This window comes from Muntiacus reevesi, chromosome 2 (genome assembly GCF_963930625.1).
Source record: "Muntiacus reevesi chromosome 2, mMunRee1.1, whole genome shotgun sequence".
NCBI classification, from domain to species: domain Eukaryota; kingdom Metazoa; phylum Chordata; class Mammalia; order Artiodactyla; family Cervidae; genus Muntiacus; species Muntiacus reevesi.
In genome coordinates, this window is record NC_089250.1 from 140,223,031 (window position 1) to 140,295,119 (window position 72,089).

The 72,089-nt window shown below is 39.3% G+C and overlaps 1 protein-coding gene across 9 annotated transcripts; it reads left to right on the top strand.

Annotated features, from left to right (window-relative positions):
- Nucleotides 1-10,595: 10,595 nt before the first annotated feature.
- Nucleotides 10,596-28,723, top strand: CCNJ (cyclin J). 9 transcript variants are annotated; one of them, XM_065922979.1, is made up of 6 exons: nucleotides 10,596-11,188; nucleotides 12,309-12,418; nucleotides 17,414-17,624; nucleotides 24,899-25,198; nucleotides 25,286-25,445; nucleotides 26,073-28,723. In XM_065922979.1, exons 2-6 carry the CDS (start codon nucleotides 12,350-12,352, stop codon nucleotides 26,482-26,484), a joined length of 1,152 nt encoding a protein of 383 aa, XP_065779051.1. In that variant the 5' UTR covers nucleotides 10,596-11,188; nucleotides 12,309-12,349; the 3' UTR covers nucleotides 26,485-28,723. The 9 variants fall into 9 exon arrangements, with proteins under 9 accessions (XP_065779051.1, XP_065779048.1, XP_065779055.1 ...); XM_065922976.1 differs by lacking the exon at nucleotides 10,596-11,188 and adding an exon at nucleotides 11,517-11,656; XM_065922983.1 differs by lacking the exon at nucleotides 10,596-11,188 and adding an exon at nucleotides 11,517-11,656 and having other exon boundaries at nucleotides 25,319-25,445.
- The last annotated feature ends 43,366 nt before the right edge of the window (nucleotides 28,724-72,089 follow it).

Here is a 72,089-nt window from a genome sequence, read left to right on the forward strand (position 1 = left end):
CGTACTTCATTGAGCAAAGTGTTCAAATAGTTTATTTAAATGTTACATAACAGCCTATTTTTTAATCAAAGGATAGATTTCCAAAAGTTTATGAGAGCAATTTTATATGAGGTTAAAGTAAGAAAAAGAAGATTCACTTCTCCCACTGTAGTAGCACTGGGGTTCCTTGAATCACTCCCAGAGAAGCAGAGAGCAAAACCCCCAAATTCATCCTCAGGGAACCCTCAGCCTAAATCCCCTCTCCGAATATACCTGCAGAGGCCAGAGAAGACCTCATTTATTTGCAGGATGTTAGTCTCAGACCAAACTCAAGATTACTAGAAAGAAAGGGTATGTAGGTAAAGAGAATGTTTTTTCTGCAAGGTTAAAACTTTTGTTATATATGTCTTCTGGCATGCATCAGATAAATGATCAGAATTGTTTTTATTTGAAAGTTTTTGTTTAAACATTCATTATTAACATTCATTAAACATATAAACATTCATTATTTGAATGTTGTGTTTAAATGCTGTAGGAGGCTTTGTTATTAACAAGTTTCCCACATCAGTTGGGGTAGCACAAAATGATATCTGTGGAAAGACAAGTTTGCCAAATAAAGGCTGCACTCATACAATTCATTTCTGTGCCATACTGAATTTTACATAGCTATTTCGTTCATTTTGTTTGTAGCTTTAGAATTGATAGACCACTTAAGAGTAAGGTGGAAAATGTTCATAGGCAAGTGTGCATTATATTCTGTATCATATTCATTTTTAAATATGTGTATGTATTTCTCATCTAAAAATTTTTCCTAAAAATTGTATGATTATAATGAACCATGTTTTTTCATTTGACTGTTTTAAAAGTACATGATATTAGATGTAATGTATAATTTAAAAATTTTTTTGTTCAGTCACTGTTGTGTCTGACTCTTTGCAACCTCATCCACAAATAATTACAAAGCATCCATTATGTACCAGACACTTCAGTATGTGCTAGAGGACAGTGTGAAGACATTCTTACAAGGAAAACAGATCATAAGCAAATAAACAGTAAGTAGGTGAAATAATTCCAGGGTATAATGAGCACTATAAAGGAAACAAAAATGTTGGCATAATGGAGGACTTTGATGGGGATGGAGGGTATAAGCAGAGTAGTGGGAGAAGGCCTCTCCACAGAGATAAAGTTTCGAGGTGAGATTTAAAAGATGATTTATCAATTAGAATTGCATTCAGTTGCAAGGAACAGAAACCTAATCACAGTAACATAATCCAGTTGGGATTACAGAACTGTCAAGTGCAGAGGAGGCAGTCCAATTCTAGTGCAGTAGCTCTGTGATGTCAGAAGTACATTAGCCTTCATCCATCTTTGTCACCATCTCTAAGGAACCTTCTGTCTTCTTCCTCAGTGGCTCTCAAACTTCAGCATGCATAAGAATCACCTGAAGAGTTTGTTGAAACACACTTCGCTGGGCCTGACCTTTAGAGTTACTGATTCCATGAGATCGGGGGTGGGGTCTGAGAATTTGCATTTGTAACAAGTTCCCAGGTGATACAGAGACCACAGAGGCTCTAACCTTACAGTCATTTTCATTAAGAAAATGCAGACAGGGAGGAAGGAGCTAGAAGAGGCAGGTGGTTTAGCTCTTTTAAAAAGTTTTCTAGGAGACTATGCCCATTAACTTCTACTTGCATCCCATTGGCCAGAATTGCATCACTGCTAGCCACAAAAGAGACTGGAGATCAAGTATTTTAAATAGACAATTTCTCTTCCAATAAAATCAGTGTTCTCTTGGTGAGGAAGAGGGGAGGATGGCTATTGGATTAGGCATCTGTGGCTTCCATAATTAAGAGGAAGCCAATCATGCAAAGACTTTTAGCAAAAGCATTTCAGGCAGAGGAGACCTATGATTACAAAGCCCTCCAGTCCAGAAAGAGACTCACATGGAGAAGAAGGAGTAGTAGCCCATAAAGTTGGAGAGGCAGACAAGAACCAGATCACACAGGTCATGGTAAAGAGTTCATATTTTATTCAAAGTGCAATAACAAATCAATCAAGTAACAGAATAAAGTAGTAGTTTTACTTCTTTATATTTGAGAATATAAGCCCCATTCAGATGCAGTGCCAGGTCCCAGCTCTGTTTTCCACAACTGCCCACTCGCCTTAGTACAGCAGCCTTTGCCCTCGTGGGGAGCTGCAGTAGGGGTAGAGGTGCCAGAGTGGGCGCTTGGCATGCTAGGGTGGTCATGAGAAACTGACCAGGGTCCTGGATAGTTTCAATCTGCCTCCTTCACCATTTCCAGTAGTAAACAGCATGCGTGCACTTTTCTCAAGCAGAGTCTAGGTTTCCCAAAGCCCCCCTGTTAGTCCACTGGTTTTCAAACCATCTAAGGGGACTCTTCCTGGTGTCAGACCCAAGGACTGGGATGTCCAATATGTGGTTCAATCTGTTTCCTCCATAGGGAAGCTCTGAGAGTGTCCCCTCCTAGAGGGACAGGTCCTGATTCTCTTCACTTCTTACTTAACTTAGTATGGACCCTTCTTTACAGCCTTGGTTGTATAAGAGACTTTCTGACATTCTTCAGGTGTTTTCAATGAGATTGCTTCACGTGTCAGTGTATTTTCAAAGTATACATAAGGGGAGGTGAGCTCGTCCTTCTATTCCACCATCTTAACCTCAGGCCACCTTGATATGCTTTCAATTTAAAACCTTTACACCTGGATAATGATCAGAGTACATCATGAGAAACACTGGGCTGGAAGAAGCACAAATTGGAATCAAGATTGCCGGGAGAAATATCAATAACTTCAGATATGCAGATGACACCACCCTTATGGCAGAAAGTGAAGAAGAACTAAAGAGCCTCTTGATGAAAGTGAAAGATGAGAGTGGAAAAGTTGACTTAAAGCTCAACATTCAGAAAACTAAGATCATGGCATCTGGTCCCATCACTTCGTGGCAAATAGATGAGGAAACAATGGAAACAATGGCTGACTTTATTTTGGGGGGCTCCAAAATCACTGCAGATGGTGATTGCAGCCATGAAATTAAAAGATGCTTACTCCTTGGAAGAAAAGTTATGACCAACCTAGACAGCATATTAAAAAGCAGAGTCATTAGTTTGTCAACAAAGGTTCATCTAGTCAAAGCTATGGTTTTTCCAGTAGTCATGTATGGATGTGAGAGTTGGACTATAAAGAAAGCTGAGTACCAAAGAATTGATGCTTTTGAACTGTGGTGCTGGGGACGACTCTTGAGAGTCCCCTGGACTGCAAGGAGATCCAACCAGTCCATCCTAAAGGAGATCAGTCCTGGGTGTTCATTGGAAGGACTGATGTTGAAGCTGAAACCGCAATACTTTGGCCACCTGATGCAAAGAGCTTACTCATTTGAAAAGACCCTGATGCTGGGAAAGATTGAGGGCAGGAGGAGAAGGGGACAACAGAGGATGAGATGATTGGATGGCATCACTGACTCAATGGACATGAGTTTGGGTAAGCTCTGGGAGTTGGTGATGGACAGGGAGGCCTGGTGTGCTGTGGTTCATCGGGTCACAAAAAGTCGGATACGACTGAGTGACTGAATTGAACTGAACTGAATGATCAGAGCTTTATGGGGAGCATTGGGCCTCTTTCATTGTAGAGAACTCTGCAGAATGTCAAGTAACAGTGGCCTGCCACAGGGGCAGGGGCACTGGGTGCAGCAGACCTGGGTATGGCATAAGCCCTCATGAGGGAGGTTGCCATTAACCCCATCACAGAGCCACCAGAACTTACACAAGACTAGGGAAACAGACTCTTGGAGGGCACAAACAAAACCTTGTGTACACCAGGACCCAGGAGAAAGGAGCAGTGACCCCACAAGGGACTGACCCAGACTTGCCCCTGAATGTCAAGGAGTCTCCTGCAGAGGCGTGGGTCAGCAGTGGCCTGCTGCATGGTGGGGGCACTGAGTGAGGCAGTGTGTGCATGGGACATTTTGAAGGAGGCTGCCATTATCTTCATTACCTCCACTATAGTTTGGCCTCAAGTCAAACAACAAGTAGAGAACACAGCCTTGCCCATCAACAGAAAATTGGATTAATGATTTACTGAGCATGGCCCCAGCCATCAGAACAAGACCCAGTTTCCCCCCAGTTTCAGTCTCTCCCATCAAGAAGCTTCCATAAGCCTCTTATCCCTATCCATCAGAGGGCAGACAGAATGAAACCACAATCAAAGAAAACTAATCAAACTGATCACATGGACCACACCCTTGTCTAACTCAATGAAACTATTAGCCATGCTTGTGTAGGGCCACCCAAGATGGACGGGTCATGGTGGAGAGCTATGACAAAATGTGGTCCACTGGAGAAGGGAATGGCAAACCAGTTCAGTATTCTTTCCTTGAGAACCCCATGAACAGTATGAAAAGGCAAAAAGACAGGACACTGAAAGATGAACTTCCCAGGTCAGTAGTTGCCCAATATGCTACTGGAGAACAGTGGAGAAATAACTCCAGAAAGAATGATGAGATGCAGCCAAAGCAAAAACAACACCCAGTTGTGGATGTGACTGGTGATGGTAGTAAAGTCTGATGCTGTAAAGAACAATATTGCATAGGAACCTAGAATGTTGGTCCATGAATCAAGGTAAATTGGAAGTTGTCAAACAGGAGTTGGCTAGAGTGAACATCAACATTTTAGGAATCAGTGAACTAAAATGGACTGGAATGAGTGAATTGAACTCAGATGACCATTATATCTATGACTGTGGGCAAGAATCCATTAGAAGAAATGGAGTAGCCCTCACAGTCAACAAAAGAGACTGAAGTGCAGTACTTCGATGCAGTTTCAAAAATTACAGAATGATCTCTGTTCATTTCCAAGGCAAACCATTCAATATCACAGTAATCCAAGTCTATGCCCCAATCAGTAATGCTGAAGAAGCTGAAGTTGAATGGTTCTGTGAAGACCTATAAGTCCTTCTAGAACTAACACCCAAAACAGATGTCCTTTTCATTATAGGGGACTGGAATGCAAAAGTAGGAACTCAAGAGATACCTGGAGTAACAGGGAAAATTTGGAGTACAAAATGAAGCAGGGAAAAGGCTAACAGTTTTGCCAGGAGAACACACTGGTCATAGCAAACACCATCTTGCAACAACACAAGAGAAGACTCTACACATGGACATCACCAAATGGTGAATACCAAAATCAGACTGATTCTATTCTTAGTAGCCAAAGATGGAGAAGCTCTATACAGTCAGCAAAAACAAGACCAGGAGCTGACTGTGTCTCAGACCATGAACTCTGTATTGCAAAATTCAGACTTAAATTGAAGAAACTAGGGAAAACCACTAGACCATTCAGGTATGACCCAAATCAAATCCCTAACCATTATACAGTGAAAGTGACAAACAGATTCAAGGGATTAGATCTGATAGAGTGCTTGATGAACTATGGACGGAGGTTCGTGACATTGTACAAGAGGCAGTGATCAAGACCATCTCCAAGAAAAAGAAATGCTAAAAGGCAAAATGGTTGCCTGAGAAGGCCTTACAAATAGCTGAGAAAAGAAGACAAGCTAAAGGCAAAGGAGAAAAGGAAAGAAATACCCATTTGAATGCAGAGTTCCAAAGAATAGCAAGGAGAGATAAGCAAGCCTTCCTCGGTGATCAGTGCAAAGAAATAGAGGAAAACAGAGATCTAGAGATCTCTTCAAGAAAATTAGAGATACCAAGGGAACATTTCATGCAAAGATGGGCACAATAAATGATAGAAACAGTATGGACCTAACAAAGCAGAAAATATTAAGAAGAGGTGGCAACAATACACAAAGACCTATACAAAAAAGATCTTAGTGACCCAGATAACTACAATGGTATGATCACTCACCTAGAGCCAGACATCCTGGAATGCAAAGTCAAGTGGGCCTTAGAAAGTAACACTACAAACAAAGCTAGTGGAGGTGATAGAATTCAAGTTGAGCTATTTCAAATCCTAAAAGATGATGCTGTGAAAGTGCTGCATTCAATATGTCAGCAAATTTGGAAAACTCAGCAATGGCCACAGGACTGGAAAAGGCCAGTTTTCATTCCAATGCCAAAGAAAGGCAATGCCAAAGAATGCTCAGACTACCACACAATTACACTCATCTCACATGCTAGCAAAGTAATGCTCAAAATTCTCCAAGCCAGGCTTCAACAGTACATGAACTGTGAAATTCCAGATGTTCAAGCTGGATTTAGAAAAGCCAGAGGAACCAGAGATCAAATTGCCAACATCCGTTGGATCATCAAAAAAGCAAGAGAGTTTAAAAGAAACATCTACTTCTGCTTTATTGACTACACCAAAGCCTTTGACTGCATGGATTACAACAAACTGGAAAATTCTTCAAGAGATGGGAATACCAGACCACCTGACCTGCCTCCTAAGAAATCTGTATCCAGGTCAAGAAGCAACAGTTAAAACTGGACATGGAACAACAGACTGATTCCAAGTAGGGAAAGGAGTACAACAGGGCTGTATATTGTCACCCTGATTATTTAACTTAAATGCAGAGTACATCACGCGAAATGCTTGGCTGGATGAAGCACAAGCTGGAATCAAGATTGCCGGGAAAAATATCAATAACCTCAGATATGCAGATAACACAATCCTTATGGGAGAAAGCAAAGAAATAAGGAGCCTCTTGATGAAAGTGAAAGAGAGTGAAAATATTGCCTTAAAACTCAACTAAGATAATGGCATCCAGTCCCATCACTTCATGGCAAACAAATGGGGAAACAATGGAAAGTGACAGACTTTATTTGGGGGGGCTCCAAAAACACTGCAGATGGTGATTGCAGCCATGAAATTAAAAGACGCTTGCTCCTTGGAAGAAAGGCTATGACCAACCTCGACAGCATTTTAAAAAGCAGAAATATTGCTTTGCCAACAAAGGTCCGTCCAGTCAAAGCTATGGTTTTTCCAGTAGTCATGTATGGATGTGAGAGTTGGACCATAAACAAAGCTGAGCACTGAAGAATTGAATCTTTTGAGCTGTGGTGTTGGAGAAGACTCTTGAGAGTCCCTTGGAGAGCAAGGAGATCAAACCAGTCAATCCTAAAGGAAATCAGTCCTGAATATTCATTGGAAGGACTGATACTGAAGCTGAAGCTCCAATACTTTGGCCACCTGATGGGAAGAACTGACTCATTGGAAAAGACCCTGATGCTGGCAAAGTTTGAAGGTCGGAGGAGAAGGGAATGACAGGATGAGGTGGTTGGATGGCATCACCAACTCAATGGACATGAGTTTGAGCAAGCTCCCGGAGTTGGTGATGGACAGGGAAGCCTGGTGTGCTGCAGTCCATGGGGTCGAAAAGAGTCGGACACAACTGAGCGACTGGACTGAACTGAACTGCAAAACGTGTATGGCAAGAGCAAAGAACCTAAAATGGTAAAGTCAGAAGCAATCTCTGTCATCACTCAGTTCACTTTATAGAGGAGGAAGGAACTGCCCTGCCTTAAGGCCACTCCAGTAAGAAGTGACAAGCCAACAGCCAAGAACCAAAGCCCAGGCCTTCGGACTTTGCATCCTGTGGAATACGATGTAGTCATTGAAAGGAATTCTGAATGTTCCGTTATGGAAGGTTCACCAGAATATGTTGAATGACAAAAACTAGGTACACAACAGCATGTAGAGTGTTCCAATTTGTGACAAAATGGAGCAAGGAGATTATGTGCACCAGTTCAATAAAGTCGTTCAGTCGTGTCTGACTCTTTGCAAACCCATGGACTGCAGCACACCAGGCCTCCCTGTCCATCACCAACTCCCAGAGCTTGCTCAAACTCATGTCCATTGAGTCGGTGGTACCATGCAACAATCTCATCTCCTGTTGGCCCCTTCTCCTCCCGACTTCAGTCTTTCCCAGCATCAGGGTCTTTTCAAATGAGTCAGTTCTTCACATCAGGTGGCCAAAGTATTGGAGTTTCAGCTTCAACATCAGTCCTTCCAATGAATATTCAGGACTGATTTCCTTTAGGATTGACTGGTTTGATCTCCTTGCTGTCCAAGGGATTCTCAAGAGTCTTCTCCAACACCAGAGTTTGAAAGCATCAATTCCTTGGCCCTCAGCTTTCTTTATGGTCCAACTCTCATATCCATACATGACTACTGGAAAAACCATAGCTTTGACTAGATGGACCTTTGTTGGCAAAGTAATGTCTCTGCTTTTTAATATGCTGTCTAGGTTGGTCACAGTTTTTCTTCCAAGGAGCAAGCATCTTTTAATTTCATGGCTACAGTCGCCATCTGCAGTGATTTCGGAGACCCCCCCCCCCCCAAAATAAAGTCTGTCACTTTCCATTGTTTTCCCCTCTATTTGCCATGAAGTGATGGAACTGGATGCCATGATCTTCATTTTCTGAATGTTGAGTTTTAGCCAGCTTTCTCACTCTCCTTTCACCAAGAGGCTCTTTAGTTCCTTTTCACTTTCTGCCATAAGGGTGGTGTCATCTGCATGTCTGAGGTTATTGATATTTCTCCCGACTATCTTGATTTCAGCTTGTGCTTCATTCAGTCCCACATTTTGCATGGTGTACCCTGCATATAAGTTAAATAAGCAAGGTGACAATATACAGCCTTGATGTACTCCTTTTCCAATTTGGAACCAATTTGGATTATGTAATCAGGATTACGTACATGGATGGTTATAAATACCTGGATATCCCTGGAAGGAAACAAAAGCAAATAGTAATAATGTTGCCTTGAGAGTTGGACTGTGAAGAAAGCTGAGGGCCAAGGAATTGATGCTTTCAAACTCTGGTGTTGGAGAAGACTCTTGAGAGTCCCTTGGACTGCAAGGAGATCCAACCAGTCCATCCTAAAGGAGATCAGTCCTGGGTGTTCATTGGAAGGACTGATGCTGAAGCTGAAACTCCAGTACTCTGGCCACCTCATGCGAAGCGTTGACTCATTGGAAAAGACCCTGATGCTGGGAGGGATTCGGGGCAGGAGGAGAAGGGGATGACAGAGGATGAGATGGTTGGATGGCATCACCGACTCGATGGACATGAGTTTGAGTAAACTCCAGGAGTTTGTGATGGATAGGGAGGCCTGGCGTGCTGCGATTCATGGGGTCGCAAAGAGTCGGACACGACTGAGCGACTGAACGGACTGAACTGACTGAGGAAGAACTGGGATCAAGGGAGAGAGGGAGATCTGATAGTCACTGAATACAGTCTTATGCTGTTTGAATATATTACCTTTTGCATGCACTCATTTGAATGATGAGTGAATTGTTTAAATAAATACATATAAATATAGGTGCTTTACAATGTTGTGTTTCTGCTAACAGTGGAGTGAATCAGCTATAGGTATCCATATATCCTCTGGTTTTTAGATTTTCATGTTTTTCCATTTTAACTTCCATCCTCTTACACCCTTACTGATCACTGGTTTTGAGATTTATGTCCTCTTCATTCCAGGTATCCCCTGCCCTCCAAAAACACCTTCTTTTTACAGCCTTGGCATCTACTGTTTCCCCTCCCCAGAACAGAGCCTCCAGAAATCTGCAAGCTCCCTAACTTCCCTCAGGACTTTGCATATCCTACTTGTCATAAAACAATGCCCACCCACTGTCACTTCCTAGTCTCTTTTTATGTTAATTTATCTTCACAGCACTTATCACTATGTGACTTTGTTGTTGCTGTTCATTTATTTGCTCCCCATTGGAATATAAACTCTAAATATTCTATACAGAGAGCAGACTTTTATTTAGGAATTAAGCAAATACCTAAATTGTGTCTGGCTTGCTCTAAGTGAATTAATGAAGAAATATAATAAACCTGGATTTAGGATTTTAGGAACACATTGGGCAAGTTATATATCCTCCCCCCACACACACACAAACACTAAATCAATATACATACCTGTCCTTTCATCATATCCAGAAATCCAACAGAATGTTTTCTGAACAAATATCTCCCAATGAATAACATCTTCAAAGGAGAAACCATGAGAGACAGCCTACTTATTAAACTGATTATTACAGTCTGTGACCCATTTTTCTGAAAGAGTTCTTAAATAGGCTCTGGACATTTAAGTCATTGGGAAGCCAAATTATTGTCATAAAGTTGCTTAGTGCACATGAATTGGAGCCTGAGGAGGTAGGTACTATTTAAGTGCCATCATAAACGGCATGGAGCTTTCAGCCTGATGTGGCCATCTACTCTCTAGGGAACTAAGATGGGCCAAGAACAGCCTCTCCTCGGATGATGCTGGGCTAGACTGGGCTCTCCCAACTTCTGCCTGAGTTTTCCTTGTCTTGCCATTGGTTCCTGTAGCCTGTGTCACATGGCTTACATATTGTACCTATTTGTAGTTGTTCTTTAAGTATCTGAAGATGTTATTGTAAAACTCATACATTCATCACTTAATTGTAGATCATCATGCATCTTCTGGGGCAAAGGATTCTAAGTAAAAGAATTAAGGTTCAATGATCTACTTTTTAATATTTAAAGAGGTTGTTGAACATATTCAGAAGTGAGGATCACTGTCCTGGGCTGGCCATCTACTTCTTGACTAGATTTTTTTCTAATCACATTTCAGGGCTTATATCGTTTTATCTGATGTCGGAGTGTTTTCAGTTTTGTTGTTTTCCTGGTTTACCACCACAGATGGTTAATTACATCCACTACAGACTAGACAAGCCAGGTTATTACAGGTAATCTTGGGCTGAGTCGCTCAGTCGTGTCTGACTCTTTGCGACCCCATGGACTGCAGCCTGCCAGGCTCTTGTGTCCATGGCGATTCTCCAGGCAAGGATACTGGAGTGGGTGGCCATGCGCTCCTCCATGGGATCTTCCCAACTCAGGTCTCCCGCATTGCAGGCAGATTCTTTACGAACTGAGCCACCAATCTTAACTCCTTTCATTTAAAGCTTTGGTAATTTCTAATGCAAAGGAAATAAGGCGGGGGAAGAGATTACTTGGGTTTCTAGAAGGAATAAGTTTTGATGTGGAATATAAGAGGCAGAATTTCGCAGAGAGCATTTTAGGGGTTTCGGAAACGGGTAAAGCACAGATGGAGGGACTGATAAACCTACTGAGCAGCCCCCTCAGAGGTATGGGTCTGTTGTAATGTGAGATGAGGCCGAATCAATCCTTGCCGAAAGGGTTTTAAACGCCAAACTGAGGCATCAGAATTCCTCCCCCGCCTGGGGAGCAAGCGGAGGTTCTCAGCAGGTGAGAAGCATGAGCGGATTGGCCAACGGATGGATGATCCGTATTATAATTTCTCCGGCGCGCTCTTCCGACCTTTGCCCGCAGCGCAGGCCGGCTTCGCGGTAGGTGGTGTTGGTGCTCTCCGGTAAAGCGAACCGCGGGATCGGCCGGAGATGCTGCCCGGTCCGGCTGGGGCCCCCAAGTCACTGCCGGGCGCTGCACCTGGGCCCGGCCCGGCCGCCGATTGGACGACTCCGGGTGACCCGGCTGTATCGCGAGACGAGATTGGCAGCGGCGGGGCCGCATGTGCCCCCGCGCTGGCTTTGTACGCTGAGCCGCCTGCCGGTCCTTTAACAATGGGCGGCGCGAGCGCCCTGGCGCTGGGTCGGAGCTGAGGCCGGCGCTTTGCTGCCGACTGTCCGCAGCATGAGCCGGGCCGGCGTCCCCCGCATGTCGGCGGGGCTGGGCCTGTGAGGGCCGCGGTTCCGAGTAAGGGAGGCCGTCGTGGGAACCGACAGGCCTGGGTTGGTGGCGGGGCACTAGAGCCCCCCGGCCCGGCCTTTGTTCGCCTTTCTGGGGCCGCGCGATCCCGTGCGCTCCTCCGGATGAGGAGGCGGAGGCTGGGTGCGCGCTGGGCCCGGCCGGGGCGCGGGGAGGCTACGGAGGAGGAGCGCGCGCCCGATCATCTGCAGCGGGCACCCGGAGCCGGGCTGGCGTTCGTCTTCGGGCTTCTCGGCGGGAGGTTTTTACCTCTCGGGGTCTGTGAGTGCTGTCAAGTCTGAGCTTCTCGGGGCCGGAGAATTCGAACCCGCGGTGCGGGGAGTCCCGAAGCCGGGCCTCCGGTCTAGCTTTTCCGAGTACGCGCCCGGGTTCACGTCTAGGGAACTCGGGCCCCAGTTGGTCCCCTCTTGCCTGGCACCCGGTCCGGCAGTTCATCAAACAGGCTGACTCCTCCTGACCGGGTAGCTTGGGCCTTCCGTGAGGCGTCAGAGAGTTGGCTTGGTCGGTACTGATTTTCGGACGAGTCAGGTGAAGATGAACAGTCACCCTGGGTGACCTGAGGTCACACCCCTCGGGCGGGGGGCGCGGAGGGGCGCTTGGAGGGAGCTGGCAGTGACCGCATCTGGGGTGTGTCTTGCAGACTGAAGTTGCCTCGTCTGGCCGGGCACGCCGCTGGGTCCCATGGAGCTGGAGGCGCAGTGGTGGCGGGGACAGCTGGCTGCCGACATCCATCAAGCTCTTCGGTACAAGGTAACCGCTATACCCTGACCTTTCAGTTCGGTGCCTCAGTGCCAGTTAGTATGAATCTCGGCTCCCTGGAAAGCCCGGTCAGGGTCTTTAACCACTAGTTTCCAAATCAGAAAAGACGAGTTTGCTTATTTGCTCGAGGTTAATTAACCTTGGCTTCTTCCCTGGGGTGTATCAGAAGAACCTGAAACTTGAATGAGGAGGTGGGTGGGGCGTGGTAGTTGAGAGAGGAAGATGTGAAGGGACAATCAGACGTTCTTGTTCTCAGGTGGAACATGGATTTGATATTGTATTTTAAAAGATATGTGTGCTGGCTTTTTATTGGGCAGGGCAACCTCCTTTCTTCTATAGCTGCTGTTCCATGCAGCTGTCTGTTATGTCACATTTGTACAAAAATAAATCCCCCAGCCTTTCCACTAACTTGCTGTGAAGCTTTGGACAAGCTACTTAATTTTCTGATTCCCAATTTCCTTATCTGTAAAATGATTAATAATAGAACGTGCTCTGTGAAACGAATGTGAAGATTAAAATGAGGTAACACTTCAGATGTGCTCAGAACAATGATTGGCAGATAGTAAGCACTAAGAAAGTGATAATTTTGTTATTTTCTTATCTTGAAACCCCAACACTTGGGGGCTGTTCAGAAGACCTTAAGATAGGAGTTAGCTGCTCTTTCAGCTAATATCAAACAGGAGTAGACCTAGTGTATTTAAAAGATATTCAGGGAAAAATACACCTTTCTGGCACAATGCAAAATTTGTTTATTGTAGCTGTCACATCTGTTTAACATGTCACCTCTGAGTCTTTTATAACCAGAAGAGAGCCCAGATCCAAAATTAACTGTAACTTGACTTAATTTCACTGTGGATAGAAAGAACCATTATTATGTATAGAAAATTGGAAAGAAGCAAAACAGCTGACTCTTTACTAAAAAGGCTGCTGACTGTTGGAGTTGAGAGGTCCTGGGATGATGATGAACTTGTATCTTGGTTGTTTTTTTTTTTTTTTTTTAAAGAAAAACAGGTTAAATAGATTAGAAAACCTAATTCTGACTTAAACTATTACAATTGTACCCTTTTCTAAAGTTTGAGATTTCTAAATGCTGGTTGTTAGTTCTGACATTCAGTCTCTTAGATGCACTAAATACACCTCAGCTCCCTAATTGTACCATAGAAAAGTCTCAAGTATGGAATGGTTCTCTGGAATGTTAAGAGAGTTGCAGGTTTTCCACCTTGAAAATTGTTCAAATACTTTTGATTTTTGTTGTTGTTGTTGTTTTTTCTTTAGATATTATCTTTCAGTTTTAAATGGTCGTATTTTCTAAGTGTCAGTTCTTTATTCCTTTGGTATGTGGTGAAATTAATATCTAATGTTTAATGATACATATGTTTTTTAGTGACATGAAACTTAAGATTTTTCATGGTGATTTCCATGGTTTTTGATTCTTATATTTTTTGTCTAATTTTAATCCTGAGTGATTATCTGAATTAATTTTATTAGCTGAAGTTCGAAGTGCATTTTTTTCCCAGCACATTTATTGAATGGTTTTGTTTATTGGGCTCTGAGGAGGATGCAAGGAATAAGACACAACCTGTACTAAACTTATGTACAGACTATCAGAGGATGAGCTAGAACAGGGCCTGAAAGAATGCCACTGAAAGTTGTGTTGGGCCACCTGCCGCCTGCGACTGTGGGTTGTCTTTATTTTATCTTTAAGCATTGTGTAAGCCACATTCTTGTTATTTGACACAATGGCCACACTTTATAAAGAATTTGTTAATCAGTAAAACTTGAACCTGTGGAACTGGAGAGACCACTGTTTGTAGTACACTAAAGTCAAGGAAAGTTAAAATGAACTTTTCTCACCGAGAATACATGTCAATTTCAGGCTGTTAATTAGGTGATTTAGTTGGGTAGTCATATGCTTATTTATTCAACATATTTGCATGCCTATAGTGTACAAGGTGCTGTCAGGCATTAAAATGGTCATAGTGAATGAGATAGACATGATCCTTGCCTTTAAGTAGTCTAATTTCATTTGAATTTAGGTCTTCCGTTGGACAGTTTCTATTTAGGCACAGTGGAACATGTTCTGTTTAGACCCAAGGTTTGTGGAGGAATAATTGGTGTGACCAGCATTGAATCTACTAGGGAAGAGTAAAAATTATAGCAAATGAAAATCCTCTTCAACCCCAAATGGCAGCTGTACTTTTTCCATTAAATACAATCACTTTTTCCTCAACAAAACAGCTGTCCTCTAATAGCCTGTGTCTTCTCTTTCTTCTCATTGTTTTGCTATGTATGCTAGTGTCTTAGGATGCTTGGGGAAGTATTTTTTGGAGCCTTTATGACAGATAAAAACGATGCTAACTTTGTGAGAAACATCAAGAAAATATCCCACAGAGTTGTGAGTATTCCTTCTATGCTTTGATTTTCATCCTGGCTGGACAGTTAACCCATTCTGGGAACAGGATGGCACTTGGGGTGGTGAGCTAACAAGGACCTGCGATTGGAGATGGAGATGACATATTTAGATCCTTCTGTGCTTTGGTCCTATGGGACCCTGAGAAGCAGACAGGAATAAGAGTGTTCAATTCTAGGGAATCAGGACTAGATATTAGAAAAAACTCATAAGCTGAAAGAAGCGTAGGTCATTTTCTCATGTGTATAACTGCACTACATGGACAAAGAACTAAATCTGACAGCCATATGATAGGCCCATGTCCTTTACCATTTGCAATAATATAAAGAGAATGTATTGGATACACCATTAAAAATCTCCTAGTGGTGGCCCTCAGAGTTCTTGCTTTTGTCTTCTTTTAGCCAAGTTAACAAAGTCCACCAGTGTCTTCCAGCTATGTTCCCCTATGCATCTGGCAAAACTGTGGTCCAATTATCACAACTAGGATAGTATTGACATTGATACAGTCAAAATCTATAACATTTTCTGTACATTTATCACCACAAGGATGTTTCATCTTATCCTTTTATAGGCACAGCCTGTTTCCTCCCATCATCATTCTCCCTTAACCTCTGGCAACCACTCATTTGTTCTTTATTTTTATAACTTTGTCATTTCAGGAATGTTACATAAGTGGAATTATGTACTACATGATTTTGGGGGTTTCATTTTACCCACTCAGAATAATTCTCTGGAGATCCATCCAGGTTTTTGGCATTAAGCTTTTTTATTCCACCATTTTGCTACTAAAAACAGTGCTGTAAAGTCCCTCCTTATATGTAGGATAAATTCCTAGACCTGGTGTTGCTCAGTTAAAGGGTATCTGCAGTCTGCATTTTCAAAAATGTATATTATCTAATTGCCCTTCAGAAGGTTATATGAGTTGTCAGCCTGACCAGTAGTACACGAGTTTTTGGATCCACTCTTGATAACATAAGCGAAAATTAATGAAATATAAAAAAATGATAATTGAAAAAACTATATAGTCATCCCTCAGTATCCATGGGAATTGGTTCCAGGATCCCTGTAAATACTGAAATTTGAGGATGCTCAAGTCCCTTATGTAAAGTGGAGTAGAGTTTGCAGATATCACATATATCCTACACACATCCTCTTGTATATTTTAAATCATCTCCAGATGATTTAATCATCCATGTTGCAGCATATATCAGAATTTCATTTCTTTTTAAGGCTGAATAGTATTCCATTGTATGTATATACTACTTTTTGTTTATCAGTTCATCTGTTGATGAACACTGGAGTTGTTTGTTTCCACTTTTTGGCTCTTGTGGATAATGCTGCTCTGAACATGGTTGTACAAATATCTGTTTGAGTCCCCACTTTAACTTCTTTTGGATATATATCTAAAGGTGAAATTGATGGATCATGGTAATTCTACATTAATTTTTTGGGGAAATTGCAATACTGTTGTTCACAGCGGCTACACAACTTTATATTCCTACCACTACACAAGGGTTCCAATTACTCTACATCTTTGTCAATACTTGTTAGTTTCTGTTTTCTCCATTTTCTTTTGGGGGGATTTTTTTTATAGTAGCAATCCTAATTGGTATGAAATGGTATCTCATAATGGTTTTGATTTGCATTTTCCTGATCATTAGTGATTTTGAGCATCATTATAGGTGCTTATTGGCCATTTGTATATCTTCTTTGGAGAAATGTTTAGTCAAGTCCTTTGCTCATTTTTCACTTGACTTGTTTTGGATTTTGTTGAGTTGTGTGTATAAGAGTTCTTTATGATCGGATATTAACACTACTAGATATATGATTTGCAAGTATTTTCTCCCATTCTGTGGGTTGCTTTTTCACTCTGACGAAAGTGTCCTTTGATGCATAAAAGTTTTTTTTTTGGATGAAGTCTTACTTTTTTTTTTGCCTGGGCTTTTAGGATCATATCCATGTTACTTCCTTCCATTGTAATACCTGTTGGGTTTACTGTGGCATTGTGCTGAGCTCATAAAATGAATTTAGAACCCTTCCATCTTTCTGGAAATTCTTTAATAGTATAGGAATTTTCTTATTTTTAAAAAATGAGAAACCATATTAGAAGATACTAGTGGATCTTCGACATCCCTACAAATATAACACAGTATGCATTATACTAGAAGCATGTCCATTTATCCATTACCTTCTAACGAAAAGCTCTGAGCATCTTAAGGGGGTGTGTATGTATGGTTTGGTTAGTGTTTTGGTAATGATGCTTTTCTGAAAACACGTGGTAGGGAAAACAGGATTCCATTATTAAAAATCTTGCTAAAATACATCTATTCCATAATGTAAGAAATACCAATAACTGGTAATGTCAGATGTGGTTAAAAATAAGGACAAAAATTTAGTTCTAAATTTTAAATACCATTCATTATCCTTCTACTCAGCTTTTTCATTTTCGTGTTTTACTCAAGAACAGTGTTTTAGGCTATGGTAACACTAGTATATTGGGGGGAAAGTGTCATCTTTGCATTGGGGGGATAATTCTTCTACAGCCTATATTAGACTAAATGTTCTTCTTGATTTAGGAGCTGAAGTTGCCTTCCTACAAAGGCCAGTCCCCTCAACTAAGTCTCAGAAGATATTTTGCTGACTTGATTGCCATTGTGAGCAATCGTTTCACACTCTGCCCTTCTGCCCGACATCTTGCTGTCTATTTGCTGGACCTGTTTATGGATCGTTATGACATCTCTATCCAGCAGCTGCATTTAGTTGCACTTTCCTGTCTGCTTCTAGCAAGTAAGTATGAGTACGATCTACATGACTGGAAAGTTTAATTTACGTAGAACTCAGTGAAGTACCGCCAAATTCCTTTCATTCCAGTTTACTAGTATTGGAAAATTTATGTTGAAAGTGCTTTTTGGCATAGTAGTTCTTAACCAGACATATTAAAAAGTGGCTCTGAAATCTTTCAAAAGCATGTGTACCTGAGCTCCACATCCTGAAGATTCTGATACAGATGTCTAGGTCATTGCAAATCTACTGACTGAGAATCTACATCATGGGACCTGGATATTTTTTAATGTCTTAAAAATTTCAAAAGTGATTCTCATGTATCTTCCCAGTTGGGAACCATTGCCTTAAAGCAGTGGTTCTCAACCAGGAGTAGTTGTGTCCCACTGGTGGATATCTGGCAATATGCGGAGACAGTTTTGGTTGTCATGACAACTGGGGAGCAAGCTAAACATCTGCAAAGCACAGGACAGCCCACAGAACAAAGAATTTTCTAGCCCCAAATGTCAGTGGAGCTTAGGTTGAAAAACTCCGATAGGTATCATACTCTTGTGTTGTTAGAATACCTTCTACTGACTAAGTGGTGATTTGGATTAATGAACTGAAGGTTCACATGCAATAGCTACACATGTGAAAACACTTGCTTTTAAAGTAGGCAAAACTGCATAGTAAGCTGTAAGGTAGAATCTGTTAATGGGCCTTTTGGTGCTTCTTTCTCTTAACATCTTCCTGTGACATATTTCATTGTTAGTATCTTGACTGAAGAGAAAGAGGGTGAGTAAAGGCATTGAAAGTGAAATTTTTCTTCTCTTAGTATTGTGAAAAGATGGTATTTGTTTTTGAAGTTGAATCCATTATGTAGTGTTTTTTGTTTTTAATTATTCATGTCATTACGATGGAAATTTAAGTCCCACTTAAAGTGACATGTAGAAATACTGACTGCCTTCACCTGTAACCCCCACTTGAGGATTTAGGATCCAGTGTGACTGCTATCACTGGCAACCCACTCCAGTACTCTCGCCTGGAAAATCCCATGGACGGAGGAGCCTGGTAGGCTGCAGTCCATGGGGTCGCTAAGAGTCAGACACAACTGAGCGACTTCATTTTCACTTTTCCTTTCATGCATTGGAGAAGGAAATGGCAGCCCACTCCAATGTTCTTGCCTGGAGAATCCCAGGGACGGGGGAGCCTGGTGGGCTGCCATCAATGGGGTCGCACAGAGTCGGACACGACTGAAGCGACATAGCAGCAGCAGCAGTGACTGCTATCTAAGAAACATTCCTTCCCTACCCTACCACCAGAATTCTTTCTAAAACACCTTTGCATTTGACTGCAAATAACCCTAAAACCAAATGCAGGCCTGTGTGGTATCATTTATGATACTAGTCTTTTCTGCTTTTCTTTTCCTGTCCTTATTTTTCCTCTGATGACTTCAGCTCCCTATTTTATCTCCTGGAATGTCTTTTTGTAAACTATTTCAAATCTTTTGTGGATCAAGTTGAATATATATAAACACAGCCCAGTGATGACTTTCCACTGCCTGTGGGTTAACATAGAAACTCCTTAATGTAACATTCAGAACCGTTCATCTGGACCCAGCCATCTTCCTAGACTTTTCTTTCAACTCTGTCCCCATGTAACTTGAGTCAAATTCTTACCAGAATGGTATACTTCCTGAGTATCTATCTTTCTCCTTTAATCTGTTGCCTCTAAGATCTAGACGTATCACCTGCTCCTATCGCCACCATCCAGGAAGCCAGAGGTAATGTTTTTACATTTTTAATTAACCTTTAATTTGACCTTTAATTAAGGTTTTATCCCCATAAGCAATCATATGTACAGTTCTGTGTTTCATCACTATGATAATTTAGTAGTTTGCATAGGGTTGGAAATACCCATACTTGGCATGTCAAAAATGTGAGAATCCACACAGAATGACTTTCTGATATCCTGTACAATATTAGTTTATTATAGGATCGGTTATAGTAGAGAGACACAGGAAATCAAACATGCAAGTTAGGTTTTATTTTAAAATCTTGGGATCAGTAATGAAAAATTTTTTGCCTGGTGTGGCCATCTCTGTCCTTCAGTCACTGCCAAGCCCTACCTGGTCTGTGCCTATGGACTGTGAAATTATGAATGATGGATAGTCAGTTCATAGACTGACTTATATTTGTGACTAAAATTTACTAGTAACTTACAAAATGATTTGGGGATTATAAACTAGATATTTATTTATTTATTTATTTATTTATTTATTTTTAAACTAGATATTTATAAACTACATGTTACCATCAGAGTTCACCAAGGTCTCTAGCTGAATAATCTAATAAGAACTCTGGCCACCATGCAGAGCTTGGTGTCAGGTTTCAGCAGTTTCCACAATTTGAGGAAAGGATCTTCTATTTATGCAGTATCTTAGGTTGATTGGAATGGCATTTTCAGTTCTTTCTAAATTTTCTGTAACTGTCAGTTTAAGGTCGTGATCAGTTTATTTTATTGAAGATTATTTGATTTAATCTGTGGTAGTATATAGTTACTTTTGGCTCATTTTCTAGGAACTAGGCTCTAGGATTTGTGTTTACTGAGGTCAGATGAGATTTGTTTACTACCTATTACTAAAAGAGTCAGATACCTCCTCCCTTTGTTTTACTGACCCCACCCTATTGTCTCTGAGAGAGAACTACTTTTACCTTGTTCTTCTTCCACTGGAGAGTGGGAAAGTGTGAGATAGGTGCCCCTTAGGATCTCAGCTCCTCACAGGTAGGCACTGGTCAAACGGAGTTCAAGCTGTCAGCTCTTCAATGGGGTCAGGAGTCAGAGGCTGGCCCTTGGTAGCCCACTGAAATCTCTTCTCCTTCCGGTTAGTGAAGTGTAACTTTACTCCAACAGAAATGCTTAGGATGCTTATAAACCAGTAGTCTATTTTTAATATCTGATGTATGTTTTAAATTTGTGGAGTTCTTTTTACTGTTTCTTACATTCTTACACTCTGTCTTCTTATATTTGAATTCCAGAGTCAAGTCTCCAGTTAGTTATCATAAACGATTCAAATGATGCTTCTCTTGTCTCAGAATGATTAAACTCTGAATGTCCCCCTCCCCCAGGTGCTCCCTTCTTTGGGATGGGCAGCCTGTTGTATAAAAGTGAAGAACAACTTACAACTGACAGGACTCAGCGACAGCTGTATTTTAGTTATTAAATAGGTTGGAAGGCTTTGGTAGTTTGGTTAAAAATGGAGCACAGCTTGTAAGTTTCAGGTACTAATGCATATCCAGCTGCTTGGATGTACACTATTAGAGGCAGGAAGAAAGGACCTACAAACTGGAGAGTGGCGTGTAGTATTTTTGCAGCAGGGATTATGGGGAATCTATATGGATATAGAACTGAATCTTTTGTCAGCAATATGAATTACAACAACCCTTGAGTCTTAGGTTACTTCTTATAAAATGAAAATAAACACACTTAACCTTACAAACTTGTTGTAAGGATTAAGTGGGGTAGTATGTTTAAAAGCACATATGAAATTGAAACATAAAGGTTAGCATTGTAATAATTAATTCCTCCGTAAGTGTTCTATAATCTTTAGTCTGGCTCCCTAGCCCCAGAGATTTTGACTCATTCCAGACAAGACTGATTTATCCTGGGAAATTCTCAAACTCTTAACTTCTTGACATATAATACCCTGGCTCCCTTGACTTCTGTGATCAGTATTGAACTCGTAGAGGGCACAGGAGTGGTCTTAAACATGAGACTTTTGATAATCTGCTCAAGGTATTGTGTGTGCTTAGTTGCTCAGTCATGTCCGGCTCTTTGTGACCCCATGAACTGCAGCCCGCCAGGCTTCTCTGTCCCTGGGGGTTCTCCAGGAAAGAATACTGGAGTGGGTTGCCATGCCCTTCTCTCGGGGATCTTCCAATGCAGGGATCAAACCCAGGTCTCCTGCATTGCAGGCGGTTTCTTTACTGACTGAGCCACCAGGAAGCCTGTTCAAGGTTTTGTGTAACTAAGAAAAGATCTTAAAGTCAAGATGAAGTCAAAAGTGAGATTATAGGCTTTTAATAGCAAAAATTTGTGACAAGTGCTTGTTTCTTCTTGCTAACCAGTACTGGGTTGACAAGGCTTTTTATTATTTGATAGGTGGAAAACTGTATGTCATAGATGATTCTATTTATATATCAATTTTTAGTGAGAATAGAACCTTTTTTTTTTTCCCTCTATGAATTCTATCTACTGGTTCCTTATTCATTTTTTTCTTATTAGACTGGTAGTCTTATAAATTTGTGAGAATTCCTAGTAAATATTAAGGGTGACTTTTTTCTCCTTAGTAATAAAAGACAAAATGTGGGTTGGCAGAGATCACAGTGACATCTCTCTGATCCATGCCCTACTACCACATACCTGCCATTCCCTCCTGACTTTGAATATGTGCCGGTTTCCATGGCAGATCTGAGCATTTCCTATAAAGGAAAGACAACCTGATGTTTTGTTTCTGGGGCCCCTGATTCTTTATTTTCTGGGAAGCAGATGTGAATTTCCTGTGCCCTTATTTCCTGTTTGGGACCTTTATCAATATAATCACATGGTTTCTGGTATTTCCTTTCAATTGAAGAAACTGATCTTTGTGATCTGTATGTGGTATTACGGATAAGTAGATTTAAAATAGTCATGCACATAGCATTCAGCATGATAAAAACTGTATATGAATGTAAGTACTCACGACATTGTCACACATTCTGAAATCCTTTAACATCCATGTATCTGAGTATATTACTATATATAATGAAAAGTTTCCCCCCAAAATTAAATCTCAATTTAAATATCAAGTATGGTTATTTATGCAGTATGCAGGTTATTTTTAACTTTGCAAATCAAGATTCAAAGACCTTCATACTTGTAATAGCCAAGTACTTTATAAATATAGAAAACCCATGGATCCTTAATAGTGTAGAAGCCTGTCTGTTCTAGGAGTCCCCATTTAGCTTTGGTCAGGAAGCAGATTTGGGAATTCAAGCATAATCTTCCATTTTGGGTTTGACTCAACTTAATTGACCTTAAATGAATTGGCCAACCTTGCTAACTTGGTTTCTTGAGCTGTGAAATTGGTCATATACAATTTTGTTTTCTGTGTTGAAAGGTTCAAGGAGATAATATGAAACATTTTCTTGATCCTTGAATTAAACAGTGAATTGTGGTATATTAATTTCTTCAAAGGAGCTTTAAACTCATTAACTTTTACAGTATTCCTTTGAAGTTCAATGCCAGTATTGCTGCTGCTACACAAATAGAGTACTTTGAAAGCCTTAATGATTCATTCAGAGAGATTGAACTAAATTCCTAAGTCATTCTCCTTCTGAAGAATTCCACTCTGTTATACAGAGAACAGTGGGTTCCTCTCCTATATTTATGCAGTGATCATACTGGGTGACTGTCATTAAGACCACTTTAGTGCTTTCAGCTCTGCTAATAAATGCCATTGGCAAAACTTGTGAAATTCATCTTTATGTGATTTAAACTGGGAAGCATTATCTAGATTATTGAAAAGTCTGAATTATGTAAGTTTTTTGGATTAACTCTTACTTGCAGCAATATTAAGAGTGGTTTAAATCTAACAAAGTTCAAAATTTCTGGAGTGGGAGTGAAATTTTAAACTCTTTTTGTACCTAGACTCTTAAAGTCATGAGCTTAGAGTTCCTTGCATAGGAGACAAACCTTCTACCCTAGTTCCCCCTCCCTAACGAAAGACAAGGATAGTTAGCAGTGTTTTTTCCCAGCCCCTAAGACTGGCCAACTTGAACGGACCTCTCTGACTCCAGTATACTGAGCATCTGGGCTGAATGGTTCTGGCCACCACCATTTGTTGTCAGAACTTCAATGTATGGTTCTGAAAGAGAAACATCACAGGGAAACTGGTTTGATTTCTTCTGGTTTGGCAGTCCTTCTGTTCTTCCCCCCAAAATGTTTTTAAATGGATAAAGTAAAATTGTAAGATTTCCAAAGTAACCAAATATATTGAAATAGATATCAAAATAGTAAAGCAAAAATTTTATATGGTAATATGTAACATTCTAATAACTATAATTATGAACAAGTATAAAAACTATTGTGAGAAATTATAATAATTGCAGTATAATATGACAATTTTATACCTTAATATAAAAAGGAACATAAGGTTAGGAGGTGGAAGACTTTAGTTTTAATTTCCTTTCTTCTTTGGACAGTCATAGAACAAAGACCCCAAAACCCACTGAAAAATAAAAAATAATAATAATAAGAAAAAGAACAAAGACCCAAAGAAACTTGAAGATAATTCTTTTGGTCCTATTGCTGCATTTGAAGAATCATAATAGTACTTGATACTTGAACTTTCCAAACTTTCTCCAGCCATGACTTTTAGAGATAACCTAAAATGAATGATTTATATCTAGTAAAATACTTGAGGGAAATTAGAGTGCAAAAAAAAATAATTTTTCAGTAGAAAAATTATTCGGGGCTAGAGGGGGCATTTTATTCCTCAGCTGTACATGTGGGTGAGTTTTCATGAAAAGAAGTTAACGCCTTCAGATAACCAGGTTCAATATTTATGCCTATTCTGCCTTGAGTAAGGGGATATAAAAGTGGTATAAAGTATCCTCCCCTTTTTTAAATAACAGACTTGGCTAGATTTTTGGTTTAATTCAGAAGAGGAGAAATAGGGGGGTTTAGTAGAATGAGAATGTTTGTGTTAAATGGTCACCTGTTGTTTTTTTTTTCCTTTAATCTATTTATATCTCTCTGAGATTTTGCTGAAAATATGCTGAGATGAAACTCTTGAAGCTTAGCTATTTTTATTTCAGATAATTTTATGACATTAAATACTTTGTCCTAAAATAGTTTTTTGTTTTTTGTGTTTTTTTTTGCCAACTATCACCTGCCCTCATAAAGAAATTTCCTGAAAAAATTCAGCTGTTGAGATGAAAGTTATTTTTTCAGTGGCACATAGGACTGTTTTCATTACACAATAGGACATAGATCAAAATGTTTACACATTCCTTTTTATTTTTTGGGGGGGGGAGGAGAGGGTTAAAGAGTGTGGAGCGTTGGCACTAGGAGAGAAAACATGAAGATTTGAGAACCATAGAGTTCTGGCACAGTTGTATCTACCCAGAGTAGGGGGAAAATGTCTTTGGATCTAAATCTTTGCACTAAGATAGCAGGTCCCATTTAAGGTACTAGCCTTAACTTTGATCATTCAGCCTAACATTTTCTTTCTCTTGCTTTTATTTCCTTTTGCATATAAGGTAAATTTGAAGAAAAAGAAGATAGTGTGCCTAAGCTGGAGCAGCTCAACAGCCTGGGTTGTATGACTAACATGAATCTAGTGTTAACAAAACAAAATTTGCTACACATGGAACTGTTATTATTAGAAACCTTTCAGTGGAACCTCTGCCTTCCAACAGCTGCCCATTTCATTGAGTATTATCTCTCCGAAGCAGTACATGAAACAGATCTTCATGATGGCTGGCCAATGATGTGCTTGGAAAAAACCAGACTTTACATGGCCAAGTATGCAGATTACTTCCTGGAAGTATCTTTGCAAGGTGAGTTGTTGTAGATGCCAGTAAGTGACTTGTGAGCTTGTGACTTGTGTATTTTGTTGCTTAGGTTCATTTTTGATGTCTCCACAGATTATGCCTTTCTAAATTATGCACCTTCTTTAGTAGCTGCAGCATGTGTGGCTTCTTCAAGGATTATACTTCGTCTTTCTCCAACGTGGCCTACAAGACTGCATCGTCTCACTGCTTACTCCTGGGATTTCTTAGTGCAGTGCATTGAACGGCTATTGATGTAAGCCTCTTTGTTCTTTTGTTTGTAATTTCTTATTAACATTCTTCATGTAAAATGAGCCAAGTTCTCAAAGGCCAAGAGCTTTTAGAATACTTGCTCTCACAGCTTCCTGATGACATAAACAAGCCCTTGGTGAGCAGTACTCAGTGGAGTACTGAGTGGAAGGGGAGTTTCTTTTGGCTGTTATCCAGGTAGAGGCTGTCATTGCTAGTATGATTCTGGGTACCTGATAAGGAAAGGAGCTGCTCTTGTGTGAGTCCACAACTGTGAGAGCATCCAGGTAAATCTTGCTCCAGTCCCCATTTCCACATCTTTGGTGATATCCTGGTGGCCTCACAATTCAAAGTGGCAGTCATATTTAAGTGCTCATTGTGAACATAGCTCCCAAGCTGAAAAGAGCCCTCAAAGCTACTAGCAGCCAGTCCTCAAGGGTTATACCAAGGGAAGGAGCTTTCAGAAGGCTAAGAGTGAGTTCTCTCGTTGAAATTATGGTTGCAGTGACTGCTACCTGGGCAGTGGGGCAGTCTAAGGAGCCAGCTGTTACGGAGTTGGGGGTGATGTGTGACTTTCTTGCAGATTTTTCTCAAGTAACATTATTAACAAGTTTCCTTTATGTCTGTGTTGCAGCGCTCATGATAATGATGTGAAAGAAGCAAACAAACAGAGAGGACAGGCAGGACCTCAGCCAGCACAACTAAGTGTGTTCCAGACAGCCTCCCAGCCCTCTCGGGCAGTTCACTTTCAGCAACCTCAGTATCTCCATCAGACTCATCAGACCTCACTGCAGTATCGCCATCCTGTATCGGAACAACCAAGCTGTCAGCAGATTGTATCTACTACACACACCTCATCTTACACACTACCGACATGTCCTGCTGGCTTCCAAACTAGTGTTCAGGGCCTTGGGCATGTGCCGACTGGTGTTGGGATGTCACTGGCAATACCAGTAGAAGTTAAACCCTGTCTGAATGTTTCTTATAACCGGAGTTATCAGATAAATGAACATTACCCTTGCATTACTCAATGCTTTGAAAGGTGATTTTATGTGAAGGTAAGACCTGACCCAGACTGTTTGTGACTTGAAGCTCTGGGGCAAGCTTTTTGTAAAACTTCTCTTCAAAAGGAAAGGATCCAAATTTCATCAGAACTCATCAGGTACCAGCACCAGGAAGACTGACTATCCCCTCCAACACACCGTGAATATCTGGGGGGACTAAGGTAACACTGCAAACACTTTAACAGTGTATATGTCAAATCCTGTTAAAACAGATTTCTATATGACACATTATAAAGCCACAAGTGATGGTCCAAATATTTCAAAAATATTCAACCCAACAGAAAATTTAGACAGGCTCCAAATTTGCTGTTTCAAGATTTGACCTGTGGTGGGCTCTGGGCCTAATGTTGGCTTATATGTCAGAGATTAATGTTTATCTGTGGACTTGCCAGACAGTCTTTTTATGAAGGAAAGTTCCAGTATTAATTTTTGAAGAGATCCTTTTTTTAGTCTCCAGTTTTGATTTATATTTTTGATCTGCATCTGCAAATGAATTTCTAACTAAGTTTCAACTCATGAATTTCTTTGCCATACCAGTCAGTGTGGTTAAAAAAATTTTTTTAGATATTCTAAATAACTCGCTATCACAGATAGTATAGGTATCTGGATTTATGTACTAAAATTAAGATTGGAGTAGATTTCTTAAAATCATGGTCATATATCTTTGTTGTTTTTCCCCTGTGATCAACCTCAAGTCTTTAGAATTAAACACACTTAACTCAGGGAATTTGTACTACTTGGAAACACTTAACTGTAATGCAACATGCTTTGGGAATGTTATAGTGTGACTACCTTAATAACATAGGTTAGTGGACGCCTGCTAGAGTGTGTTTTCAAATGAGAGCATAATGGTAGCTTAGAATGAATGAAGTGGTTCCTATCATTCGTGATACACATACAAGTTTTGCATTTCTCAGTGCAATCAATGATTTATACTCAGATTTGGTATTATTCTGTCAAAGTTTTTTCAGGGGAAGGTGTAACTGTAAGATGTCAGTACTAGAATGAAGTCCCATAGTTTGCTTTGAGGTGGGATGTGGCCAGGGTAGTTCTCAGGTTGTGCTATAGAGCAGCACTTTGTTCCATGGAAGACAGGTTTATAAGCAGCCTTGGGATCCAGCTAGTCAAGTGTAAGCAGGCAAAGGTGACTTTCATTGGATTGGCCCCAGAACTGCCCTGGGACATTTCACTATATTGGTAATGAGTGAAAACAGCAATAGGTCATTACAGCAAGGGCAATTGGGGGGTAAAGAATTTGGAGGAAATAAACTGAAAAAAGTAAAAAGAAAAGAAAAACCATTGTAATAACTGAAACTATATACATAGTGCTCTTATCTGTGGGAGAAGAGATTTGGTGGAGGGAAGCTTTCTGATAGAAAAATTAGTAAAGTGTGTCATTTTGTTTCTGTTTTTTTTTTAAAGATAGCACTTGAATAGAAAGGAAACTGCATGGCAGGTATGTGACTGCCGTAATATGCATTGAAGACAAACTTCTTATTATGAAGATGTTATGGGTATGCAGCAGGAGTCTCAATAATCAAGCCAATGGCTTTTGTTAGGAAGGGAAGGGACTCATCACAGCAATGGATTGATCCAGATGGCTCCAGTAGATGAATGTGGGTGGGTGGCTTCTGTCAGTGTGAGTTCTTACAGAATATCCTTTCCTTAAATGAAAGGTAACTTTTATCATTAGAATACATAGGGCATGATATGGATTTATTAGTCTGGTAGATAAAATGAAAAACTACTCAGGTAAGAACACTCACTCATGGCAGATTTTTCAAGCATGAAAATTGTTTTCTGAAAGTATCATCACTTTTCTCTTTACAGAAGGCTGCTTATTGGATTTTGGTAGTCCTTACCTCAAGAGAACTTGAATTATTTAGGGGAAAGTGGGTTCAAAAGAGAATATTATCATCCACATTCAGAACCTAGCAACCTGGAGTCCAATTTTCAGTATTTTAACTACCTCAATAATACTATGAATGTAAGATATTGGGATAGAGATCCCAACTTGAAACAACAACTGGTGCCTATGGTAATTTAAATGTCTTGTCAAATGCTTTTACTGATTGGTTTAAATGTCATTCTTGTTATAGAAGAATATGCCTTTTTAAAAGCCTGTAACACTTTCCCAGTTTATATTTAAAAAAGCTAAAGAACACTGGATTAATTTGGGTGGGGGGGGAGAGTAAAATAAATAATTGGTTACTATTGCTGCATACCCAGGGTGGGGTGGGATGGGGTGGTTGGAGAAACCAGTACTATTTTTAAAACATTAGGTTTCAGTATAAATACAACTCACAACTGCTAGCTTTGGGGGGCTGTGGGTGGGGGGAGTTGTGTGGGTTTTGTTTTGTTTAATTTATTGATTAGTCTAAAGCAGGTTTTTTGTTTTTTGAGATTACCGGACCATCATTAAATGTGTACTGTGAAGAAATTAATGATATGTATAAAGGGCTTTACCAAAGTCCACTAAATAAACACCACTCAAGTATAGACTGCAAACCAAAATGTATCTGTTATGACATTAATTGCAAATAGCAAGTATGGTGCTAAAGTCCACACCAATGGAATTAGATGAGTGCTATGCACTTAATTTTAAAATAAAACTAGTTTTCGTTAAAATGGTTTTGGTGTTTTGTTTTAAATATAAATTTGTACGTTTGCAGCTTCATTAAATCATGTCATCATGTAAGTCAGACTTGAAATTGTAATTACACTTACGAAGTAAAAGCTATCCCAATGGAGAATATCACCATAGTGGTGGGAATCTTTTGTCCGTTCATTATGTATTCCATACGGCAGGACCAGAGCCCACAGAAATGTATTTGATATTACCTTTCTGGCCTTTTGAACTTAAAATAGTTGTTAGTATGTTAGAATTGCAGTGTATAATTTACAAAACAATAATGCAAGCTTTAGAAAATTTGAAGTCTGATTTCAAAAGTAGGTACGTGTAAAATGGCCAGAGGTGTGAGAAGGCTCAGGGTTGACAGTGAGAACGGTCTGTTCGGTTAAGTATCACTACTACTTAATTCAACTTACAAGTTAACAGATAAAATTTGTTTTGAAGAGTAAAATTTTTAGCAGGGTTAAGAATTTACATCCCTCAAAAGTATTTCTTGAATTTGTTCTATGTAATGTCACTTATTTTGGCACAGTGGCACGGTTTAGCAACAGTTAACATACGTTACTTGTTGTTGTTCTTTTCACATTGTTAATACACATACACATTGTTCTTTAAGGCTGAATTTAAGAAAAGCAACAAACATTCCAAACCAGGGCAGGTAGTTTTACATTGAGGTGATTCTGAGTCCCATGTGATAAGTTTATATTCATCAATAAACTCAGCTTATTAAGCCCATAGTGATAGACTTATCTCCCTAGCCTCAAGCAGCTTACATTTTGCTTGCCACTTGAAGAATTAGAATGGTTTATCATCCACAACTCAGTTTAAAATTATCCTGGTTAAGGGATCACTCAATGTGGTTTTTAAAATCTCATATTATGAGGGAAAAAAAAGAATAGTTAAAAGCATCAAAACCAGGCTCCTGCTTCCTATGAGAAGGATACCTTCTACCCTATTCCTAACCCCACCACCCCTTTTTTAATTAAAAATTGTTATGACTTTTTAAGAGCAGTTTTGCATTCACAGCAAAATTGAGAAGATAGAAAATTTCTTCCTGCCCCTACACATGCACAGTCTCCCACATTATCAACATCCCCACTAGAGTGGTATATTTGTTACAAGTGATGAACCTACATTGAGACATAATCACCCATTATGAACATTTTGGTTTACTCTTGGTGGTGCACATTTCTACTACCACCATTGTAAATTTATAAAGGTGCGATGGCATACAGTTACAAAGGTGTAATGGCATCTATTCCACCATGCATTCTCACTAGTGGAAGTCTGTGCTCCACCCACTGGTTCTTCCTCATGCAATCCCCACCTTTACCCCTAGGTAACCACTGTTTTTTTTCTTGTTCCCATACTTCGCATTTCTAGAATGTCATAGTTGGGATCATACAGTCTGTGGCCTTTTCTTTCAGTTAGTAATTATGTATTCAAGTTTCCTTCATGTCTTTTCATGGCTTGATAGTTCATTTTAGTGTTGAATAATATTCCACTGTCTGGGTGGATCATAGTTATTTATCCACTCACTTAAAAGGACATTGTGGTTGCTTCCAAGTTCAGAAATTATGAACAAAGCTGCTATATACATCCATGTGCAGGTTTTACTATAGACATAAGTTTTCAGCTCCAAGGAGTGAAACTGCTGAATCTTAGGATAAGAGTATGTCTAGTTTGTAAGAAACTACTAAACTGTCTTCCAAAGTGGCTATAGCATTTTGTGTTCCCACCAGCAATGAATGACTTGTGCTCCACATCCTTGCTGCATTTGGTGTTGTCGATGCTCCAAATTTTAGTCATTCTAATAAGTGGGGGTTAATTTGCATTTCCCTGATGACAATTGATGTGGAACATCATTTCATGTGCTTGTCTGACAACTGTATAATCTTTGATGAAGTATCTGTTAAGGTCTTTAGCCCATTTTTAAGTCATTGTTTGCTGTATATTTTGGGGAATAGTCCTTTATTAGATGTATTTTGTAAATATTTTCTCCCAGTGTGTGGCTTCTCTTATTAATCTCATGACATTGTTTTTTGCAGAGCAGAAGTTTTTAATTTTAATGAAGTCTAGTTTATCTGTCTGTTATCACTTAAAGAATTACAAATGCTGAAAGGCTGACTCAGAATTCGCTGGCAGTCCAGTGCTTAGGACTCTATGCTTCCAACACATGTGGCCCAGGTTTGATCCCTAGTTAAGGAGCTAAGATCCCACAAGCCATGCAGCATGGCCAAAAGAAAAAAAAGCAGTTTGACTAAATAAATAGGTAATGGAGGATATTATAAAGTCAAGGTATTACAAATGTAAATAACCATGGGAACAAAAATACAAACTTCACAGAAACCTGCACACAAAAAACAAAGCAAGGAGTCTATAGTAAAATACTTTAAAAGGTGTAAATATGGAGATTATAACTATGGCATCAGTTCAGTTCAGTCGCTCAGTCATGTCTGACTCTTTGCAACCCCATGAATCGCAGCCCGCCAGGCCTCCCTGTCCATCACCAACTCCCAGAGTTTACTCAAACTCATGTCCATCAAGTCGGTGATGCCATCCAGCCATCTCATCCTCTGTCATCCCCTTCTCCTCCTGCCCCCAATCCCTCCCAGCATCAGGGTCTTTTCCAATGAGTCAACTCTTTTCATGAGGTGGCCAAAGTATTGGTTTCAGCTTCAGCATCAGTCCTTCCAATGAACACCCAGGACTGATCTCCTTTAGGATGGACTGGTTAGATCTCCTTCCAGTGCAAGGGACTCTCAAGAGTCCTCCAACACCACAGTTCAAAAGCATCAATTCTTCGGGGCTCAGCTTTCTTCACAGTCCAACTCTCACATCCATACATGACCACTGGAAAAACATAGCCTTGACTAGATGAACATTTGTTGGCAAAGTAATGTCTCTGCTTTTTAATATGCTATCTAGGTTGGTCATAACTTTCCTTCCAAGGAGTAAGCGTCTTTTAATTTCAGGGCTGCAGTCACCATCTGCAATCATTTTTGAGCCCCAAAAAATAAAGTCTGACACTGTTTCCACTCTTTCTCCATCTATTTCCCATGAAGTGATGGGACCAGATGCCATGATCTTAGTTTTCTGAATGTTGAGCTTTCAGCCAACTTTTTCATTCTCTTTCACTTTCATCAAAAGGCTTTTTAGTTCCTCTTCACTTTCTGCCACAATGGTGGTGTCATCTGTATATCAGGTTATTGATATTCCTCCCGGCAATCTTGAGTTCAGCTTGTGCTTCTTCCAGCCCTGGGTTTCTCATGATGTACTCTGCATATAAGTTAAATAAGCAGGGTGACAATATACAGCCTTGACGTACTCCTTTTCCTATTTGGAACCAGTCTGTTGTTCCATGTCCAGTTCTAACTGTTTCTTCCTGACCTGCATACAGGTTTCTCAAGAGGCAGGTCAGGTGGTCTGGTATTCCCATCTCTTTCAGAATTTTCCACAGTTTATTGTGATCCACACAGTCAAAGGCTTTAGCATAGTCAATAAAGCAAAACTAGATGTTTTTCTGGAACCCTCTTGCTTTTTCGATGATCCAGCGGATGTTGGCAATTTCATCTCTGCTTCCTCTGCCTTTTCTAAATCCAGCCCGAACATCTGGAAGTTCACAGTTGACGTATTGCTGAAGTCTGGCTTGGAGAATTTTGAGCATTACTTTACTAGCATGTGAGATGACAGCAATTGTGCAGTAGTTTGAGCATTCTTTGGGATTGCCTTTCTTTGGGATTGGAATGAAAACTGACGTTTTCCAGTCCTGTGGCCACTGCTGAATTTTCCAAATTTGCTGACATATTGAATGCAGCACTTTCACAGCATCATCTTTCAGGATTTGAAATAGCTCAACTGGAATTCCATCACCTCCACTAGCTTTGTTTGTAGTGATGCTTTCTAAGGCCCACTTGAACAAAATGTATATAATAGGACCTTCCCCTAAATCTGAAACAATTCTTGGATTAAATAAGAAATCTAAACCAAAATTTCAGAGTATGTACAAAAGTGCTATCATGAAAATTCTACAAACCAGGAGCTCCAGAATAATGCTAAAACAGTGCTCAGAAGAAAATTAACATCCAACTGAAAAAGTATGAGATATAACAAGTAAACCAAACAAAAACAGAAGGAAAGAAGTAAAAGCAGAAATTAATGAATTACAAAAATGAAAAACAAAGAAACATATGCATGCATGCGTTGCAACCAGACTAAAGAAAATAGTTAAAAATTGGAATGGAGGAGGTAAAATTAGCATTATTTGCAGATATGATTGAACACCTGGCAACTCCAAGATCATCAATTGAGAAACAGAGAATAAGTGAATTCAGTACACTGTCTAGATACATGATTAAAATAGCTTTCATGTATACAAACAACCAGCAGTGAGATTTAATCAAAGATATACTCAAATCCAGCGGCCACCAAAAGAAGGTAAATGCCTAGCAATAAATACAAGAAATGTGCAAGACTGATATGAAGAAAACTTTAAAATACTTGTGACACATAAGAATACTTGAACAAAGAATACTATATATTGGGTAGGAAGAATCAGCTTCATAAAGATGTCAATTCTCCTTAAGTTAAATTTAACAATCTCTCAGGCTTTCTTTTTTTTGTTTTTGTTTTTTTTTAATGAACTGAACAAGTAAGAAAATCAGGGAATTTCTGCAAAAGGATAATGAAAGGAGACAAGCCCTCGGGCACATTAAAACATATTATAAACTTGCAATAAATAAAACACTATGGTACTGGCAAATGAGTTGGTAGATAATTCAATGGAACAATAGAAATTCCAAAACTAAACCTAAATATATATTGAATTTAATATGTGATAAATGGAGCACCTGAAGTCAGTGGAGGAAAACATGGATTATTCAATAAATTCAGTTGGGTCAATGGGTAGCCACCTGGGGAAAAAAAACTGATACCCATCTCAAAAAATATGTATAAGGAGTCTAAAAGCAATAAAATTTAGCTATATAAATTTTTTTCTGCATGGCAAAAATCACCATGTGTGCTATGTGCTAAGTCACTGCAGTCCTGTCCAACTCTTGTGACCCCATTGACTATAGCCCACCAGGTTCCTCTGTCCATGGGGATTCTCCAGGCAAGAATACTTGAGTGGGTTACTGTGACCTTCTGCAGAGGATCTTCCCGACTCAGGGATCAAACCTGAGTCTTCCATCTCCTGAGTTGTCAGGCAGGTTCTTTACCACTAGCGCCACGTGGGAAACCCCCAAATCACCATAGTTAAAAGACAAAGAATCACATGGGTCAAGTATTTGCGACTAATCTCTAGGCAAGGACTAATTTTCTTAACATGCAAAGGGGGAGAGACATGAAGAGGCAGTTACCAGAAAAAGAAATACAAATATCTCTGAAGGAAAGATCTTTAACTTTATTAAGTTTGATGACAGTGTTGGTAAGGGAGTACGCTTTGGAGTAAGCCTCACTATCATGACTTATGATTTATTAAATAAAATTCTATGAAGGGCAACTTGGCAATCTGCATCAAAATTACAAACACAAAATTATTCTAACTCAGAAATTCCACTTCTAGGACTTTATAGGTAGAGTTATATACATGTGAAATGAGCTAGGCACAAATCATTTATTTTACTATGGTTGATAAGAGTGAAAGATTATAAACAACTTAAATATTCACCAATAAAGAATTTCATTTTACTATTACAACTGTATTTAAAAGAACAAACTATTTTTCTATATAAACTAATGTGGACAATCTCCAAGATATATCAAAGTGTGGAGTATTCTACCATTACACCAGTGCTCACAGGATCACTTGAGGTATCTTTTTGTTTATTAATGTTCACAGCTTTTTTTTCTTTATTGATCAACATGGAAAATTTTAAAAACAAAAAATATAAAGCAAAATAGCATAATTAATGATCTTTTTTGGCATCCTTCCTGTACACACATATATATTTACATGGTTTGCATATTGAATATGTAATTTTTTATATTTGTGTTTCATTATGTATCAGCTATGATTTATGAAATTAACATATATTCAAGTTAAAGTATATCCAAATATATTTTAGAATTGTTGGGACTGAATCATGTGAATACAATATATTTTAATCATTTCCCAATGTTTTGAAACAATCAAAAAAATGCTCTAATGAGCACATATTTTACCACTTTGCCTACAATGAGTATTATTATCAAATTTTTCATCTTTGTAAATATAACAGATGGAGCTATCTCATTTTTATTAGCATTTCTGAAATTCTGAATATAGTTCAACAGCTTTGAATAAGTTTATTGGCCACTTATAATCCTTCTACAAAATGCTTGATTTCTTTGCTGATTTCTCTTCGGTTGTTCCAATCTTATTTTAAAAAGCATTTCATATAGTCAGGAATTAGCCTGTTAGCTGTTTTATCTATTACAAATATTTTTACCAGTTAAAATTCTCTTTTAACTTAGTGTATAGTGTTGAGGGTACATTTTCCTTCACACAGTAAGATACTGTATACCTTTCTATGTACTAAAATCTTCTTTGATGACTCACTACAATTTTTGAAAGCTTTCTCAGATAGATCCTACACATTTCTCATATTTACTTCTGGGTATCTTTAAAAAAAACTATCACAACTGTGAACGGGAATCATGCACCTGCATTTTGGAACTTCCTTGGTGGTCTAGTGGTTAAGAATCTGCCTGCCAATGCAGGGTCATGGATTCGATCCTTGGTCCAGGAACTGAGATCCCACTGGAGCCCACACACCCTAGATTCTGTGCTCTACAACAAGCTATCTCAATGAGAAGCACTGCAACTAGAGAAAGCCCGCTCAAAGCAACAAAGACTCAGCACCGCCAATTTTTTTTTAAAAAACCTAGGGAAAAAAAAAAACCTAGAACCCTGCATTTTTATAAGGCAAAAGAGGGAATTCTGGTGCAGATGGTCTTGAGATTGCACTTTGAAAAACTGTGCCTCATATAATGCAGAAACAAAGTACTTTTGCTGTACATGCATTTCTTTTCTTTTCCTGGAGGTTCCCAAGACAGCAGGTGACATCCTTTCGCCATTAGAAGGACACATGGTAGAAAGGGCAGAGTTAAGTGGTGAAGGACTGCAGATTGCAGCCGTGTCATTGTATTGTCTATGGATTATTCCTATACCTACCTCCACTCCTAGTAGTTAGCTTATTAGGGCTAGCATCACGTACAGGAAGGGTGATAATCAAGGCTAAAGTCTGGATTTCTTATATGGTTAAGTGGCATCAGAAATGAGCTAGTGTCAATATATGTCCTCAAGTACTCTTTGATGATTATTCTTAACACCACTGCTAATACTCTTGCTGTTGTTTAGTCGCTATATTGCATCCGATTCTTTGCAACCCTATGAACTGTGGCCCACTGGGCTCCTCTGTCCATGGGATTTCCCAGGCAAGAATACTGGAGCAAGGTGCCATTTCAGAGGATCTTAAGGGAATCTTCCCGACTCTGGGATCAAACCCACATCTTCTACTTTGCAGGCAGATTCTTTACCACTGAGCCACCTGGGAAGCTCAATATTCTTATTAAATATGATTCAGCTACTAGGCTTCAGGCACTGTGTGGTATTAGAGGGAATACAAAGATGATTGCCCCAGAAGTCTTCATGTCTTCATAAGCAAACACCACCACTAATGTTCATTCCAACACACCAAGGTAATAAAGTGGCTCAGCAAATGTTTTGTGTCTTTGCTTCTGGCATGGACCTCATGGATTTCACAAAGCACAGAAGTGGCTGCTATAATCTGAGATGATAGGACCATATCCTTCAATATCACACCTCTCTCATGCAACAGAGGGAAACGTGTTCATATCTTTAAGGAAATAATGCCTCTACTGCTCCTATTATCAAGGTATCACAAATGTCATCCTAGATACCAAATATCTCCAAAAAGTATTGACAAACACATACTGAAAGGATTGCTTGGGTATGTGCTGAAGATTAGCAATTAGTACATTTAGGAAGACTCGTGTTTTACAGGTGTTCCTTCTAGCAAAGTGTGAAGTGAGAGCAGTTGTTGGATAATAGTGAGACTAAAGCCAGCCCTCCCTCCCACACTCACCACAACCCTATCCACAGATCACTTTAGGGTATATCACTGGGTATGTTTAACTAGTTCAAAGACAACTATAATTTAATTTGACCATCTCAAAGGATGTTTGTCAAAGGGTTTAACATTGTTATTGCTGGGGAGTGGGTCTATGGATGATTTTTATTTTTTCCTTTGTAATTTTGTCTGTGTTCTAACTTTTTCTATAATAAATATGGATTACTTTTACAACTGGGGGAAATGCATTTTGTTTATCTATTTTTTTGAGAGAATAAAAAGCCCCTAAGATCAAGTAGACTGACTTCATTATCCCTCAAAGAAGTTATAGATGAAAGCCTTAGTAAGTATTTCTATAGGTTTCTTTTGAATATGATCCCATTCTCAAAGCCCAAAGATGCATTATTTAGCAGCAAAGAATCAGCAGGCATCCAAGAAAAGTCATTTATATATCAACTTCACAATAAATCAACTCATTCTATAACTATAGATACTCTAGGTGACCCAAAACACATAAAACCCAGGCGTCTCTGGCTAATATGATAATAACATCATCAAATAAAGCCCTCAAGAAGGTGATGCTTTTCCATTTTGGAGAGGATACATTTCAGCATAAAATAGCTTTGAAGTAGAGAAACCCAACAGACAGACATGTGCTCCCATTATTTCCACAAAAGCAAAATAGTTTTTGCCAACTGTCAGAAACACAAAATCATAGTATATAAATTGTGTAAATAAAACATGTTCTTTTTGTTCCATAACACTATAAAATCATGTCATTTCCATCCAGATAGAAAGTTTTACCCCTCTAACTTCAAATAATCTAAGATCCTACATGCCAGCTTAATATTTTTTAAGAATACCTATTTATTCTAGTTTATGCCTGCATTCGGTCTTCATTGCTTCATGAGGGTTTTTCTCTAGTTTGAGGTGTGTGGGCTTCTTATTGTGGTGGCTTCTTTCATTGTGGAGCACAGGCTCTAGAGCATGTGAGCTTCAGTAGTTGCAGCATGTAGGATCTTTCTGGACAAGGGATGTATCTGCAAGGTACATTGCAAAGAAGACTCTTAAAACACTGGACTACCAGCGCAGCCCCCACTCTATTATTTTTTGATGTGATATATATAACCTTTTGTAATGACCACTTTTCTGGGCATCTATAAAGCAATGTGTTCTGTGGATGCTAGAGAAAACTCTTGAGAGTCCCTTGGACTGCAAGGAGATCACACCAGTCAATCCTAAAGGAAATCAACCCTGAATATTCACTGAAAGGACTGATGCTGAAGCTGAAGCTCCAATACTTTTGGCCACCTGATGGGAAGAACTGACTCACTAGAAAAGACCCTGATGCTGGGAAAGACTGAAGTCAGGAGGAGAAGGGGACAACAGAGGATAAGATGGTGGATGGCATCACTGACTCGATGAACATGAGTTTGAGCAAGCTCTGGGAGTTGTTGATAGATAGGAAAGCCTGGTGTGCTGCAGTCCATGGGGTCTCAAAGAGTTGAACGTGACTGAGCAACTGAACTGAACTAAGTTTGGGGGGAGAATCTGCTATACAGCATTATAACCAGAACTCTTGCTATGTGCCTGAATTTCTAAGTTGAAGAATATCCTCTGATCTTGCATTTTGATGTTTCTACCTCATGCTGATCTAATGTGTGGCTTCACTTATTCTTTAGTTCTGCTGAAACTGAAGTTCTAATACTTTGGCCACCTGATGCAAAGAGCAAACTCACTGGAAAAGACCAAAATGCTTGAAGATTGAAGGCAAAAGGAGAAGGGGGTAGCAGAGGATGAGATGGAGAGGCAGCACCACTGATTCAATGGATATGAATTTGAGCAAACTCTGGGAGATAGTAGAGGACAGAGGAGCCTGGCATGCTGCAGTCCATGGGGCAAAGAGTCGATCATAAATCAACGACTGAGCAACAACTCCAAATACTCTGTAGAAACCATTTCTGCATGATTGTTTTTATGACTTTGGAAATTTTCTATTGTATCTAGATAAGTACTTTGATAACAGATACTAAGACAAAGATCGTCAATAAGATTCAGCCTATCAAGAATCCTTTAGAGATGGTCTACCAAGGCACCATTTACTCAAATATCACCAATGTCCACTTTAAAAAAACCCAGGTACTGTGGAGACAAGCATTTAGAGGAGAAAAAAAAAAACCTAAAGCAAACTATTTAATATCATCATACCTATTTATTTTGAATTTTTACTGACTATCATAGTAGAAAAAGTCCATGTTTACACTTTATTCTCCAAAGCACTGTCATCACCAGAAATGTTTTAACTTCAGAATCCGATCCATAACTTTGTCAGCTGAGTCACCAGGGAAGCCTAAATTTGATCCAGAACTTTGGAAGAGTATGGAAAATCGAACATGACAAAAGAAATCTGAAATGGCAGCATCCTAAAAATTTGGGGGATGACACTTTTTGTCAATGCCAACAGGAGTTTTCCCAGGCTGTAGAGAGACTCCTTGGACTTTAAAGTCTGGTTTCTCTCACATAACTTTATCATCATTACTCCATGAGGCACGTTTCCAAGCAGGTAGCTGTGACTAAGTTCAGTGTCTGGTTTAAAGTATTAGAACTGCAGCTTCAGTAGAACTAAATAATAAGTGGAGCCACACATTAGCTCAGCATGAGGTAGAAACATCAAAACGCAAAAGCCTATTCCAGGGCTCAGAGAATATTCAGACAGGGCTGTAGATAAGAAATGTATGACAAATTGTGTTTCCTACCCTATCACCCATACCCTCCTGCAGCCTCAGTAACAAAACCTGAATTTTCACCTGGGCACATATGGTCACCTAGCCTAACTTCTCAGCCTCCCTTTCAGTTAAGTAGACCCCTATGACTGAGTTTCAGTCAATGAAATGTAAGTGGAAGCACTCTTTGAGGCTTCCAGAAAATCTCCTTTAAAAGGGAGGGGGGAGATACATGCCCAAGGCCACATAACCAGTAAGTACTAAAGCTGAAATTCGAATTCCTGTGTGACTCCACTATAACCTAAGGGCATAGCAAAATCTTGTGAACCATCTAGAGCAGAGTTGGGCAAGCTTAGGCCTGAAAACTAAGAATATTTTTACTCTTTTTTTAATGGTTGAAAACTTTGTGTTTCCTGGTTTAGCTGGAAAAGTGTCAAGAGAGTTACTGAACCCAGGGCTAAGATGAATACATTCTATACTCTCCATCTAGCCAAACCTACTCTGTCCATAAAATGGCTCAGGGGGAGAAGACAATTGGTTTGGAAGACAGTCTAAAGCAGTAGTTAAGAGCTTGGGTTCTAGTGGCGAACTGCTTGGGTTCATATTCTAGAGAGATTACTAGGTAGACAGAAACTGCACTTTTGTTTCCTTATCTGCAAAATGGAAATAATAAAAATACCTACCTCACAAGGTTGTTATGAAGATTTAAAGAGACAATTCCTTAAACTTAGAAGAACATCTGGAATACTGTGTACTATAGGCACACAGTCCAGATTTAGTTCAGTTCAGTCGCTTAGTCGTGTCCGACTCTTTGTGACCCCATAGACTTCAGCACACCAGGCTTCCCTGTCTATCAACAACTCCCGGAGCTTGCTCAAACTCATGTCCATCAAGTCGGTGATAACCATCCAACCATCTCATCCTCTGTCGTCCCCTTCTCCTCCTGACTTCAATCTTTCCCAGCATCAGGGTCTTTTCTAATGAATCAGTTGTTCTCATCAGGTGGCCAAAAGTATTGGAACTTCAGCTTCAGCATCAGTCCTTCCAATTATATTCAGGACTGATTTCCTTTAGGATTGACTGGTGTGATCTCCTTGCAGTCCAAGGGACTCTCAAGAGTCTTTTTCAACACCACAGTTCAAAAGCATCAATTCTTTGGCACCTCAGCTTTCTTTATGGTCCATCTCTCACATCCATACATGGCTACTGGAAAAATCTTAGCTTTGACTAGGTGGACCTTTGTCAGTAAAATAATGTCTCTGCTTTTTAATATGCTGTCAAGGTTGGTCATAGCTTTTCTTCCAAGGAGCAAGCATCTTTTAATTTCAAGGCTGCAGTCACCATCCTCTGTGATTTTGGAGTCCAAGAAAATAAAGTCTGTCACTGTTTCCACTGTTTCCCCATCTATTTGCCACGAAGTAATGGGACGAGATGCCGTGATCTTAGTTTTCTGAATGTTGGATTTTAAGCCAGCTTCTTCACTCTCCTCTTTCACTTTCATCAAGAGGCTCTTTAGTTCTATTTCACTTTTTGCCATAATGGTGGTGTCATCTGCATATCTGAAGTTATTAATATTTCTCCCAGCAATCTTGATTCCAACTTGAGCTTCACCCAGTCTGGCATTTTGCATGAGGTACTCTGCATACAAGTTAAATTAGCAGGGTGACAATATACAACCTTGACGTACTCCTTTCCCAATTTGGAACCAGTCTGTCGTTCCATGTCCGGTTCTAACTGTTGCTTCTTGACCTGCATACAGATTTCTCAAGAGGCAGGTCAGGTGGTCTGGTATTCCCATCTCTTTCAGAATTTTCCACAGTTTATTGTGATCCCCACAGTCAAAGGCTTTAGTGTAGTCAATGAAGCAGAAGTAGATGTTTTCCTGGCAATCTCTTGCTTTTTCTATGATCCAACGGATGTTGACAATTTGATCTCTGGTTCCTCTGCCTTTTCTAAATCCAGCTTGAACATCTGGAAGGTCTCAGTTCACATACTGTTGAAGCCTGGCTTGGAGAATTTTGAGCATTATTTTGCTAGCGTTGTGAGATGAATGCAATTGTGTGGTAGTTTGAACATTCTTTGGCATTGCCTTTCTTTGGGGTTGGAATGAAAACTGAACTTTTCCAGTTCTGTGGCCACTGCTGAGTGTTCAAAATTTGCTGGCATATTGAGCGCAACACTTTCACAGCATCATCTTTAGGATTTGAAATAGCTCAGCTAGTATTCCATCACCTCCACTAGCTTTGTTCATAGTGATGCTTTTTAAGGCCCACTTGACTTTGCTCTCCAGGATGTCTGGCTCTAGGTGAGTGATCACACTATCATGGTTATCTGTGTCATTAAGATCTTTCTGTATAGTTCTTCTGTGTATTCTTGCCACCTCTTCTTAGTATCTTCTGCTTCTGTTAGGTCCATACTGTTTCTATCCTTTATTGTGCCCATCTTTGCATGAAATATTCCGTTGGTATCTCTAATTTTCTTGAGATCTCTAGTCTTTCCCATCCTATTGTTTTCCTCTATTTCTTTGCATTGATCACTGAGGAAGCCTTTCTTATCTCTCCTTGCTAGTCATTGGAACTCTGCATTCAGGTGGATATATCTTTCATTTTCTTCTTTGCCTTTCACTTCTTTTCTCAGCTACTTGTAAGGACTCCTCTGATAACCATTTTGGCTTTTTGTATTTCTTTTTCTTGGGGATGGTTTTGCTCACAGCCTCCTGTACAATGTTACAAACCTCTGTCCATAGTTCTTCAGGCATTCTATCAGATCTAATCACTTGAATCTATTTGTCACTTCCACTCTATAATTATAAGGGATTTGATTTAGATCATACCTGAATGGTCTAGTGGTTTTTCCTACTTCAATTTAAGTCTGAATTTAGCAATAAGAAGTTCATGATCTGAACCACAGTCAGCTCCTGGTCTTGTTTTTGCTGACTGTATAGAGTCCATGTTAGCTATTATTATTATTCTGATGTTGGGTTGGGTTTTATTGGATAGTTGCAACAGAAGGACAAGAGTGCAAGACTGTAGTCTCTGAAGGGATGGGAAGTGGAAAGCAGAAGAAACTAGCAGGGAAAGAGTAGTACAATCAAGGGCCTGGAGTCCTCGAAGCTGAAGTATAGATGCACTGGAAGTTATTCAGTTAGAAAGTTGGGGAAATGGACAGAAAGTAGTGAGTGGCTTCACAGAAAGGTAAAGATCATTGAATTTAAAGAGGATAAGCAAGTGGGAAGCCAGAATATTGGTTGGGTTTGTTGTTTAGTAGCTAAGCCCTGTCTGACTCTTTTGCCATCCCATGGACTGTAGCATGCCAGGCTCCTCTCTTCATGGGATTTTCTAAGCAAGAATACTGGAGGAGTCCCACTTGTTTAATTTTGTTTTTAGTTTCATTACTCTAGTAGGTGGGTCATAGAGGGTTTTGCTCTGATTTACGTCATAGACTGTTCTGCCTATGTTTTCCTCTTAAGAGTTTTATAGTTTCTGGTCTTATATTTACGTCTTTAATCCATTTTGAGTTTATCTTTGTATATGGTGTTAGGAAGTATTCCAACTTCATTCTTTTACATGTAGCTATCCAAATAAGTTTTCCCAGCACCACTTATTGAAGAGATTATCTTTTCTCCACTGTATATTCTTGCCCTTTTTGTCAAAGGTAAAGTGCCCCTAGGTGCATGGGTTTATCTCTGGGCTTTATATCTTGTTCCATTGGTCTATATTTCTGTTTAAATTTAAAAGCTCTTACACAGCAAAGGAAACTACAAGCAAGGTGAAACAACAACCCCCAGAATAGGAGAAAATAATAGCAAATGAAACAACTGACAAAGGATTATTTTCCAAACTACACAAGCAGCTCATTCAACTTAATATCAGAAAAACAGTCCAATCAAAAAGTGAGCAGAAGACCTAAATAGACATGTCTCCAAAGAAAATATACAGGTGATAAATAAACATTTGAAAAGATGCTCAACATCACTCATTATTAGAGAAATGCAAAACTACAATGAGATATCACCTCACACGGGTCAGGGGCCATTATCAAAAAGTTCTACAAACAATAAACGCTGGAGAGGGTGTGGAGAAAAGGGAAGGAACCCTCTTGCACTGTTGGTGTGAATGTAAATTGATACAGCCACTATGGAAGACAGTATGGATATTCCTTAAAAATTTAGGAATAAAACTACTATGTGTGTGCATATGTGCTAAGTCGCTTCAGTCACGTCTGACTCTTTATGACCCTATGGACTATAGCCTGCCAGGCTCCTCTGCCCATGAGATTCTCTGGGCATGAATACTGGAGTGGATGGACACCTTATCTTTGACAAAGGAGGCAAGGATATACAATGGAAAAAAGACAACCTCTTTAACAAGTGGTGCTGGGAAAACTGGTCAACCACTTGTAAAAGAATGAAACTAGAACATTTTCTAACACCATACACAAAAATAAACTCAAAATGAATTAAAGATCTAAATGTAAGACCAGAAACTATAAAACTCCTAGAGGAGAACATAGGCAAAACACTCTCTGACATGAATCACAGCAGGATCCTCTATGACCCACCTCCCAGAATATTGGAAATAAAAGCAAAAATAAACAAATGAGACCTAATGAAACTTAAAAGCTTTTGCACAACAAAGGAAACTATAAGTAAGGTGAAAAGACAGCCCTCAGATTGGGAGAAAATAATAGCAAATGAAGAAACAGACAAAGGATTAATCTCAAAAATATACAAGCAACTCCTGAAGCTCAATTCCAGAAAAATAAATGACCCAATCAAAAAATGGGCCAAAGAACTAAACAGACATTTCTCCAAAGAAGACATACAGATGGCTAACAAACACATGAAAAGATGCTCCACATCACTCATTATCAGAGAAATGCAAATCAAAACCACAATGAGGTACCATTACACCCCAGTCAGGATGGCTGCTATCCAAAAGTCTACAAGCAATAAATGGTGGAGAGGGTGTGGAAAAAAGGGAACCCTCTTACACTGTTGGTGGGAATGCAAACTAGTACAGCCACTATGGAAAACAGTGTGGAGATTTCTTAAAAAACTGGAAATAGAACTGCCATATGACCCAGCAATCCCACTTCTGGGCATACACACTGAGGAAACCAGATCTGAAAGAGACCCGTGCACCCCAATGTTCATCGCAGCACTGTTTATAATAGCCAGGACATGGAAGCAACCTAGATGCCCATCAGCAGACGAATGGATAAGGAAGTTGTGGTACATATACACCATGGAATATTACTCAGCCATTAAAAAGAATGCATTTGAATCAGTTCTAATGAGATGGATGAAACTAGAACCCATTATACTGAGTGAAGTAAGCCAGAAAGATAAAGAACATTACAGCATACTAACACATATATATGGAATTTAGAAAGATGGTAATGATAACCCTATATGCAAACAGAAAAAGAGACACAGATGTACAGAACAGACTTTTGAACTCTGTGGGAGAAGGTGAGGTTGGGATGTTTCAAAAGAACAGCATGTATATTATCTATAGTGAAAGAGATCACCAGCCCAGGTGGGATGCATGAGACAAGTGCTCGGGCCTGGTGCACTGGGAAGACCCAGAGGAGTCGGGTGGAGAGGGAGGTGGGAGGGGGGATCGGGATGGGGAATACATGTAACTCCATGGCTGATTCATGTCAATGTATGACAAAACTCACTGAAATGTTGTGAAGTAATTAGCCTCCAACTAATAAAAAAAATAAATAAAAATAAATAAATAAAAGTTAAAAAAAAAAAAAAAGAATACTGGAGTGGGTTACCATGTCCTACTCCAGGGGATCTTCCCAATCCAGTGCTCAAACCTGCAGTTCCTGTGGTTCCTGCATTACAGGTGGATTCTTTACTGCTGAGGTATTGGGGAAGCCCTAAAACTACCATCTGACCTAACAATCCCACTATTGGGCACATACCCTGAGAAAACCATAACTTTTGAAACAGACACATGTATCCCAATGTTCATTGCAACATTATTTATAAAGCTAGGACATGGAAGCAACCTAGATGTCCATCAACAGATGAATGAATAAAGAAGCTGTGGTGCATAGATGCGATGGAAAATTACTCAGCCATAAAAAGGAAAGCATTTGAGTCAGTGCTAATGAGGTGGATGAACCTAGACCCTATTATACAGAGTGAAGTCAGAAAGAGAAAAGCAAATATGGTATATTAATGCATATGTATGGAATCTAGGAAGATGCTACTGATAAATCTATTTGCAGGGCAGCAATGGAGACGCAGACATAGAGAACGGACTTGTGGACATGGGGAGGTGGAGCGGGTGGGGAAGAAGAAGGTGAGACAAATGGAGAGAATAGCATGGAAAAATAAACATTACCATATATAAAATAGATAGCCAGTGGGAATTTGCTGAATGACTCAGGGAGCTCAAATAAGTGTTCTGTGACAACCTAGAGGAGTGGAATGTGGTGGGAGCTGGGAGGGAGGTTCAAGGAGGAGGGGACATATGTACACCCAAGGCTGATTTATGTTGATGTGTGGCAGAAACCAACACAACATTGTAAAACAAATATCCTTCAATTAAAAATAAATTAGGACTTCCCTGATGGTCCAGTGGTTAAAAGTCTACCTTCCCATGCAGGGGACATGGGTTCAATTCCTGGTTGGGGGACTCAGATTCTGCAAGCCACAGGGCAACTAAGCCTGTGTGCCATAGCTAGAGAAAAGTCTGCATGCTGCAGCGAAGATCCTGCATGCCACAACTAAGGCCTGATACAGCTAAAGGTAATAAATTTTAAAAATCAATTTTTTAAAAAAGAAAACAACAACAAAGAATACTGGAGGGGGTTGTCATTTCCTTCTCCAGGGGATCTTCCCAACCCAGGGGTCAAACCCACATCTCCTGCATTGGCAGGAGAATTCTTTACCACTGAGTCACCAGGGAAGCCCCATTGGCTGGGTAACCCATATGGAATTTTCAGTCACTTGGCTTAAAAGTGGGCTTGGGGAAGGAAGGGAAACTGAAAACCAGAGAGCAAAATCTTTGGTGAATGAAAGGAAATGAATAAGACATGAACACAACGAGTTAGAAGGTGATAGTCAATGTGAGCACATATAAAGATGAGAACTGGGGAGAGAGGAAGCCATAGGTGCCTCCTGACCCCAGGGAGTTGGTGGAAAAAGACCGTAGATACAAGGTTGCTAAATATCTTGCAGGGCTGAGAATCTAGTAGTGATGAACTGTCCTATCCTATGTTAACACCATCCCTATTGAGAAACACAGCCACCATGTTTTTTAGTGTTTCCTCAAAGGAGGTTGGCACTTCAACGTATCAAAGTTCTATGAAGCACCTCTCCCCTGCCCCAAATTTTAGTATGCTCTGGAACTTCTGGGAAAAATCATCAGTGTCTCTCTCTACTCCATGTACACCTTCATCACAGGATGGATCATCATCACACTTGGGTTTAAACATCACTCTTACATAGGTAAGGGCTGCCACAAGGTGCTTCATCTTTCACGTTTATCTCTTAACCCTGAGAAAGCACTTCATAAATGTCATCTGTTAAACAACAGACTTCTCACAGTCACCAAATTAGGAGGCAGAGGATAAAAATAATGTTCTGCCAATTAAAATGGGCCATAAGCATTTGAGCAGTTAACTATAAAGACTGATTTTCTAGTAAAGGTGAGAAAGGAAATACAATATTGCTTCACTAACTTGTGGGATAATTTATGAATACTCCGCATTAAAAGAATTCATGGCTGAGACTTCAAAGGAAAAAAAAATGGAATCTGAAGAATAAAGTTATTAGGGAATTTATAAAATCTTTTACCTTCAATATACTAAACTAAAACCAAGATTGTCTTAAATTAGCATTCCATTCCATTTATATTCCTTATTCTCCAAAAACTTTTAAAGAATTTACTTGCCTTAGAGATTAAATGCAATGCTTATAAATTCACATTAGCTGAAGGTAAGTAATATGAAAAGCCTTTAAATTTTTGTTTCTAGCCCTCCTTTCAAGTGTCCTGTGCCTTTCTGATTTTATTATTTTGTGTCACCGATATTTTTGCCAAATGCCAATTTTCCAAATCATTTAAATTCGATATAAATTCTTAAAGATATAGAAAATATACAAAATGAAGGGAATATATCCTAGGATTTCAGTCTAGATGAATTCACAGCTGGCAGGTAGGGGAGAGAAGTTTACTGTGACTTATTTACAGGAAAACAGAAAGATGGAGAAAAAAAGATTTTGGAAATAGTAGAAATTTTAAAGAAAAAACTTTGAGGTAGTACAAAGCGATCATTAGGTGTATGCTAAATTGCTTCAGTCTTGTCAAACTCTTTGCGACCCCATGGACTGTAGCCTGCCACGCTCTTCTGTCCATGGTATTTTCCAGGCAAGAATACTAGCATGTTGCCATTTCCTACTCCAGGGGATCTTCCCAACCCAGGGATCAAACCTGGGTCTCTTATATCTCCTGCATTGGCAGGCAGGTTCTTTACCAGTAGTGTCACCTGGGAAACAGGGGGTACTTAAAAAATTCTTCAGTTACTGAAGTCAAAGAACGTATTTGCTTCAAACTTAAAATGATAAATATTCTTTAGAGAACCTGTCAAACCTTTAGAGGAATAAACCTTTAATCAATAACTTTTTTAAAAACCTCAAAAAATGAACTGTTCTATTTGGACTAATAAAATAACTTCCTGTGGGCCCTTGGGCTTATTCTTCTTTGGGCTTTTGGATTCAGGAAAGTATACATTAATACAGTCTGTGAAAGGAAAAAAGGTACTAAGAGGGGTGAACATTATTTCCTCCTCATTAGCACACAAGCAGTAACCTATAAAGGAATTTAAAAAAAAGTATTTTCTGTTAAAAAAGCGTCCTGTAAAAGGCAAACTGATAGTGGAAATTCAGAGAAGTTACTGGTTAACGTTTATTCAGTAATAATGTGCTTAATTATTATATACAAAGAGTTTATTTTACTGAGAGAAATTTTACCAGCTATGTAAATGACTTTATTCCTATTTAGGAATATTAGTATTCAGTCTTAAAAGTTAGGTATATAGGCATACAGGCTTTCCAGAATTCTGTGAGGAAAATTATAGTTATAGTCATATTTAAGAATTGAGGGAATTCCCTGGCAGTCCAGTGGTCCTAACCTGCTCAACTCTGTCACTGCCCAAGGGCCCAGGTTCAATTCTAAGTCAGGAAACTAAGATCTCACAAGCTGTGCAGCCAAAAAAGAAAATAAAAAAGAATTGAAAGGATTTTGAATATTCTGAATCTATCCATCATGAAAATAAAATAACTGCATGTGTCTCATGTTTAGACAGACCACTTTGTTGTTTGAGGTAAGATACTGTTTGCTGATTTTCCTAAATCCCTTTCATGATACCTCATATTTTGATGGCTTTTTCTGGCTATGGCAGAATGCTTAGCTGATCTCCAGAGAACAGTCTATACAATTCTATAATGATCCCTGTACCCCTCTTCCTGGTTATAACTGAAAATATAGACATCCTTAGACATAGTATAAATATAGTTGGAATAATTTCTTTAGTTACATTATTTTACACTTGCCAACCCGCAAACTTAAAAGACACTTTTCTGCCCATTCAAAATATGGTGCAGTTATACTTTATTTTCATCATTCATAACTCAGACATATTTGAACATTTGGAAGAATGGTATGGTTAATCACCTCTAGAATACTCATAAAAAGTTAATAAACACATCAAATACCATATTCCAACTTCTGTTAAAAAATAAAGTCAGCCACTGTTTCCACTGTTTCCCCATCTATTTGCCACGAAGTGATGGGACTGGATGCCATGATCTTAGTTTTCTGAATGTTGAGCTTTAAGCCAACTTTTTCACTCTCCTCTTTCACGTTCATCAAGAGGCTCTTTAGTTATTCTTCGCTTTCTGCCATAAGGGTGGTGCCATCTGCATATCTGAGGTTATTGATATTTCTCCCGACAATCTTGAGTTCAGCCTGTACTTCTTCCAGCCCAGCATTTCTCATGATGTACTCTGCATATAAGTTAAATAAGCAGGGTGACAATATACAGCCTTGATGTACTCCTTTTCCTATTTGGAACCAGTCTGTTGTTCCATGTCCAGTTCTAACTGTTGCTTCCTGACCTGCATATAGGTTTCTCAAGAGGCAGGTCAGGTGGTCTGGTATTTCCATCTCTTTCAGAATTTTCCACAGTTTATTGTGATCCACACAGTTGAAGGCTTTCGCGTAGTCAATAAAGCAGAAATAGATGTTTTTCTGGAACTCTCTTGCTTTTTCAATGATCCAGCAGGTGTTGGCAATTTGATTTCTGGTTCCTCTGCCTTTTCTAAAACCAGCTTGAACATCTTGAAGTTCACGATTCATGTACTGCTGAAGCCTGGCTTGGAGAATTTTGAGCATTACTTTACTAGCGTGTTAGATGAGTGCAATTGTGTGGTAGTGGTGGTGCTGGAATTCCAGTTGAGCTATCTCAAATCCTAAAAGATGATGCTGTTAAAGTGCTGCACTCAATATGCCAGCAAAGCTGGAAAACTCAGCAGTGGCCGCAGGACTGGAAAATGTCAGTTTTCATTCCAATCCCAAAGAAATTCAATGCCAGAGAATTATCAAACTACTGTACAACTGCACTCATCCCATATCTAGTTGCTTGATTAAAATGTTGGAGAACTAAACAGACAGGTCAAATGTTTGAACTGATTAGTGTAATAAAAATTTCCATCTTAACAATGCTTTGTCCAGCCCGTGTGGCACTGTGCCAAGAACCCAGGAGACCTGCCTGTAAGAAATCACACAAAAAGCAAAAAGTAAGAATTTACCCCCATCCATGACCATCAAATTACTCTAATGTGTACAAATGTGCTTATAAACACAATCTCAGATAATACATAAGCAAGGAAAAACATTTAAAATGAATTAATAGAGCATTCATTTTCAGTTCTGTTAAAATACTATTACAACCATATCTATTAATACTAGTGTAAAAACAAAAGGGTTCTGGAGCTTAAAATACAGCACAGGGAGACATGACTTTGCCAGAAGAGTGAGAGTAATAACTGTTCATGATCTACATATTACTTCATATATCACAAAGCACTTTCTCATCCAATATCAACTCAGTGCTTTGCACACAGTATGTAATCATAAAAACAAATCCCAGATGCTTTCTAATGTCATTTTATTTTCTGTTCAAACAGAATATTTAGAGAGGTGGTAAATATTCACATTTCTTCTTCATTTTTAAGACTTTTCTAGGTCAGCTCTTCTAATTTTGACAGTTTAAGTGAAAATTCAAATTATAACACATTCTCAAATAACCTTGTTGTTTCATTATTTCTGGAACCCTTCCAATTAAAACGTGTAAACTACAACCTGGGGTTTAATTTGGTTATTTTTAACTGGAAGTTATGTAACTTTCTTGTTTATGTGGCTGGGAAGTAAAAATTTGGGCTGTAATATTCAATTAAGACAAGAGTCATTTTAAAAAAGATTTGGCAATGTTCTTTCCCTGAATGATGCTTCGGTAAAGCTGCTTCACAAAAAAGGAACACAGAAGACTGATTTGATTGAAAAATGAATAAAATCTGTATCAAACTGCTCCAAAAAATAAAACCCACTGTAATACCTTATATTAGACTCAACCTGCTTTAAATATTAGTTTCCGTATTTTTGTTTCTATAAAAATAGTAATATTCTGTGTTTACACATTATCAACTCATTACATATTTCAAATAAAAATGGTTTGAACTGAGATTCGGAATCCAATACATACACAGTTAAGCATTAAAAAAAATAATTTTAACTACTAGGAAATGTTTATCAACTCACATCTGTTCCTGTTTCACTCGGTGACAAAACCTATAGGGCACCCTGTGAAAGAACTAACTCTAATATATGTACACCACCTAGAATTAGTGTTGCCTTTTCTGAAGCTTTTAGCAATTAAAGCCTTATCTTGAGGTATAATTCTGGTGTCCCCAACTGCGCAGCAGCAACTTTCAACAATTCTGAATACTTTAAATATTAGCCTATTTTCTCATACCGCTCATTTTAAAAGAATGCTTTTGGTAAAAATGTCACAAGCATTTGTTATCCACCTTAAAAGAAAACCACCACGTGACTCAACATGCGAACTTTCCCTACTTTTAAATTCACTAGTTTGCTTGTATTTAGCATGTTAAGAAATATATATATCACATTCTACATATCCTAGACATTTTCGAGGATCAAAGTCTATTATTGAGTAAGATGCGTCGGCAAAGAACAGTCCTGTGGTTTATTCTGAGCTCCTTGGTGAGGAGCATGTCGGCCTCTAGGGAACCACAGGCTCCACAGGGGGCGGCAGTTCGGGACTGCACTCTGGAGCGTACCCAGCTTGGCCGCCTCCGAAGTCCCCAGGGCTTCCCACTTCTCTCTCTTCTAGCCTCCGTTTCGTCCTTTCCTCTCCGGCCAGCCACTGCACTACCCACTCAGCTCCTGGGCAGCAGGGAGTGACCGGAACAAAACCCCGGCACACAAAGAAGTGCTGGGTAGGAAGCGAGGCCCCACCCTACCAAGAGGAGCGATCACTCTAGGAAAAACTTCCGTGCGTGCTAAACCGTTTCAGTCATTTCGGACTCTTTGGGATCCCAACAGACTATAGCCCGCTAGGCTCCTTTGTCCATAGGATTCTCCAGACAAGAATGTTGGAGTGGGTTGCCATGCCCTTCTCCAGGGGATCTTCCCCACCCAGGGATCAAACCCTGCTCTCTTATTAAATCTGCTTTGACAGCAGCGTGGTTTTCTTTTTTTTTACTTCTGCCACCTGGGAGGCTAGAAAAACTTGGCGGCAAGTTAATGGGAATCGCAGAGGCGCAGTTTCTAGGACTGTTTAGGACATCCTGCTGCCCAGCGATCTCATCCTTTGTCTTTTAACTGATTTCCTTGAAGTCCCAAACTCTGAGCGCTTTGCGAGCAACTCTTGACTTGATCTCCATCGCGATTCCCTCACTGATGGCAGCCATAATAACTGCATCCGGGTGTTTCGAAGAGCCGCACGCACGTTGCCCCGGAAGTGACGCGGGCGCGGAGGGATCGCGTTCGGCTGAGAGGGGCTGAGGTGAAGAGACTGCCGGGAGCGGGCGCGGTAGGGAAGCTGTTTGTGGCCGGGAAAGGTTGGGGACTTGGTGACAACCTATTACCTGTAATACAAGTCACGCGTCTGGCATTGTGCTTAACACCAGCATTGCCATAGCACTTAATGGCTTCTTCAACAACAGTCCCAGGAGAAAGAAATATTACCGTTTCCATTTTATATACGGGGAAGCTGAGGCTGAGAGAGGGGAAGTGATTTAAGACCATAGAGCTAGTATTCCGTGAAACTGGTCTAACTCCGTCAGTCTGGCTGCAGGACCTGTATTTGAAATCTCTCTTTTAAACAATTCAAACCCCGGGTGCTTGTTATCTTGGTAAGCCGCTTCTGCAAGTGCTGTTCACCTTCAGCTCAGCATCCTGTTGCCGTTGAAATGGGGCCAAGTCACAGCTCTTGTGCATTTTACTGTGGGCAGGAATTTGAATGTATGCTCGGGTCACCATCACTCTCCCAATGACCTCGAATTTCGCTTGGTCTCGTATCCTTGACCCTACACTTGACCTCACAGCGCAGGTTAAATGAGGAAACTCACACTGGCTGCTCACCTCAGGGAAACATTTTAACTCCTGTCAGGTACTCGTAAATTCAGAACTGTTAAAACAACTGGAGGTCACCATCACTGAATAGTCTCTGGCCTTGACAAAGGGCTGACAAGTGTTATATTGATCTTTCCACCAAATCAACTATTTCTTCTGGTTTCCATTTCTTTAGAACGTAACCGAGAATCAATCCTTTGGCCTTATGTCTACATTAACCAGCCCTCAAATAACGGAAGTGTGAATAGCCACTAAGGTCACAATTATGCATAGAAAAAATTAGGCACTAACAAATATATAAAATTTAACAGCGATAATACTTGAAGAATGGCAATTCAATCATTTCATCTTTTTTAATATTCTATTTTCCCTATCTGCTATATTTTTTATTTTAATATATACAATTTTAATATAGATAAATAGTAAAACCTTTTTGATTGCCTGTTGTTATGATGGAGACAAAGATATGTTGTCACATTTTGACAAATGACAGTCCTTGGTGGAAGTTACAGAGGGGAGTCCTCTTTTCTTTGAAAAGCATTGAGATTTTGTTGGGGTAAAATACAGTTTGGGTCAACAAACCTCACAGGAAAAATGAGGCGAATGAGTAAAAACTGCTGTTTTTAACACACAGTAGAACTTTTGTATAAAAATATACTACAACCAGAAGTTTTTCTTCTGAAGAAAAATGAGGGGAGGGAATTTGGGGAGGAAATTTGGGGTACTTAACATTTTGGAGAAGTGTAGGAAGCTATTTTTATTCTGCCTTCTATGGGGTACAGATTTATGCAATTTATCTTTTCAGACTAAGCAAAATAAAGACTTCATTCTCTGTTCTCTCTCTAAATTCCATTTCCTAATATTGCTTTTTAGTGATCTCTAAAGCAGTGGCACAACAGGGAAGATGGTGGAAAGAAGAGAAAAATGAGAAAGAATCAGGGGAAGAAGAAAAGGTAGAGGAATAAAGAAAGAAGCTGATATTGGTGCTGAGGTTACTTTGGAATTCCAAGGTGGCATGTAGTAACAATCTCATCCAAGTCCTGGCACGAGCCCAGTTGCCCACCCAAAGGTAGATTCACATATATAGTATCTGCACTCACACATTCAGCACCTACAGTGATAACTCTGACCAAAATTCACTCTGTACTCCTACAAATTAAACATACATTTTAACAAAACTGGGCATTGTTGAGCAATAAGAAATGTAAAATCCCATCATTTTCTGTGGTGCTCCCTCTTAACATACTGTTCATTCATTCAATGATCAATAGCCTAAATGGATATTGAACTGAAAGTTTTGCATGTAACATTATAATGCAACAACTATGAAGCACCAAAGTTTGGTGCTGCCCAGATGCATGTTTTTGAAGGAAATATCTTCCTATTAGTCTGGGTCCTCTGAGGGGTGGTTGTTACAATGAAATTAAGTGTGCAAGATTTTATTAGAGGAAAACACTTGTGAGGGAGAATGGAGGAGGGAGCCAGGGGAGGCTAGAAGAGCCATCAGACTGTAATGAAGTCTGAAACTGAGTGAAGGAGAAAGGGAAGGAAGGTTGGTGGAAGTATCCTAGACTTCTACACAATCTAAGGAAGATTTAGCAAGGCTGTTGAGAATCCTTAAGCCAAAATCACTGTCAGAGGAGTCCTAGGAAAGAGCCTGCCTCATTGTCTATGCTGCAGTCAGTCATTGGCTGGAGTAGCCCATGAGAAGCTTGGCTCTTAGTGCAAGAATCTAGGGCTTGCAGCTTCTAGGGCTTCTGGTCAGTCTTGCTTCCTGTATTTGGTCATCACAGTCCAAGAACTGATTTTTCAGTGGTTGGAACTTTTCACCAGTTTCAGACTTAAAAGAAGATTTTGAAAGAGGGTTTCATGACAAGCAGTTTTGGAGAGAGCCATTGTTACGCTTTCCCTCACCCCTTCAGTTCTGGTTAGTGAGGCTTCAGTAACACTACTCAGAGAGCTTAGTATATGTCCCCTTGCTTTTGGGAAGTGTGGAGGTATATGACTGCATCTGGGAAATTGTAAGGGTGGGAGAAATGGGTCAGTTAGAAGTTTTGGCAGAGGAGCAAAGGAATTTGTAGTCCCTCCTAACAGGACAGATGATGTTTGAGTGTTTTTCTTGCACTACGTGTGGGCCATGTGAAAGGGAGAGCTTGCCTGGAGACTTTTTGACTCTCTCCAGAGGACTGCATAGAAGGGATATGAGACTCCAACAGAGAGACTCTGTTTAGTGTGGATTATTAGAAAATCTAAGCTGTAAATGGAACAGTTTACTGCTGTTCTATCTAGAATACATTTATTCTATCTCCCATTTAGGGTGATCAATTTGTCCAAGTTTGCCTAGAACTCTCCTTGTTTTAGTACCAAAAATCTTGAGTTCCAGGAACCCTTCAGTCCCAGGTAATTCAGGATGATTGGTCATTCTACATGTCATAGGAGGAGTTATAGTCAGAAGGCATCCTAGCAGGGAGCCTCCAAGAACCCAAAAAATTGCTCATGAGAGTAAGAGTTAAGTTGAAATATCAAGCAGGTCCAGAGTATGTGAAGCTAGCTTATGAACATGTTGGTGTTAAAGTGGATTTTATCAGAGAATAATTGGAAATGATGCTGAAGTAGGATCATCTCCCTTTTGGAGTGTGTAGTAGTCTGCTCAAACTGCGTAACAAAATATTGCAAATTGGCTGGCTTAAACCACAAAAATTAGTTTTCTCAGTTTTGGAGAAGAGGCTAGAAGTTCAAGATCAGGGTTCTGGCTATCGTGTTTCTGGTGAGAATTCTCTTCCTGGCTTGTAGATGTTCACCTTCTTGCTGTGTCTTCACATGGGCTCCCCTGAGTGTGAGAGAGAGAGAGAGAGAGGGAGAGAGGGAGAGTGTGTGTGTGTGTGTGTGTGTGTGTGTGTGTGTATGTGTGGAGAGAGAGAGAGATGTCTCTGGTGTCTCTTCATGTAAGGACACTAATCAGATCAGGGTCCCACTCTTATGACCTTGATTGATTAATTGATGTGACTGCAGTGGGTTTTTTAGTTGCAGCTCTCAGAATCTTTAGTTACAGCATGTGAACTCTTGGTTGCAGTAAGGGGGATATTAGTTCCCCAACCAGGGATTGAAATAGCATCCCCCTCATTGGGCACACAGAGTCTTAGCCACTGGACCACCAGGGAAGTCCCTTATGACCTTATTTAATTTTAATGATTTCCTCAGAGGCCTCATCTCCAAATATGATGACACTGGGGGTTGGGACTTCAACATGTAAATTTTATGGTGACACATTTATTTTATAAGTCAGAGATACGTCTTTTAGTGAGGAGCATAAGAATATTAGGTCTGTTCCATGCCCTAAATCCTTATGGAAAAGATATGCTATATAGTGTATCTGTACCTTTTTGTGAACGAAGGTCAGCATTAGATTTGGAAATCTTTTCTGACACTTTTAGAGCTCTTCAAACATTATTTTAATCTTGTCAAGGTAAAGCAGTACCCACTCAGAGGACCGTTTTCTTCTGTCGTATAGAGCAGAGTAAGTGACAAACTAATGCTAACACTACTTGATCTGTAGAAAAACCCACAACAGACTGTATATATGGTGATCAAGACTTGGACTAAACAGGGATTTAGCAACCCCTGAGCCTGTTCTGTGTGGTGCTGCTTGTATTTGTGAAATTTGACATTAAAAAAAAAAGTTACACAGGAGGGAGAGAGTAAAAGAGAGAAAAAAAGAGAAAATGAGAGGCAGAGAATTGGACAACTGTGTTCATAGAATTGGATGTTGGATGTCCATAACATTCCCTTGAGCCCCTCCAGGAAGTCTGGCTGTTTAATTCCTTAAGGGCTTTAATAGTTGGAGCTAGGCACAGCTGTGAGCACAGAGTAATGGAAGGCTTTAAAATAAAAGCTATTTAAACATGGCATACATTTATTTTTTTCTTTCAAGAAATCTGGATGAAATCAGGTTGGGGTTAGTATGGTGATTCATGGGGGTAAGGATTCCAGGCTCTTGCTGTCTTGTGGCCCACTGTGTGTGGCTTTCATTTTCCAAAGTCATTTCAGTGTCCAAGATGGCTGCTAGAACTCTGGCCATTCCAGTGAATAGGAAGGACAAAGGAAATCGAAAAGCACACCTTTTCTACTTAAAACAGTTCCTGAAAGTTGTATACAAGCTTTTGCAAGAGAAGCTGGGAAAGATAGCTTTTTTTTTTTTTTTTTAAATTGAAGATTCTCTTGCTGTAGAACAGAGGTTCCACTTGTTTTTATAAATACAATTTTATTATAATATAGCCCTGCCCATTTTACCTATTGTCTGTGGCTACATATTTTTTTAACATATTATTAATGTAATTCACATGTCATACCATTCAATCATTTTAAATGTACAATTCAGTGACTTTTAGTCTAGTCACAGAACCAGTCATCTTGCACCAGTCAATTTAGAATGTTTGCATCACTCTGAACAGAAACCCCATACCCTTTCGCTATTGTCCCTGAATCTCCCATATCCCTTCCTCCTCTAAGACCTAAGCAACCAGTAATCTACTTTCTATCTCTATATATTTGTGTATCCTAGACTTTTCATATAAACTGAATCATACAATATGCAGTACTTTGTGACTGGCTTCTTTCACTTCGAATAATATTGTCAAGGTTCACCCTAGTCATAGCATGTATTAATGCTTCATTTCTTCTTGTGGTGAAATAATACTCCATTGTATCGATACGCTGAGTATTGTTTATCCTTTCATCAGTTGATGGAAATTTGAGTTGTTTCTATCTTTTGACTGTTATGAATAAACCCATCTATAAACATTCATCTACAATTTTTTGTGTTGATGTATGTTTTCTTTTATATTACTATATCTATCTCTTACTATATTATATATCTAGGAGTGAAATTACTGACTAGTATGCCATTTGAGGAATGGCTAGATTATTTTCCAAAGTGGCTATACCACTTTACATTCCCATCAGCAGTGTATAAAGGTTTTGATTTTTCCACAACCTTGTCATGCTTATTATCTTTTAAAAATTATAGTCAACCTAGTAGTTGTGAAATGATATCTTACTGTGGCCTTGGTTTGCATTTCTCTAGTAGCTAAAGATATTAAGCATCTTTTCATGAGCTTATTGGCCATTTGCATATTTGCTTTGGAGAAAAGTCTATACAGATCCTTTCTCCATTTTTCACTTAGATTATTTGTATTTTTGATATTGGATTGTAGTAGTTCTTTATATATTATAGATACAAATGCCTTATGAGAAATATAATTTTCAGATCTTTTTTTCCATTCTGCTGATTGTTTTTTTTTAACTTTCTTTTCGGTGCCCTTTGAGTTACAAATATTTGTAATTTTGGTGGTCAGTTTATCTATTTTTCTTTTTGTTGCTTCTGCTTTTGGTGTTGTCTATGGTTTTTCCAGAGGTCATGGTATGGGTTTGAGAGTTGGACTGTGAAGAAAGCTGAGTGCCAAAAAATTGATGCTTTTGAATTGTGGTGTTGGAGAAGACTCTTGAGAGTCCCTTGGACTGCAAGGGGATCCAACCAGTCCGTCCTAAAAGGAGATCAGTTCTGGGTGTTCATTGGAGGGACTGATGCTGAAGCTGAAACTCCAGTACTTTGGCCACCTCATGTGAAGAGTTGACTCATTGGAAAAGACCCTGATGCTGGGAGGGATTGGGGGCAGAAGGAGAAGGGGGCAACGGAATATGAGATGACTGAATGGCATCACCAACTCGATGGACATGAGTTTTAGTAAACTCCGGGAGTTGGTGATGGATAGGGAGGCCTGGCGTGCTGCGATTTACTGGGTCTCAAAGAGTCGGACACGACTGAGCGACTTAACTGAACTGAGGGCTGCTTTTGTGCTACAATAGCAGAGTTGAGAGTAGTTATGACAGAGATCCATAGAGTCCTATGACCATATAGCAAGCCTAAAATATTCACTTATCTGGTCCTGTGACCATATAGCAAGCCTAAAATATTCAATATCTGGTCATTTCAGAAAAATTTGCCAATTCCTGCTCTAGAAATGGAGGGGAATGAATATATTGGGGAACTGCTAACAGTCTCTATTATGAGGGATAGATTTTGACTCTGTGAAACCTTTTCTAAAGCATTCTAGTATAGTAATGTGCTAAGTATTTGAAGTACCTCTTTTAATCTTATAGTAAAAAGCCCTATTTTGCTTCATTGCCATTGAGAGGGTGCCAAATGCAACCAAGATTGTAGATCTTCTATAGCTTCACTCTTCTGCTAGGCTTTTAATCTGTTTAAGTATTCATAGAATCACTGTGTCTTACCATGATAGCAGTAGAGAGAGACGAATGAACCGGTAAGTTAATTAGTACCAAAGTAGCACATTTTCAATTCTGCTCATATGAGCGCAACACCTGGTGAGCCCAAGCTCAAGGTTAAAAGAATCACACTGAATATTGTGAATGACTCTTATACTCATTGTAGTCCATTTGAGCCACTTCTAGAACTAGGACTGGTTAGAGAGATATTTGGTTCTGAGTACATGTCTCCCAACACATGGATGTACAGTTTTAAAGAAAAAAAGCCTCAGGGAAAAGTAGAGATTAGCAACAAAGAGAAAACGCTATTGTTATTCTGGTTGTCCCTGAGGTTGGTTCTATGCCTCTACCATCTGAGATTTGCTTATGTGAGCAAATAAATCCTTCTTTTCATCTACTTGTTTACTTTGGATTTCTGATATTTGCAACCAAGAGACCTTCAACTGATACATAATGGGAACCTACTGAAGCAGTTGTGCAATCACGGTATTTTTCATGCTAATAAGAAGTAACTTTTAGAAATAAGCATCTGAAAAATGCAATAAGCTGTTTAATGTCAACTGTTTTGGAAGTAAATATCAACTACCAATATCCATTTTCTTCTGTTCCTCCTAGGCACACAACCAGACTATATTTTCCAACATGCCTTGTTTCTAGATGGGTTCATAAGTTACCAGTGGAATTGGAAAGAAGTAATGTGCATTATTTTTAGATTGTGATGATTAAGAATAGGTGTTGGCTTCTTTATTTTTCCTAGTTTTCTTTTTCTGAAGTCCAAATGTGGAGAATTTGGGGGACTTTGAGCCCCCTGGGGGAAGTGGAAACCATAGTTGTAGGAAACCTAGATCCCTAAGTGTCTGCATGGAACACTCCTTCTCTCTGTTAACCCACATTGGACTGGGACATAAGAAAGCAATAATCCTTTGTACTGTTAAGACACTGCAAGAAAACAAACAAACCTACTTTGACTAATACATCAGCAGTTTTAAAATGCTTCCTTATGTATTTTGATGGAACTGACTGATTTGGGAAAAAATATTAAAGATATCAACCATCTAAATAAATGTGATTAAGATTTAACCAAGATTTATGAGAAATAATATAGTACTACAGTTGGTGGCAGTCCCTTCTGCTACAGGGTTTTGGGGCTTCCCTAGTGGCTCAGATGATAAAGACTTTGCCTGCAATTCAGGAGACCCAGGTTCAATCCCTAGGTTGGGAAGATCCTCTGGAGAAGGGAATGACAACCCACTCCAGTACTTTTGCCTGGAGAATCCCAGGGACAGAGGAGCCTAGAAGGCTACAGTCCTTGGGGTCACAAAGAGTTGGACGCAACTGAGCAGCTAAGAACCCATTCACAGTTACATACTAGTTCCTGGTTTGTGGAAGGATTCCCAGCAATGCTTAAAGATGAGCTGTTAACCTATGGACTGTGTGAATATGAAGACGTGGATGATTTAGACAATAATCAATAACCTTGATGACAGTGCAAGTTTTCACTGTGGATGTCCATCACTGGACTCTTTCATCATATATCTTGTTCTAAACATATTATCTTGAGGCAGGAGAATTCAGAGTACCGATCTGAGTGCCACATATGTGGTTTTTTTTATAAACCATTTCCCTTACTACTTCCTTCTCCACCTAGAACAAACAGATAAGTATACAGGCTCTATGGATAGTTCCGTGAAATTTCTGATGAAGCTGCAGGGATCAGCTTTCTCTAGCTTAACCACTATCACTAGCTCTAGACTTGGGTAGCAGAAGCGTAGCAGTGAAATAGTGTAAAGGTGACACTGTAAACAGGAACCAAGATAAGAGATGGATAGAAAAAGTTATGAGAATTTTATTTTTTTAATTTATTTTATTGAAATAGTTTTACAATATAATTTCTACTGTATAGCAAAGTGATTGTTATACATATATATGCATTCTTTTTCATATTCTTTTCCATTATGGTTTATTACAGGATATTGAATATAGTTCTCTGTGCTACACAGTAGAATCTTGTTTACCCATTCTGTACATAATAGTTTGCAGCATCTGTTAATCCCAAATTCCCAATCTATTCCTCTCCCATCCTCCCACTCCCTTGGCAACTGCAAATCTGTTCTCTATGTCTGTTTCTGTTTTGTAGGTAGGTTCATTTGTGTCATATTTTAGATTCCACATATAAGTGATTTCATATGATATTTGTCTTCCTCTTTCTGACTTACTTCACTTAGTATGGTAATCTCTAGGCCCATACATGTTGCTGAAAATGGCATTATTGCATTCTTTTTTATGGCTGAAAAGTATTACATTCTGTATAGGTACCATATATACATTTGTCTCCTTTATCCTTTCATGTGTTGATGGACATTTAAGTTGTTTCTATATCTTGGCTAAATAGTGCTGCAATGTACATTGGGTTGCATGTATCTTTTGAATTAGGGTTTTCTCTGAATATACACCCAGGAGTGGGATTTCAAGATCATATGGCAACGCTGGCACCTCTATCCTGTTCTCTATAGGGGCTGCATCAGTTTACATTCCTCCCAACAGTGTAGGACAGTTTCCTTTTCTCCACACCCTCTCCAGGATTTGTTATGTGTAGGCTTTATAATGATGGCCTTTCTGACTGGTGTGAGGTGGTACCTCATTGTAGTTTTGATTTGCATTTCAGATCTGAGAATTTTTATATCTCTTGATTCTGAGAGTTTCTGAGACCCAGTAACATTCCTGCCCTTCCAGTAGTTGTATGTTTAACTCTTCTTTTCATTGCAAATGATATCATACCTTAGTATTTTTTCCAATAAATGTATCTTTTTCAAACTAGCTTGTTTGTTTGTTTGAAATGAAAAAAGAGACAGTACATAATCACTGAAAAAAAAAGTATTATGCAAGAAGTGAGGGATTTCTCTTTCAGTCTTAGTATTCCTGTTATACTGAGTAAACTACTCTTAATGTATTTGATTAATATCTTCTCATATTCTTTGTAGGCATGTTACACATATGAAATCATATCATCATATAATTACTTTCATTTATATTTCACTGTTTTACTTAGAAATCTATTGTGGAATTCTTTCTGTATTAAGATATATACTTTTTGTGACCCTTTGGACTATAGCACACTAAGCTCCTCTGTCCAGGGAATTTTCCAGTCAAGAATATTGGAGTGGGTTCCCATTTCCTCCTCCAGGGGATCTTCCCAGGGATTGAAACTACATCTCTTGTGTCTCCTGCATAGGCAGGTGGGTTCTTTTCCACTAGCACCACCTGGGAAACCCCAAGATACATACAGTAGACTTCATATTTTTAATAGGTATGTAATATTCTATTAGATGGTTATACCCCCAGTTTATTTAATTTCTTATGGATATTCAAAAGATGTTAACAATTACATGGTATTACAAAACAAAGATATAAAATTCTTTCATTCATTTTTAATTCAGCAAAAATTATGGTTCCCATACTAAATGCTTGGCAACTTTCTAGGCACAGTAATTTCCATAGTTTCTATTTGTGGGAGGGGAAGAAATAAACAAGAAAACAAATGTGAGCTAAATAATTTCATCTAGTGATAAGCTTGTGAAGACAATACAACATGGAGATTTGAAAGAGTGAAAAGTTTGGGTATGGAACTTACTGAGTTTGGGGGATCTGGGCCTTTTGCTCGTGGGTGACATTTGACCTAAATCCTGAGTGATACAAAGGAAACAGCCCTGTGAGATCCCAGGATAGGGAACACCAAGAGCCCAGATCCTATGGGAGTGAAGAGAAGAAGAAATGAGGCCAGAGTGTCAATTAAGTTCTCAGTTACAACTAGTAGAAACCAATGTAAAGTTAAAGGAGAAAAGGAATTTACTGAAAAATTCCTGGCAGCTCACAGAATCTTTAGGATTACCAGACTGACTCAGCAAGATAAACTCCCCCAAATTCTACCACAGAACTGGTCTAGTGGGGATGCGATCACTGTGACTGCTGGTTATGGACCAGCAGTGAGTATATGGACCACGAAGACCATATGGTGTCTTGCACCAATGACAATATTTCTACTTCTGGCTCTGAAATTTCAATGTACCTGCTACAATTCCGCCCCACCCCACTGCTGTCTTTATTTGCAATACTAGTTTCTAATTTAAAGCTTGTAGAGTGATAAACTCATGTAAATCCTAAATGTGTTTCTTTCCACATTTGTAGTGATATTTCTATAGACTAAATTTCTGGAGCTGTTGGATTTAAAGGGAAGCACATTTAGATTTTTGATAGGTACTGGTAAATCACCTTTCCCTAAAATGTCATGATTTATGCTACAAACAGTAGATGAGTATGTCAATTTCCTCAAAGCCATATAAATTCTAGATCTGTGTTTTATGGTAGTTTTGTAAATTTGGATCCACGTGGACTTCATTCTGGCTGTATGACTTAGTAATTGTGTGTTGTTGGGCAAATTTGTCCATTCTCTGAGTTTCCATTACCTTGTAGATATAATATGAAAATAATGACCACATTGCTGAGACTTTTAGTTGTCCCTTGATATCAATTTCCCCTTCTGCACTCATATAACCCAAATTTTTACTTAGATCTAGAGTCATCCAGAGTCAATACTAATTTGCTAGTTTCTTTTAGTCATAGCCAGCATTAAAACCTGCAGAATGGGTATCAACTGTGTGCAGTAATATTCTGCAACTAATAGTGAATCACTTTTTAAAGAAATGCTGCGTCATAAAGATTCTTTATTGTACAGAGAATGACACTTGATAGAAAAGCTCAGGTACTTATGCCTCCGAGTTAAAGTGATCAAGAACAGACTCAATGTGAAGAGAATTTTTAAATACCTAGGATGAGTTATTTTGCTTACATATTCCTTTTTATTTATGCACAGAAGTGATATGTAATTAAGTTCATGTGTAAGTAAAAAATAAAAATTTTAAGTGATAAGCATTCAGTTCAGTCGTTCAGTCATGTCCAACTCTCTGCGACCACATGGACTGCACCATGCCAGCTCCTGGAGCTTGCTCAAATTCATGTCCATCAAGTTGGTGATGCCATTCAACCATCTCCTCCTCGACAGTCCCCTTCTCCTCCTGCCTTCAATCCTTCCCAGCATCAGGGTCTTTTCTAATGAGTCAGTTCTTCCCATCAGGTGGCCAAAAGTATTGGAGCTTCAGCTTCAGCATCAGTCCTTCCAATTAATATTCAGGACTGATTTCCTTTAGGATTGATTGATTTGATCTCCTTGCAGTGCAATGGACTCTCAAGAGTCTGCTCCAACACCACAGTTCAAAAGCATCCATTCTTTGGTGCTCAGCTTTCTTTATGGTCCAACTCTCACATCCATACATGACTACTGGAAAAACCTTAGCTTTGACTAGATGGACCTTTCTAGGTGAAGTAATGTTTCTGATTTTTAATATGCTGTCTAGATTTGTCATAGTTTTCTTCCAAGGAGCAAGCATCTTTTAATTTTATGGCTGCAGTCACCATCCACGGTGATTTTGGAGCCCAAGAAAATAAAGTCTGACACTATTTCCATTGTTTCCTCATCTATTTGCCATAAAGTGATGGGACCAGATACCATGATCTTGGTTTTTTGAATGTTGAGTTTTAAGCCAGCTTTTACTCTCCTCTTTCACTTTCATCAAGAGGCTCTTTAGTTATTCTTCATTTTCTGCCATAAGGATGGTGTCAATTGCATATCTGAGGTTGTTGATATTTCTCCCGGCAATCATGATTCCAGCTTGAGCTTCATCCAGTCCAGCATTTTGCATGTTGTACTCTGCATATAAGTTAAATAAGCAGGATGACAGTATACAGTCTTGATGTACTCCTTTCCCAATTTGGAACCAGTCTGTTGTTCCCTGTCCAGTTTTAACTGTTGCTTCTTGACTTGCATACGGATTTCTCAGAAGGCAGGTAAGGTAGTCTGGTATTCCCATCTCTTTCAGAATTTTCCACAGTTTATTGTGATCCCCACAGTCAAAGGCTTTAGTGTAGTCAATGAAGCAGAAGTAGATGTTTTCCTGGCAATCTCTTGCTTTTTATATGATCCAACGGATGTTGACAATTTGATTTCTGGTTCCTCTGCCTTTTCTAAATCCAGCTTGAACATCTGGAAGTTCTTGTTTCACGTACTGTTGAAGTCTAGCTTGGAGAATTTTGAGCATTACTTTGCTAGCATGTGAGATGAGTACAATTGTGTGGTAGTTTGAACATTCTTTGGCATTGCGTTTCTTTGGGATTGGAATGAAAACTGAACTTTTCCAGTTCTGTGGCCACTGCTGAGTGTTCAAAATTTGCTGGCATATTGAGTGAAACACTTTCACAGCATCATCTTTTAGGATTTGAAACAGCTCAACTGGCATTCCATCACCTCCACCAGCTTTGTTCATAGTGATGCCTCCTAAGGCCCTCTTGACTTCACACTCCAGGATGTCTGCCTCTAGGTGAGTGATCACACCATCGTGATTATCTGGGTTGTGAAGATCTTTTTTGTATAGTTCTTCTGTGTATTCTTGCCACCTCTTCTTAGTATCTTCTGCTTCTGTTAGGTCCATACTGTATCTGTCCTTTATTGTGCCCATCAATGCTTGAAATGTATCTTGGTATCTCTAATTTTCTTGAAGGGATCTCTAGTTTTTCCCATTCTATTGTTTTCCTCTATTTCTTTGCACTGATCACTTAGGAAGGCTTTCTTATCTCTCCTTGCTATTCTTTGGAACTCTGCAGATAATCATTGTCACAATTTAATTGGGAATGTTTTTTTATATTCTTAGATTCAATTAAGAAATAAACAATAATGGTCTCAAATGTCCATTCTTGCCACCTTCTACAGTAATAGAAATTATCCTATGCCTGCACCAATTATTCTGTGTTTGGCGTGCTGTCTCTTTAGTTCACATGCCTTCAGATTAAGAGAAACAATACTCAGGAAGCTTCATTAAGGACCTGCATTAAGGAGACTCTTGCATACCTAGTCCTGATCAAGGTGTAAAATTTTGGACTTTGAACTCATGATATAATGGGATGAATCTTTTGAGGGTGAGTGTATTTTGCATATGAATGGGACAGAGGATGGAATGTAATATCCAGCTAAGAAGATGGCCTCCAGTTGTTCTAGTCTCTTAGTATTAACACTTTTAGGTAGCCCTCTCCCACACTGAGTACAGTTGACCTCTGTAACTTGCAGGATATTACCGAAATGAGGGAGTATGACTTCTGAGACGTTGCTGTAAGAGTCAATGGCTTTCATCTTGTGTTCACTTGGATCAAATACTTTGGTAGAATCCAGCTGCCATGCCAGGAGGGCACTCAGCCATCCCTATGGACAGGATCACGTGGCATTGCTTGAGTCATCTGATAATAATCAGCACTATTTGTTAATACTTGCCAGGCATGTGAGAAAGGCAAAGGAGGAAAGGAAAGATATATCCATCTGAATACAGAGTTCCAAAGAATAGCAAGGAGAGATTAGAAAGCCTTGTTAAGTGAACAATGCAAAGAAATAGAGGAAAACAATAGGATGGAAAAGACTAGAGATCCCTTCAAGAAAATTAGAGATACCAAGGGAACATTTCATGCAAAGATGGGCACAATAAATGACAGAAACGATAAAGACCTAACAGAAGCAGAAGATATTAAGAAGAGGTGGCAAGAATACTAAGAAGAATACACAGAACTATACAAAAAAGATCTTAATGACTCAGATAATCATGGTGGTGTGATCACTCAGAGCCAGACATCCTGGAGTGTGACGTCAGGTGGGCCTTAGGAAGCATCACTACAAACAAAGCTGGTGGAGGTGATGGAATGCCAGTTGAGCTGTTTCAAATCCTAAAAGATGATGCTGTGAAAGTGTTTCACTCAATATGCCAGCAGTGGCCACAGAACTGGAAAAGTTCAGTTTTCATTCCAATCCCGAAGAAAGGCAATGCCAAAGAATGCTCAAACTATTGCACAATTGCTGTCATCTCTCATGCTAATAAAGTAATGCTCAAAATTCTCCAAGCCAGGCTTCAGCAATATGTGAACCGTGAACTTGAAGATGTTCAAGTTGGTTTTAGAAAAAGCAGAGGCACTAAAGATCAAATTGCCAACATCCGCTGGATCATTGAAAAAGCAAGAGAGTTCCAGAGAAACATCTATTTCTGCTTTATTGACTATACTAAAGCCTTTGACTGTGTGGATCACAATAAACTGTGGAAAATTCTGAAAGAGATGGAAATACCAGATCACCTGACCTGCCTCTTGAGAAACCTATATGGAGGTCAGGAAGCAACAGTTAGAACTGGACATGGAACAACAGACTGGTTCCAAATAGGAAAAGGAGTACGTCAAGGCTGTATATTGTCACCCTGCTTTATATGAGAAATACTTGGCTGGAAGAAGCACAAGCTGGAATCAAGCTTGCCGGGAGAAAATAAATAACCTCAGATATGCAGATGGCACCACCCTTATGGCAAAAAGCGAAGAATAACTAAAGAGCCTCTTGATGAAAGTGAAAGAGGAGAGTGAAAAAGTTGGCTTAAAGCTTAGCATTCAGAAAACTAAGATCATGGCATCTGTTTCCATCACTTCATGGGAAATAGATGGGGAAACAGTGGAAACAGTGGCTGATTTTATTTTTGGGGGCTCCAAAACCACTGCAGATGGTGATTGCAGCCATGAAATTAAAAGACGCTTACTCCTTGGAAGGAAAGTTATGACCAACCTAGACAGCATATTAAAAAGCAGAGATATTACTTTGTCAACAAAGATCCATCTAGTGAAGGCTATGGTTTTTCCAGTAGTCATGTATGGATGTGAGAGTTGGACTATAAGAAAGCTGAGCGCTGAAGAATTGATGCTTTTGAACTGTGTTGTTGGAGAAGACTTTGGAGAGTCCCTTGGACTGCAAGGAGATCCAACCAGTCCATCCTAAAGGAAATCAGTCCTGAATGTTCATTGGAAGGCCTGATGTTGAAGCTTAAACTCCAATACTTTGGCCACCTGATGTGAAGAGCTGACTGATTGGAAAAGACCCTGATGCTGGGAAAGATTGAGGGCAGGATGAGAGGGGGATGACAGAGGATGAGATGGTTGAATGGCATCACTGACTCAATGGACATGAATTTGAGTAAACTCCGGGAGTTGGTGATGGACAGGGAGGCCTGGCGTGCTGCAGTTCATGGGGTCGCAGATTTGGACATGACTGAGCGACTGAACTGAACTGAAGTATTTTTTATTTCTGCACCTTTCTATCTCTGTATCTCTCTGTCTTTCTTCTCTCTCTCTCTCTGTGTGTGTATATGTATATATATATATGTATATATATATATACACACATATATGCTGCTAAGTCACTTCAGTCATGTCCGACGCTGTGCGACCCCATAGATGGCAGCCCACCAGGCTCCCCCATCCCTGGGATTCTCAAGGCAAGAACACTGGAGTGGGTTGCCATTTCCTTCTCCAATGTGTGAAAGTAAAAGTGAAGTTGCTCAGTCATGTCCAACTCGTAGCGACCCGATGGACTGCAGCCTACTAGGCTCCTCCATCCATGGGATTTTCCAGGCAAGAGTACTGGAGTAGGGTGCCATTGCCTTCTCCATATATATATATATATATATATATATATATATATATATATATATTTTTTTTTTTTTTTTTTTTTTTTTTTTTGAGAGACCATGCTGTGCAAGACATGCAGGATTTTATTAATAGTCCCCCAACTAGGGACTGAACCCACACCCCCTGCAGTGGAAGAGAAGAGGAGTCTTAATCACTGGACCTCCAGGGAAGTTCCTGTTTTAAAAAACATTTTGTTAAAAAACTTTTAATGAACTACTCACTCTTCTTAGGACCGCAGCTACATAAAAACACCAGTTCTTGGTAGCTATGTTGTGGCAGATGCACTGAAGACAATTGCTGGCTTGGTACTTGTCTATCCCTGTGGAGTCATTTTTTCTCTGCTCTCCATTTGGAATTGTTACCCCTCTACCGTATCAGCAATATTTTTTTAAAATATAAAATATTTTTGAAGTTTTAGGCAGTATTTTTCAGGATTTGATACTGGGAGATGTTTCTCTACACATAGACTCTACCAAAAATTTTTCAGGAAGTATTCAAGTGTTTAAATTCTAAGTGTGTTTTCTCTGAATTCAGAGTCACTGTTACTTTTATGAAAACATTGGTGTTTCTTCTAGAATAGCTGGCCATTGAAGCATGCTTCTATAAAATACAACTGTTACTACAATGTGACTATGAAGTTTACAGTGAGAACACTGATTCTGCAAAAAATCATCTCTTTCCAGATAGATATACATATATGCCTCTTTAAAATGTTGGGTTAAACAAATGTTTGTGAAATCTCCATATTCTTTAAGAGGAAGAGGGAAACAGCAATCAACACAGCAAACTTTCTTTTTTAAGCTTATTTATTACTCCAGGTCAAAGACTTTCCTAACAATTGGAATATGAACAGGGCAGCATTGAAATGGATATAGATGACTTTCAGTGAAACCTCATTTACATGAGATGAAATTAAAGAATATTAAAACTTACTGGGGAACTTCCCCAGTAGTCCAGTGGTTAAGACTCTGCGTTCCCAATGCAGAGGACATGGGTTCAGTCCCTGATCTGGGAATTAAGATCATGCATACCACAGGGTATGGCCAAAAAATTAAAAAAGAAACATATTGGAAATGTTTTCTTTGAAACAAGGCTACAGCAGTTTGCTTATAATAAAAATTACAGACTCAGGGTCATCAAATAGAGATGGAATTATTTGACAATAAAGGAGAAGAAAAGATTTGACGTGACTTATAACTCCCTTCTTACCATTTTCCATCTGGAATAATTCATCTTTCTAAAAATTACTAAGTGTTGCTTCATTTTTTGTTTTTCATTTTAAATTAAATTTTTATCAATTTTGAGGTAAGTGCTTAGGTATTTTTCAATAACTTATTTTTGGCTACCATTCTATTTGTATGTAAATGAAGGTGTAATGATTTTGTTGCAGGAAGGGTGACCCCTTCCAGGGCCCAAAGCTGGGCTCTTGTCTAACATTCAGAAATGAATTGTCCGAGGAGACACATCCTGACAGAGCAAGAGATTTTATTGGGAAAGGGCACCTGGGTAGAGAGCAGTAGGTAAGGGAACCCAGGAGAACTGCTCTGCCACGTGGCTGGAAGTCTTGGGTTTTATGGTGATGGGATTAGTTTCCGGGTGATCTTTGGTCAATCATTCTAATTTAGAGTCTTTCCTGGTGGCGCACGCATGGCTCAGCCAAGATGGATGCTAGCAAGAAGGATTCTGGGAAGTGGATGAACAGGCAGTGTCTCCTCTCGACCTTTCCCGAACTCTTCCGACTGGTGGTGGCTTACTAGTTCCGTATTCCATATCAGGATCTCCTGTCATAAAACAACTCATGCAAATGGTTACTATGGTGCCTGGCCAGGGTGGGCGGTTTCAATCAATGTGCTTCCCCTACCAATTATGTTTTCTAAAAATTGTGTTTTATATGCCATTTTATGTCATGTTTTTAGGTTATTATATTTGAAATGTATTTATATTTAGTTTTTCTATCTTAAAACTTTTGTTAAACTTGAAAATTTTAAAGAAAATACCCATCCTAATACCCATATTTCAATATTATGTGAAGTGAAATACACTCCTATCTATATTGTCATTTTATCCTAGTTTTGGAATCATTAGGTTGTAGGGTATTGATTCTGGGAAATGTGTTAGGTCTTTCTTCATGTCTTAAAATATATTCAAGTTTTCTATCTCATTACTGTATTCTTAGCTTTTTAGGTGGAGGAAGACATAAATGAGATAAAGTTTGATGGTTTTATTTTCAAATCTATATCCTTACTAATTTTTTTCTGATTGCCCTATCAGTTTTTGATAAAGGAATTTTAAATTTTCTCTCTATGATTATGGATTTCTCATTTTTTTGTTGGTTTCGCTTTAAAAATTCCAATTTTAGGTTGTTACATGTTAAGTTCAGGATTGTGATATATTCTTGGTTGATTGTTCCTTTTATTGTTACTTATAGTGACTCTTTAAATGATATTTTGACCTCATGTTAATATTTTAAGCTTATCTTCTTTTAGTTTAATATCTTCTTGGTGTATCTTTATATTCTTTACTTTCAAACATTATAGTTTTGTTTTAGGTTTTCTTTTGTCAGCAACATAAAGATGAAATTTATTTTTGTGACATATTC

Coding starts and splice junctions, on each gene's coding strand:
- CCNJ (XM_065922975.1), top strand. CDS start 14,733: ATGCTTGGGGAAGTATTTTTTGGAGCCTTTATGACAGATAAAAACGAT. Junction 17,625..24,898: donor TTCCTGTCTGCTTCTAGCAA/GTAAGTATGAGT, acceptor TTTGCATATAAG/GTAAATTTGAAGAAAAAGAA. Junction 25,446..26,072: donor TGCATTGAACGGCTATTGAT/GTAAGCCTCTTT, acceptor TCTGTGTTGCAG/CGCTCATGATAATGATGTGA.